This window comes from Alexandromys fortis, unplaced genomic scaffold (assembly GCF_014885135.2).
Source record: "Alexandromys fortis isolate MF-2015 unplaced genomic scaffold, M_Fortis_MF-2015_v1.1 scaffold_0, whole genome shotgun sequence".
Lineage (NCBI taxonomy): Eukaryota > Metazoa > Chordata > Mammalia > Rodentia > Cricetidae > Alexandromys > Alexandromys fortis.
The window spans coordinates 39,672,168-39,742,344 of NW_026067949.1; the positions used below are offsets into that span (position 1 = coordinate 39,672,168).

The 70,177-nt window shown below is 38.0% G+C and overlaps 3 protein-coding genes across 9 annotated transcripts in view; all 3 read right to left on the reverse strand.

Moving 5' to 3' along the window:
* LOC126506293 (UDP-glucuronosyltransferase 2B31-like) overlaps nucleotides 1–8,466 on the reverse strand; it is a 56,390-nt gene extending 47,924 nt beyond the window's left edge. For 2 of the 3 annotated variants that reach the window (XM_050149711.1, XM_050149712.1), the window contains exons 1-3: nucleotides 8,332–8,466; nucleotides 6,040–6,808; nucleotides 1,148–1,296 (exon numbers count right to left, since the gene is read on the reverse strand). In XM_050149711.1, the coding sequence (XP_050005668.1) occupies nucleotides 1,148–1,296; nucleotides 6,040–6,781 (891 nt within the window). In that variant the 5' untranslated portion in view covers nucleotides 6,782–6,808; nucleotides 8,332–8,466. The remainder of the gene's footprint in view (nucleotides 1–1,147; nucleotides 1,297–6,039; nucleotides 6,809–8,331) is intronic. The other variant, XM_050149715.1, reaches the window with a different exon arrangement.
* Nucleotides 8,467–10,594: 2,128 nt separating this feature from the next.
* On the reverse strand, nucleotides 10,595–45,384 carry LOC126506291 (UDP-glucuronosyltransferase 2B31-like). 5 transcript variants are annotated; one of them, XM_050149704.1, is made up of 9 exons: nucleotides 45,234–45,384; nucleotides 43,387–43,540; nucleotides 35,870–36,638; nucleotides 22,517–22,792; nucleotides 20,376–20,524; nucleotides 18,683–18,814; nucleotides 15,318–15,405; nucleotides 14,321–14,540; nucleotides 10,595–13,672 (listed from the first exon to the last, which is right to left on the reverse strand). In XM_050149704.1, exons 3-9 carry the CDS (start codon nucleotides 36,591–36,593, stop codon nucleotides 13,393–13,395), a joined length of 1,869 nt encoding a protein of 622 aa, XP_050005661.1. In that variant the 5' UTR covers nucleotides 36,594–36,638; nucleotides 43,387–43,540; nucleotides 45,234–45,384; the 3' UTR covers nucleotides 10,595–13,392. The 5 variants fall into 5 exon arrangements, with proteins under 5 accessions (XP_050005661.1, XP_050005662.1, XP_050005664.1 ...); XM_050149705.1 differs by lacking the exon at nucleotides 43,387–43,540 and having other exon boundaries at nucleotides 45,234–45,383; XM_050149707.1 differs by lacking the exon at nucleotides 22,517–22,792 and having other exon boundaries at nucleotides 45,234–45,376.
* Nucleotides 45,385–49,426: 4,042 nt separating this feature from the next.
* LOC126506292 (UDP-glucuronosyltransferase 2B1) lies at nucleotides 49,427–60,465 on the reverse strand. The gene is made up of 6 exons (XM_050149710.1): nucleotides 59,702–60,465; nucleotides 58,702–58,850; nucleotides 55,660–55,791; nucleotides 54,208–54,295; nucleotides 52,003–52,222; nucleotides 49,427–50,157 (listed from the first exon to the last, which is right to left on the reverse strand). The coding sequence occupies exons 1-6, from the start codon at nucleotides 60,450–60,452 to the stop codon at nucleotides 49,878–49,880; spliced, it is 1,620 nt and encodes a 539-aa protein (XP_050005667.1). The 5' UTR covers nucleotides 60,453–60,465; the 3' UTR covers nucleotides 49,427–49,877.
* Nucleotides 60,466–70,177: the final 9,712 nt, after the last annotated feature.

Genomic DNA, 70,177 nt, shown 5'->3' on the forward strand with positions numbered 1-70,177 from the left:
TTATTAAGGTCATACCATGTGTTTCTATACCCTAGGTTTTAATGCTTTAGTTATTGTTTTTATTTGCACACTCTATAATTTTTTTTATCAATAATTCTAGTGATATCTAGGTTGTTTATCCCTTTCTTAGTTACTGTTCTAATGTTGTGAGGATACACCATGATTAAAAAAACTTCAAAAAGAAAGCATTTAATTGGGAATTTGTTGAAAGTTTCAGATGGTTTTCTATGTGCATCATGGTGCGGAGCACCATGGCAGGCAGGCATGGCACTAGAACTGTAACTCTGAACTAAACCCGTAGTTATAAGAGGCAGACAGATAGAAAGAGGCCAAGCATAGTTTGTGCTTTTGAAGCCTCACAGCCTACATCCAGTGACACAATTCTCCAACTAAGACATACTTCCAAATCCTTCCTAAACAGTTCACCAATTGGGAACCAAACTTTCAAGTATATGAGCCTATGAAATCATTCTTATTCAAACCCCCTTGCATGCTTCCCTTCAGGAATAGTGCTGCCAAGAGCATCCTTGCATTACTATCTCATTGAAGTCCTTCGTTCAGTTCTTTTGCATACATTCTCAGGAGTAGAACTCATGGATCGCCAATCTATTGCTAATTTTGTTAAGACTGTCCATTATCTTTTTATTTGTGTTCTTTCTAATAGATGTCAGTTTCATTGGAAAGAAATATACTATGTGCTGTCAATTTATGTAACTGTGTCTGTTCCTGAAAACATATGTTTAGGTATGTATCTTCAGGGGTGTGTTGTCACTTGTGTGATTGGTCAAGAAAGTAAATAGAGCCATTGTCTTGTGAACATAGACTTTTCTTTGCTGACACTCCATGGATTTTCTCACAAATCACTTTCTAAACGAGTTGGTTTGTGGACCTTTCTCTATATTAGGCATTTGTTCATTCTTTTTACACTCAAATATAAGAAAATGTTTATGTAAAACAGAACCTTGCTGAATTAATTTAATCCAAATGATAGTCACACTCTTGTGATGGAATAGATACAGGCATTTCTACTGCCACTTACTTATCTAAATTCTTGTGACTCGCTGAGTTTGACGAACATTCTGATGGAATAAATGATAATCACCCTTGCTTAAAAAAAACTAAAACAAACAAATGGGACTATACTTACCTTTGGTAGAGGCTTGGCTGGTCTGCAGTGGAGTCCTCCAACAAAATCAATGTTTGGTAAGACAGGGTGAGGAAATTCCAAATCCCAGTTGGTTCGAATGAGCCATATATCTGCCTTCCCCATCATCTCAGCGAGTGTTGTGGGTTTTCCTGAAGAGGAATCAGGACAGCCAAGGGAGGACAGGTGAAAAAAATGCCAGGAGAAGATGAATATGCCAGGTAGTCCTCTGGAAATAATTTTGATAATGTAGCTGGGGTTGTTTAAAAGTGTATTGCTGGGCTAGAAAACATATAATTACATATATATCTATGCATCTATTTATATCTGTGTGTATAATGTTTGATACAAGTTTGTAATATGTTTCTCATACTTATGCTTAGATATATGTAAACTCAAATTTACTATGGAAGTGATGTGGGAGGAGATCCCACATCTGTAACACACTTTAGAAATTCATGATTACACCTAGATAAGCATTTTATATATAATAAATTCTGTCACCTGTGAATCCTGCTTGTCACACTCAGGGAAACACTGTTCCCTGCTCCTCCCCATCCTGTTTGTCCCGTTTAGCTTCCTGAACCTTGATGTGCGCTCCTCTAGGTGAACTGAGAATTTTGGGCTGTTTTGTTGTGTTTTGAGGTTTTCTGTGGAGCCCAGGGTGGCTCCTGTGTCACTATTTAGCCATAGTTGATCTTGAACTCCAAATGCTCTTCCTCCACAATGCAGCTGCTGGGATTACAGGTGTGAGCTGCCACACCCAGTGTAAAAATTCATGGGTTTCTGCTTATCACTTTATTTCAAGACAGAGTCTCACTGTTTTGTCCAAGATCATCTCAAAGGGAATTTTTAGTTACTCCCGTGTTCTTTGTCCTTATGCTGCTCTTGATTCATGATTGACTGTGTAATAATCAGTCATGTATAAGTTTGTTTGCAGATAATAAAGGTAATAAGTCCTAAAGCATGGAAAGATTGATATTTGGTCATTAGATATATTTTAAAACACTGTAATTCGTAATCATTGTTTCTATACTTCAGTGGTATACATTTTAAATACAATTTCAACCCTTCTAATAAAGAAATAAATGTGAATTCTCCTAATCTTAAATTCATATGTGTTCTGTGCTTAGTATATAGTCAATATATTCACAGCTGTGCAGAAAGTTAGCAGGTGAAATAAAAAAATATTTCAAATAATAAATGAGAAAACTAATGTACATAAAGGGAAAAGTTATCAAAGCTATGCATACCCCTAAGCTAGAAATACTTAGTAGTCTCTAGGTATATGTGAAAATCATGAGCACATGGAGTTTTTTAAAAAGCTACTGTTTTAGAGACTAGTGAAATGAATTAGGCGATAAAAGTGTTTACAATGAAAACTCAATGAATTGAGTTCAGTCTTCATGCATGTCTCAACACCTGAATTGATATTGACAATCCAAATAAAGTTGGAAATCTTATCAAATTTGAATCTGACAGAGAGAGAGAGAGAGAGAGAGAGAGAGAGAGAGAGAGAGAGAGCCCAAATTCCCCACCCACGAGACAAGTGTGCAATGCATACTCATGTTAATAATAGTAATAGTAGCAATGGAATGATGATCATGATGTCACCACACAAGACAACATATGGTCTTACAACATGAGTTATCATAAACACCTTCAGTAATGTAGCTGGATACAAGATTAACTTGAAAAAAATCAGTAGCCCTCCTTTACACAGCTGACAAATGGGCTAAGAAAGAAATCTGAGAAACATCACTTTTCACAATAGCCACAAATAATATAAAAGATCTTGGAATAACTCTAACCAAAACAAGTGGAAGACCTGTATGACAAGAACTTTAAATCTTTGAAGAAAGAAATTGAAGAAACAACAGAAAATGGAAATATCTCCCATGCTCTTGGGTAGGTAGAATTAACACTGTAAAAATGGCTATATTACCAAAAGCAATCTACAGATTCAATGCAATGCCCATCAAAATCCAAGCAAAATTCTTCACAGATCTTGAAAAATCAATGCTCAACTTCATATGGAAAAGCAAAAAACCCAGGATAGCCAAAACTATCCTGTACAATAAAGGAACTTCTGGAGGCATCACAATCCCTGACTTCAATCTCTACTGCAGAGGTAGAGTACTGAAAATAGCCTGGTATTGCTATAAAACAGACAGGAAGATCAATGGAACTGAATAGAAGACCCGGATACCAATCTACACACCTAGGAGCACCTGAATTTTGAGAAAGAAGCAAAAAATATAAAATGAAAAAAAAGAAAGATATTCAACAAATGGTGCTGGCATAGCTGGATATCAACATGCAGAAGAATGAAAATAGATCCATATCTATCCCCAAGCACAAAACTCAAGTCCAAATGGATCAAAGACCTCAACATAAAACCAACCACACTGAACTTCATAAAAGACAAAATGGGAAGCACACTTCAATGCTTTGGCATAGGAGACCACTGCCTAAATATAACCCCAACAGCACGGACACTGAGAGAAACAATTAATAAATGGACCCCCTGAAACTGAGAAGCTTCTGTAAAGCAAAGGACACAGTCAACAAAATAAAATGGCAGCCCACAGTATGGGAAAATATCTTCACCAACCCCATGTTGAACAGAGGGCTGATCTCCAAAGTATGCAAAGTACTCAAGAAATTGGTCACCAAAAGAACAAATAATCCAATAAAAATTGAGTTACAGAAACCAGACTCTCTGAACATGGCTGACAATCAGGGCTGAGGAGAAGCCAAGGACAAGGGCACTGCGTTTTGATCCTACTGCATGTACTGGCTTTGTGGGAGCCTATCCTGTTTGGATGCTCACCTTCCTAGACCTGGATGGTAGGGGTAGGACCTTGGACCTCCAACAGGGCAGGGAACCCTGACTGCTCTTCAGACAGGAGAGGGAGGCGGGGAGGAGGTGGAAATTTTTAATTAAAAAAAATGAAAAAAGAAAAAAATTTGAATGAGATAATAGATTAGTGTGAGCTTACTCACACTATTAATAATATTGAGAAATAAAGTGAATACTTGTGAGTTATTATTTATAGGCAATTTACATTGGTATAGATTTTTGATATTGATACAAACTTAAATTATATTGAATATGCTCCTATTTTTGTCCATAATATTTGTATACCTAGGCAGTTATTTTGTCATATTGTATGCATGCATGCTTCTACCTCTGCTTAAAATATTTTTGTATATTGATAAAATTGTAGGATATATTATAATATTGCAATGTACATTTTTACCTCTAATTAAGATACTTATATATTGTTTACATTTTGAGGTCATTGTGTTCACTTGTTGCATATTTGTTTATTGTATAATCTTTTAAAATATGAAGTCTTAGTTTTTAAGTTATATAGGTATTAAGAATTATACTCATCTATGTTTGTCATACTTATAGTTAGACTTATCAGGTTCTTTATATACCTAGAGATTGTATTTTGCATAGATAGGGAATCTTCAACAACTTCAAAGAGCTGTAGAATATGGTATTTAAATAACTCAAGGTTCTGTTGAAGTGAAACACAATTGCTTCTGGCAGCACCGATCTATTCCTGATAGAATGTTGAACACCAAAGATACTCCACTTGGAGCTTCTTTTCTTCTTTAGCAAAACTGGCCTTTGGGCAAAAAGCTCCCCATGCCTCAACCACTGACCAGGCATTTTAAAGAGACTAAATTTTAAAGTCTTTGAATTTGTAGAATTAAAAATTTCAAAATATTAAAAAAAATGGGATACAGACCTAAACAGAGAACTTTCAACAGATGAATCGAAAATGGCTGAAAGACAATTAATGAAATGCTCAACGTCCTTAGCCATCAGAAAAATGCAAATGAAACAATTATGAGATTCTATCTTAAACATATTAGAATAAAAAAGATTAGGAACACTGATGGCAACTTATGCTGGAGAGCATGTGGGGTAAAGGAAACACTCCTTCATTGCTGGCGGGAATGCAAAATGGTACAGCCTCTTATACATATCAGTATGACCATTTCTCAGAAAATTAGGAAACAACCTACCTCAAGACCCAGCAATACCACTTTCGGTATGTATCCAAATGATGCTCAATCATACCACAAAAATATGAGCTCAGCTATGTTCATAGCATTATTATTTGTCATAGCCAGAACCTGCAAATAACCTAAATACCCCTTGACCAACAAATTGATAAGGAAAGTGTGGTACATTTACACAATGGAGTAGTACACAGCAAAAAAAAAAATGACATCTTGAAATTAGGAGACAAGAGAATGAATCTAGAAAACATCATCTTGAGTAAGGTAAGAGATCCAGAAAGATAAATATGTACACACTCATAAGTGGCTTTTAGACATATAGCAAAAAATAAAAACAGCCTATAAATCACAATCCCAGAGAAACTAGACAACACAGAGGACTCTAAGAGAGACATACATGGATCTAATCTACATGGGAAGGAGAAGAAGACAAGATATTCTGAGTCAATTGGGAGCATGGGAATCATGGAAGAGAGTAGTAGGGGAGGTGAGCAGAGAAGAATACATAGATCAATTAAAAAAATAAGAAAAATAAGAGTAAAAAGAAGAAGAAAAAAAACACAAGTTAAAAAACTTGTCGATCTGTTACTTTTTAGAGAAATTCTCAAAGATTTGCTTTCTGTGTGTGTGCTTTTCTGAAGAGTCCCTTGCAAGTCATAGACAAGGCTCTGCAGTTGACATTGGGTCCTAAGGTTTTTTACAATGCTTTGATTTTGGCAGAAAATTTCATAGATTTTTCAACATTTTACTTAGGAAAGAGAAATATGTCTGTTGTCAATCCTGTTGCTTCAAGTTCCCCTTCAATGACACAGCAAATTTTGAATGCAACAATCCCAGTTGACCATGGCACTTACCCAAGACTTCACTGTAAAACTGATCCCACCTCTTCTCGTTAAAATTTTGGAACCAAAAGTCAAAAGCAAGCACATAGATCAGATTTTGTACCCTCTCGATGAATGTCATTCGATCACTCAATTCTGACATAGCAGCAGGCACATAGGAAGGAGGCAGTGGCAGTCCTCCACTGTACTTCTCAAGTGTGGAGCCAGGGAAGAATCGGAGACTGTACACCAGAGGTATCTTGAGAATCTCAGCCAGCAGTTCACCACAGGGCACGAAGGGATCTGCTACTATGACATCAAAGCTTGAATTTTGTAGTTTTGCCATGAGTTCCTTGTTAAAAGCTACATCTTTGCAGAGACTTTCAAAAAAATTTGAATCTTCCCAAACCACTTCTTGCAACAATACAAAGAATCCCCAAAATGATTGCTTTGGCAGCTCATAAACACTTTTCCTGATTGATTCCATGTAAAGTGCTGCCGCATCATCCAGGGAAGTGGATGAAGGGTATTTCTCAAATTCAATAGCAGATGTGTCTCCAACTTCATAAGAAAAGGAGGCTGAGGGTATCAGAACTGTCACTTCATGGCCCTTCTTCACAAGTTCATTTAGGATTGTCCTTAAGTTGAGCCAATGGCTAAATTCCATTGGCCACACCAGCACCTTCCCCGCACTCCCAGATCCAAAGAAGCCACTAAGCTGTAGCAGGAGCAGGGCTGCTGTCATTTTCACAGACATCTTGGTTAGGCTCAGCATTGCTCCTCAAATGATGATTGTATAGCTCTTATATATATAGAAAGAGTAATAATTAGTTAAAGTATTACTAGAGCTAATACACATGAGATAGTCACAGTCTCAAGATGACAAGGGCAAAGTCCAGGAGGCAGATGTGAAGATTTGACATGACTCCTGAATATCAGTGACCTTGAATGTATAATGTACTTGGAGAACAGAGGAAAGTAAGATCTCCCCTCTCCTCTTTCTCCCTCTAGTGTAGCATCCTCGATTAGAATTTGCAATAAAGCAATATTTGTTGAGTTATGTGTTTTAAATATCACAGGTCAGGGTGTCTCCATATGAATGTTGGCAACAGAAATCATTTATCACATTATTTATTGATTTTAAATAAATGGTTCAGTGGTCTACAGCATAACCTCAGAATATACATTATACAATATAATTATAAACACTGTATTTAAAATTGGAGATGATTTTATCCTACATAGAAATACTGTTCTTTAAGCTTTTCCATTGGTTCCAGCTCTGGCCAACCAGGAATCTGTTTTCTTGTAACTAGTCATGCTGGCAGGAATAAATATAATCTGAGACACTTCTGCTTCCCTCTGTGACTATCAGAATATGGAAAGAAAGAATGCCCAAATTAAAAATTTTTCTGGTGAGCTCTGTTGGGAGAAGAAATGTCTGATGTCTTGGGGGCACCCAGGAAGAATCTGTCTTCAAAAGCCATTTTCATGCTAGGTAAACTAAGGCTTTTGTGGAGCCTAAGAACTAAGGTAATATTGGGCAAGAGACCCCATAACAGCTGGACTTCTTTAGCTATGTTTATGTCTTGTCTGAATCTCAAAGATGGAGTTGGTTATGCTCCTATAGTGATCACAATGAATACATCTGCTTTTTCTAGATTTCACAATTAATTTGACTCCTTTGTTTGGCATATTTAAGTGTGTGTGTGTGTGTGTGTGTGTGTGTGTGTGTGTGTATGTGTAACTGCCTTGTTGAGACACAGACTGTGACCCCTTAATCATGTAATATCCTTGTTTCCTTATTCTGAGGTTTTCACATAGCTGATATAAAATTCCTGGTGCTTTGTTGGCTTTGATGCTTGTAAGGCTTTAAAGTGCTGTCGTGTTATAGGAGGTAGAGAAGGTTCTGTTATGTGATGTTAAATCTACTTTGTAACAGTAAATCCACACTTCCTCATTTCTAATTTGATAGATGTTAGCTTTATTCCCACTTTTGACTACTTATCAATACTGTTTACTAATATTCATGTCCCATCCTTTTTTTCCTCTTCTACATTTTGATCTGAACCCCTTTCTAAGTCCACGAATCTTTTACAGACATCACCACGAACATAACCCCTTGTTTGCAAGATATCATTAGAAAAAGATTGAGTGCCTCTCTGCTTAATCTCCAGGCGTGTGCTAAGCACAGCACAAACAAATCATGAACTCTGGTGAACTATGAGCTCTGCCTCAGAGATCAAAGGCAAGAGGACTTAGAGAGCTGGGAGAAGAATAGGGGAAATCGTTCATGCTCCTGTGCAGAACCGAGTTTATCCTGACCTGTTTTCTCTTGGAGCCCCGAAGTGGGCAAGATGACAGAGTTGCTCCTGAGTTGCCAGGGAAGAATGGGACACCCGATGGAACTCGTGGCCGGTCCTGGGGTGAGCATGAAGGTGGGTGCAGCAGGGAGCCGGGAGCTGGGCAGGTAGGAAGCTAGGGCGGAAACTTTTTGCAGGCCCTCGCGGGAGTTTAACAAGCTGGGGCGGGGACCTCAAAATGGGGATCCACCCTGCCTGCTGCTATGTTGCCATCCTGGTTGCCTATAAAGGGTTTGTGTGGTTTTGTTTTTACTTCTCTTTGATATGTAACTACTCGAGCCCAATGCTCAGGATCTTTTATTATTATTATTATTATTAATAATAATAATAATAATAATTAAAGATTTCTGTCCCCTCCCCGCCAACGCCTCCCATTTCCCTCCCCTCCCCCAATCAACTCTCCCTCTTGTCAGCCCGAAGAGCAGTCGGGGTTCCCTGCCCTGTGGGGAGTCCAAGGACCTCCCACTTCCTTCCAGGTCTAGTAAGGTGAACATCCAAATAGCCTAGGCTCCCACAAAGCCAATACGTGCAGTAGGATGAAAGCCCAGTGCCCAGTATAGTCATCCTCCTGAATATTAACCTTCATCAGGCGATGAAAGGAGACAGAGACGGAGACCCACATTGGAGCACCGGACTGAAACCCCAAGGACCAAATCAGGAGCAGGAGACAGAGCACGAGCAAGGAACTCAGGACCGCGAGGGGTGCACCCACACACTGAGACAATGGGGATGTTCTATCGGGAACTCACCAAGGCCAGCTGGTCTTGGTCTGAAAAAGCATGGGATAAAACCGGACTCGCTGAACATAGTGGACAACTAGGACTGCTGAGAAGTCAAGAACAATGCTCCGGATCTTTAAAGTCTGCGGAAGTGGCAGACTGTTTCCAAGGAGCTGCTTGAGTTGCTATTCACAACACAGTACAGCTGTCTCCTGATCTCTCCTTGCCTGTTATTATATCTTTCTTGATTATAATCAGGTAAGAAGGTGAAGCCCTATTGCGTTGTTTTTTGGGCTGAGTCTGAATGGCGTTACACATAATGATGCTGAACATATTTCATGGAAAATGTCTATTCAGATCCTTGGATCATCTCTCCATATTTTATATGGAGTCAGGTCATGTGTTTTAGCGTCCACCTTTCTTTACACAATGTTTAAATCTTTTTTCCCTTTGTTCTCTTTTTCCCTTCCTTCCTTCCTTCCTTCCTTCCTTCCTTCCTTCCTTCCTTCCTTTTTCTCTTCCCTTCCCTCCCCTCCTCCTCCTCCTTGTTCTCCTTCTTCTTTTTCTCCTCATCCTCATCCTCTTTCTTCTCCTCCTCCTCCTTCTTTTTCTTCTTCTTCCTCTTCTCCTCTTCTTTTTTTTTCTTTTGGTATATGACTTTTAAATGCATTCTCCAGGTTTGCAATTTTTTTTGGGTCAGGTTTGTGATTTGTCTTTTCAGTATATTATGATTTTTTTTGATGAGAGAAGTTTTTATTTTTATGATTCCAAGTAATGAAATTTACCCTTGCTGCTTCTGTATTTGTGGTCAAGAGAAAAACAAATTTCAAATTCAGTAACAAATATATTTTCACACATATTTATAATTCTTAGCTTTATTTCTTAAAGCACTTTAAATAATCATTTGTATATATTCATTTGTATATGATCATTTAAGAGGGAGAGGCCCCTGAATGTGGGTGACAGTTCTCTGGCTTGGGCAGTCTGTGTGCCCACTGCAATGGGACCAGAATTGATCCTTAGTGCATGAACTAGCTTTTTGGAGCCCATTTCCTATGGAGGGATACTTTGCTCAGTCCTGATGCAGGGGGAAGAGGCTTGGTCCTGCCTCAACTTGATAAGCAAGACATTGCTGACTCCCCATGGGAAGCCTTACCCTGTCTGAGGAGCAGATTGGGGGTTTGGTCAGGGGAAGGTATGGGAGGAGTGGGAATAGGGGAAGGGGGAATGGTGGTTGCTATGTAAGAAAACCTTTTAAAATAAAAATAAAAAATACCAAAAAAGAATTAGAGGTCCAGTTTTAATTTTTCATGCCAATAGTTTTCTAAAGAGCTTTGATAAGAAAAAAGAAAAAGTAAAACAAAGAAATATAAACAAATCCTGCAAGTTTGCCATGAATAGTTTTGTGATCCTTGTCAAATATCAATAAAATTGTATATTTTTATATGCTCTATTGTTGTGCCCAAGTTGAGACCCCCAGAGAGACACCATTGGAATTCAGTCAAGTCCAGAATGCAAAAGCAAGTTTTATTCAGCAGGCAAAATTCAAACCAGCAAGCTGGGAGCTCAAAGCCTCCACTCATGACACAGCGCAATGGGGAGAGCTCCCGCTTCTCATTTGGGGTTGACATATATAGGCAAAAAACACAAGCCAGGTTTCCTTAGGGTCAAGGTGGTTAGTTTTACTGAGTATAGGGTATAGACACCTTTGGTATACCTTCTACCTCCTTTTAGCAGCTACTTCTGCTACTGTGCATGGCCCCCGCCCTACTCCCAAGCAGTTATTTACTACTCTCCTCTAGACCACAAAGCTGGGTGTCAATAGGGGGCTAGCTGCTAGGGACAGTTGGTTTGCACTTTTGCAAAGGGTCCTGTTTCCAGCTAACTTTTGATGCTGCAAAGTTCTTGAACCCAGTGCCTTAACCAGATTCTGATGAGGCAAAGTTTCTTAAAAATTTCCATGTTACTTACACTATAACTTTAGCACTCACACACAAAATATAACAAAGCATAAAAGTAATAAATATAAACACCAAAATTAAGGACAATTTAATGCTAATAAATGATTTAATATGATTATGTGTGCATAAAAACTAGATATTACCTGTGTCAAAGAACATAATACATTGATACAATAGTTTTGTTTTTCATAAAAATAAAAAGCAAACCTAGATCAAGAAACAAATAGGAAATGCTTATTTCTCAACATTGTAACAAGAATAGGAATTCTAGACATAAATACATACATATATGTTCATATATGTTTATATGTTAAAACAAATTATCTATCTGTCTGTATATCTGTCTATCTATCTCTATCTATCTATCTATCTATCTATCTATCTATCTATCTATCTATCTATCTACCTACCTATCTATCTATCTATCTATCTATCTATCTATCTATCATCTATCTATTTTTGAGAGAGAGTTGCTCATGTAGCCTTGGCTGTCCTAGAACTCTCTCTCTGTAGACTAAGCTGGATTGGAAGTCAGAGATCCATCTGCCTTTGGCTCTGGAGTGCTGGGGTTAAAAGCATGCACCACCATGTTTTTTTTCTTTTTCTTTTTCTTTTTTTTTCATTTATATTTCTTACATGAAATAATTTTTTTCTTTTTGGGCTTTTGAGATGGTGTGTGTGTGTGTGTGTGTGTGTGTGTGTATGTGTGTGTATAGCCTTGGCTCTTATGGAATTCATTCTGTACTACTAGCTGGTCTTGAGCTCACAGAGATTGCCTTGTATCTGCCTCCAGAGTGCTGGGACTAAAGGGTTGTGCCACCAGTGTCTGACTACATAAAGTAATTAGAAAATAAAAATAAAAAGAAGTTTAGGTTACCCAGGCAAGAAGGCATACAACTTTAATCCCAGCATTCAAGCGGCAGATGCAAGAGGATCTCTATGAGTTCAAGGCTAACCTGGGCTACCTGGAGGATTTGAGAATGCCTGGAGCTGCATAATGAGAGTGTGTCTCAAGAATACAAATAATCATTCACAAGGAGAACAAATGGAAGAAAAGGATAAAAGAAAATAAAGAATAAAAATGATGAAGAAACGTAATTTTCTCATCAAACACTGGAGCTGAAGTATTGGCGCAGCAGTTAAGAGGGACGGTTGCTTTTTCAGAGGACTCAGTTAACCCAGTTAGATTCCCAGCTCCCACATGTCTCACAGACATCTGTAACACAGAATTAAATATGCCATCTTCTAGCTTTTTAATACACCAACCATGCATGTGGTACACTCTTATACATGCTGAGAAAACTCTCATACAGCATATGTCAACAAATAAGTTTTAAAAATAGGAATCTAAAATGGAATCCCAAGCAAGTAGGCTTGGAGAGATATTAGGATTCCATTATAAAGCAAATTCTATAAAATATATAAAATTTAAAACTACCGTATGGAAACTAATGGGGCAATATGTCTTTAAATTCTAGCTATGCAGAAACTTGAATTAAGAGATAACCAAGGCAGAAAGAGTGTTTAAAGTGAACCTTGGAATGACCACACCACCCTGAACTGGCTTGACCTTATCTAATGTGAACTTTGGTTTCAGATCAGGAGTATTGGCAGGAGCCAGAGTCTGCTTCTGTTGTCCTATAATTTTTTTCTTGTGAACATTCAGTGTTCTTTTAACCCTTGTAAGCAATGATTTCTTTTGGCCAGTGCTGCCTTTATAGCTCAGGCCTGTTGCTTGGAGATTTTGGCATAATCTGTTTGCAAATATATGGGGAACTTGCTTGGCCAGTTTCAGCTCTCTTCCTATTTCGTTGATTCCTAGCAACAGCTTGTTTGTATTGCTACTAAAATGTCGGAAGCTAATCATAGGAGCTTTTACATCATAAAGGAAATCTATGTCTTATTGTCAGTCCTAATTGGACTTACAGGGTTATTAAAAATAAAGAGGACATAATTGGAATTGGGACATATTAGAGGAGAACCAGTGGGAAGTAGGAATGTGATCATGAGAGATGAATTTAATATTTTACTGAATCAAGGTAAGAAATTATAAATTAATAAACAATACAAAATCTACCAAACAAACTGTGAGTTTGTGGGGGACATTTCAGATTTAAATTATAATTTGAGTTAGGTGTTGTTGAGACTTAAAAAACTGTGGTCTTGTCATCCATGTGCTCTATAAGTGAGAAAAAATGGAATTTTTGAAAGCTCAAGTCTACTTCAAGAGGCTGAAATAAGAGTGACAGTGTCCGGGTCAGTTGTGGCTAAGGGATATGATGGAAATCCTCCCCTGCTGTGATGCACTGGAGGAGGTCTATGTGTCAATCCTCCTCACTTCAGCTACTCCCTTTTCTTCTTCTTTCCAGATTTAGTAAATCTCTGGCAGCAAAAGAGGCAACACTTTGTGATGACGAACATCACAGTCAGCACACAGGCAAGCAGGAATCCAAGCACATCCAGAGAGTGGTACTGGTACCAGGTGAGGTCATGCGCTGCCACACGAAGGTGCTTGGCTCCCTTGTGGCGCATGACATACTCAATCCAGAAGACGGCTCTGTCCAGGGGCTTTACTGGCTGGTCGTGGTGGATTCTTGATAGCCGCATGGCATTCTCCTTATAGCTAAAGACATCGATATAAAAAACCGATTAGTTTACTTTCTTGAAGCCTATGAAAGTTTCAGGGAAAGCAACATGAGACTCAATAAACGCCATAGAGAAGCACTAGGTACAGTGTGGTTTTGACTGGGACATGTTTGAATGTTTGCCTGGAAGTTTCTATTTTCTGTGAAATTCTTTCCAAAACTAAAATAGGGAATCATTTTACTAAGGAAATCTTTCCAGCAGAGCAAATATTGACAAGCCTTTTCTACCACTGTAAGAGGGGTGGTTCATACAGTCTGATGATGATTATATTGATGCTCTTGACAAGAAATTGTATCAATATTCTTTGTAAGTTTAATAAAAATACTATTAGTGGTTAAAATGGCAACTGGTGAGAATGGAGTATACCTTGCACAAGATGACTTCAGGGCTGGGATGCAGGTCTTTGATAACTTGCTTATAAATTATTTCCATCATCAAATTTTTCTAAACTAACTTCACGTATAGTATGTCTATAGGGATAGTTTATAGTCTTGTTTTACAGTAAACCTCATTGGATAATGCTTGAATGATATTTCTATTGCTGTTGTTGTTTCAAACTTCTATTGTCCCATTGGATACAATTTATCTAAACTAGTACCAACTTAAACAAAATCACTGTACTCACGAAGGGTCGTTAATGACTGTCTTCACAGCATGGAGCAAATCTGTGCTGGACATTGTGAGAAAGTTCACTTGAACCCCTGCTCCTTTGGTCTTCATGTGAACAACATTATCAAATTGGTCTCCAAACAAAGGAATGCCCACCACAGGGATCCCATGGTAGATCGCCTCATAGATGCCATTGGTGCCACCATGAGTAATAAAAGCTCTGGTTTTAGGATGACCTAGCAAGGGGAGAAATTAAGGGGAAATATTAAATATAAGTCTGAGACAGAAAATGAAAGCCACAGGAAAAAGGCACAGAAAGGGCAAATATTCTCTAGACAACACCATCATACCCATGGAATGGAATTGAAGTCCTCTCATGTCTTATAGTATGGAGCATCACAAGTCCATGGATGATTATTGAAGGCCACATAGAGGTAGTGAGGTGTGGAAGTAGAATGATTTTTGCAGTGAACAGAAAGGGAGAACTCCTTTCAAGTGGAGTAAGCAGCAAGTGCAATCACAGGCAGTGGTTCAGGACAGAATGTTCTCCTAAAGGAACAGTGAAGCCACTGCTCATGATAGGTTCCTTCCATGTGGTAAGGGGCTTTGCTAATCCTCATGGGATGAGGCTTAGGACAAGCAATACTTCATCCAATATAGGACAGCCTCATAATGTGGACTTTTGGGGGAGCTAGTAAATTAAGGGTCAGTAATGAAAGAATACCATCTTCACTGGCATTTGAAATTGTGCTACCCTAGAGGAAAGGGCAGATGGAAAGGTTTAGAAATAGGAGGTGAACACACAAACATGAAGAAGTGATTTAAGTTTATCTGAATGAAAACTACAGAAGAGATAATAATGGATTCTCCTATCTTCACTGTTACTGGACATCATATTCACATAAGTTCTTTATTTTTCCAGGACTAGTTCACATTTGTCAAAAATACATTAGTGTTGACATCCCCTCTCCTGAGCAGCCATTCCTATGTCTCAGGCATCTCCTGATGCTTACCGAGAAGATCATTCTGGGGGATCCATTTGTACAGCCGAGTGTTGGAGCCCAAGGTGTCTGGCTTCTTGCCTTCAAATCGCCAAAGAACCTGTTAAGATGAAGCTAGCCTCTTATTACTTTGGTCAAATGTCAAGTTCCTCCTGCTAGATTTCTGGAGAGATTAAGAATCTATGCAGATAAACACCAGTCCCTAAGGGCCAGGCAGTGAAGATGGATGGTGGGAACCATGAAGAACTACTACAGCAAGGATGCAAGTTCTCTTTAATGTCCTTCATTTGGTCTCATGCTTATCCAAAATTCAGCATGGCACCTTAATATTTAATCAACAACAACTTAGGCAAATTTAGGTCCAGTATTGTGAATCAGAAAGAGTTAAGAAATGTGTGAATGTAATTCTAGTTCAACAATCTACCAAAGTTACTATTATATACCAGTTTGTTTCTCTAGTAATGTCAAGCAGGACTTACAGAATGTCTTTCAGAATACCCATGTTCATTTGCCAGCACCCAGATGGAAGCTTAGGGATGTCTCTCTGTAGCTCCAGTTCCAGAGGATCTGAAACCCTCTCACAAACACTCATGCAGGCCAAACACTAATGTGCACTAAAAAAATTGTATGCAAATGGATGGAACTAGAAATACTATCCCGAGTAAGGTAACCTATACCCAGAAAAAATGAACATGGTATATGCTTACTCATAAGTGGATGCTAGCTGTAAAGCAAAGGTTAACTAGGCTATAGTCCATGACCCTAGAGAAGCTATGTAACAAGGTGAACCCTAAGAAAAACATTTATATCGATCTACCTGGAAAAAAGAAATAGAGAAGGTAGCCTTTCTAAATTTGGAGAATTGGGGTTGCAGAAGAAGGGAGAGAAGAAAAGGAAGATGAAGGGAGAGTTGGAGGGGGGAGGAAAATTGAGGGAACAGAATAGTTGAGATGGAGGAAGGACAGAGATGAGACCAAGGAAAGAGATATTTTGATTGAGGGAGCCATTATGGAGCTAGCAAGAAACCTGGCACTATAGAAGTTCCCAGAAATCCACAAGGATGATCACAGCTAAGATCAGAAGCAATGGAGAAGAGGGTGCTCAAACTACCCATGCCCTGTAGTCGGACTGATGAATATCTTAAATGTCACCATTGATCCTTCATCCAGCAACTGATGGAAACAGAGGCAAAGACCCACAGTGGAGCACTGGTCTGAGCTCCCAATGTCCAGTTGAGTTGAAGAGAGGGAGGAATGAGAATATGAGCAAAGGGGTCAAGTCCATGAAGGGGACACACATAGAAACAGTTTACCTAGCTAATGGGAACTCACCAACTCTAGCCAAAACTAGACCCTCTGAATGTGGGTAATAGTTGCATGGCTGGGGAAGACTGAGGGGGTCACTGGCAGTAGACACCAGGATTTACCCCTACTGCTTGTAATTTCTTTTTGGGAACCCACTCTCTTTGGGTGGATATCTTGTTCAGCCTAGATATACGAGGCAGGGCTTTGAACCTTTACCAAAGCAATGCGCCTTACTGTTTTCGAGGAGTGGGTGGTGGGGTGGTGGGGAGAAAGTGGAAGAAATGGGAGTGGGAACTGGGACTGGTATGTAAAATAAAGAAGACAGTTTGTGTTCTTAAAAAATAATAATAAAGAATAAAAGAAAGAAAGAAGAAAAAAGAAAAAAAAGGAATGTATGATTGTCATTTCCAATTCAACAGTCTACCAATGGTACTAATATATACCTTAACTTTTTTCCAATATATATTTATAGCAGTTTTACATTCCAAATTCAATATAAATCTTTGTCAATGATATTTGTGTTAGTTCACTTTTAATCACTTTTATCATAGGTATATTTTAGAATAGGTCCTTATAGCATGACATTGATCTAAGCATGTGATCACTCTAGAGCAAGTCCCCAGCTACCCCCTATTTCAGCATTAAAAGTTTCAGTCCCCCAGGTGGAATTGGGGTTGGTAAATCCTATCCTACCTATTCTTTTGAATAGTAAGGAAAACATTACCACACATAAGCCCAGTTTAATTTGTATTTGGTTACATTTGGTTAAGATTACAAAGGAATATTTCACTACTATAAAAACCCCTTTAAAATTTATACTTCTTTTTCTAATTTGTTTTATTAGGGTGACTTATTTCAAGCAATAAGTTCTGATTATATTTTTCCCTCCCCAGCTCTTTGCCTTTCATCCATCACACCCTTTCTGTCTCTTTAGAAAAAAAATAAGCATTTAATAAAAATAAAATGAGATAAAAGATAAATAAACCAGATTAACACAAATGTCATTTTAAAAATATGGATTTTTTTTAAATTTATGTGTAAGCTAGTGTGTCTCTATGCATGAGTGTGTATATGTCATGGTTTAAAAAGGTATGGTCCCCATGGATTCATATGTTTCAATGTTTGGCCTATTGGGAGTAGCACTATTTGGAGGTGTGGTCTTGTTAGAGGAATCGTAGCCTTGTTGGAGGAATTGTGTCACTGTGGAGGAAGGCTTAGTGTACTCATATGTTCAACCTTTACCCAAAGTGTCCCACAGTCTCCTTCTGCTCCCTGTGGATAAAAATGTAGAAATCTGCTTCTTTTTCAGCACCATGTCTTCCTGCATGCCCCTAGCCATGAGGATAATGAACTAAACCTCTGAAATGGCAAGGAAGCCCCAACTAAATATTTGAAATTTTATATTATATATAACTATAAGTATTGCTGTGGTCATGGTGTCTCCTCATAGCAATAAAAGCCCTACGAAAGTGTGTATGTACATATGCATGGAAATATGTGTGGCTGTCATGACAGGCTGTATAAGGGCATTGAATCTCAAGGAGATACAGTTATAGGCAGTTGGGGGCTGATAAATATGGCATCTCAAAATAAGTTCATGTCCTCTGGGAGAGCAATGCTTGTTCTTCAAGGATGAGGCACTTCTCCAGTCCTACAACTGCAAATTTTGAGTGCTTCCTTGTTGTTACAGGGCCAGTGCACTTACTGGTTATAATTTAAATGTTGTATAGTTATACTTTAGTGTATGCATACTCTTCATATATCCTCCAGGAAAATAAAGGAAGTAACAAGCCACAGTTTTGTGCATATAATACCTTCCAACCATCAAGTTTGCCAACATTTGTTTAGTGTTTTTCTTTTTAAGCACAATGTTAATAACAAGGTTATTATTCAAAACCACCAACCAATATTTGGCATTCCCCCCCCCCCCCTGTATTTTTGTGTCACAAGTGACCTCAGGGATGAGCTAGAGCTATCGTGACAGCTTCAATTTCACACGAGGTTTCTGCAGTCAACACTTGAACAGGCTGTGACCATCTCAGTGAGGATGCCACATGAGGCACTGTTTCTTACCTTCTGTGGAATCTGGGCAAGGCCTGCTGCAATCATATTGGCTCTTTCTTCTGTTAGGGTACCCACCATGGACCCCAGAGAAAACACTACCACACCATGTTCTCTGGAAGACTGGACAAAGTCTTCTATTTCCTGTTGATGAAATATCAGCCCATCACAAACAGCAGCAACACTAAACAACCTGCATAAAAACTGACACCAACATGCACAGGAAGAAACTGAGCAGCATTAGAAATGATCACAGTGGTGGGTGTTTCAGAACTATTCACATCTACACATAAGATTTACAGTTTTAGTTAAGTGTAAGGTTACAGCTCTTTGTGTTATATATACTGACATTCACACAAACAGCTCTGAAACATTTTCATATTGAAAAGCAAGATTTGTTAATATTAACTTCAAAATTCTCTTTCTCCCCACCTAGTCCCTTAGTCACCAAACATCTGCTTTTTTTTCTATTATTTTATTAGTCAAGGGAGTTTGCATAAAGTTTTCTTATTTTATTTATGTCTTGTTCATTGGCTAGTTTACTTAGTATACTGTCATTAAGGTCATACCATGTTTCCTATACCCTAAGATTTTACATTTTAGTGATTCTTTTTCCTGTTTATAAAATTCAACTAGCATATGATTTTGATCAATAATTCTGGTCATATCTAGGTTACTTTCCCCTTTCTTAGTTACTGTTCTAAAGTTATGAGGATTAAGCCAGTTTCTAAAAGAAAACATTTAATTGGGGACTTGCTTAAAGTTACAGATGGTTAGTTTATGAGCATCACGGTGGGGAGCACCATGGCAGGCAGGCAGAGCACTGGAATTGTAACCCAGAACTAATCTTGAAGCGTAAATAACTGACAGATAGAAAGAGCCATGCATGTTTTAGGTCTTTGAAATCTCAAAGTCTACCTCCAGTGACACAATTCTTCAACTAAGTCACACCTCCTAATCCTTCCTAAACAGTTCACCCATTGGGAACCAAACATTCAAGTATATGACCCTATTGCATCATTCTTATTCAAGCCACCATGCACCCTTCCCTTCAGGAATAGTACCGCTATGGTCATCCTCGCATTATGATCTTGTGAAGGTTTTTCATTCAGTTCTTTTATATACATTCTCAGGAGCAGAATTCATGGACCACATATCTATTTCTAATTTGGTTCAGACTGTCCACTCTCTTTTCATTTGTGTTCTTTCTAACAGATGTTAATTTCACTGGAAAGAAATTTACTATGTGCTGTCAATTTATGTTACTGTGTCTGTTACTGCAAATATATGTGTATGTATGTTTTTGTTGGAGTTTGCTTTCACTTTTGTGAATGATCAAGAAATTAAATAAAGCCATTGTGACTTGTGAACATGAGTTTTTCTTTGTTCATACTCCATCTATTTTGTCTCAAATCACTTTGTATAGGACTTGTCTTTTGGAACTCTCTCTGCACTTAATATTTGTGTGTTTTCTACAGTCAAATATATGAAAAGGTTTTATGAAGCAAAATCCTGCTAAATTAATTTAATCCTAATGGTAGTCACACTCTTGTGATGGAACAGATAAAGGCGCTTCTACTGGCAGCTTTCTTTATCTAAATTGCCATGACTCTCTGAGTTGATAGACATTCTGAAGAAATAAAATATATTCACTCTTTCTGAAAACTCAAAGACAACAGCAGCAAACAAATGGGACAATGTTTACCTTTGGCAGAGGCTTGGCAGGTTTGCAGTGGAGTCCTCCAACATAATCAAAGTTTGGTAAGACAGGGTGGGGAAATTCCAAATCCCAATAGGTTCGAATGAGCCATATATCTGCCTTCCCCATCATCTCAGAGAGTGTTGTAGGTCTTCCTGTAAAGGAATCAGAAGAGTCAAGGTAGGACAGGTAACAAAATTGTCAGGTGAAAATGATTATGCCAGGTAGTCTTCAGGAAGTGATAGAACCGGGACCCAGTTTGTCTGTGATCCACAGTGCTAGCACAATCCATGAGCACCCCAGCTCTGAGCCCAGAGCCAGCAAAAGAAGCACACCCTGGATTTGAAACCTGAGTCAGCAAAAGAAACAAGCACTTTATCCATGAACCCAGAACTGGAGAAAAACACCTCAGGTCTGAAATCAGAACCCAAGGAACACATTTTGCCCCTAGAATCAGAACCTCTTAAAAAAAAATCTTACCCTGGCCCTAAAATTGGAACCTAAAAACAAAAAAGGATCAGAGAAAGAAACAAAGTTTGACCCTGAAATCAGAACCATCTCTGCCCTGTCATAAAAATCAACCAATTGCCGAGCAGGAAAAAAAAAAAAAAACAATTAATCTGTGAAAAGGGAAGTAGTAATCTTCAGTCTAGAGGCATGACTTTACCAGGCCTTAGTTTGGAAGGGGCAGCCAATCACAAACCTGTAGACTTGAAATTCCCCAAGCTTTCCTCTTTATAAAAATCCCCTCCCCACCTGCTCTGCTCTTTTTGCTACTGTTGCTGCTGTCATTGCTGCTGCCACCACACCAGATAGACTTTGGGACCCAAGTTAACTCACAATAAAGACTCTTTGCTTTTGCACAAGATTTGGTGTCATGGTGGTATTTCAGAGTTTCAGACTTTGGGCATAATAGAGCACTTTGATAATGTAGCCAGAGTTGTTTATAAGTGTGATTGAGATAGAAGACATATTTGACTATCTAGCCATCATCTATCTATCTATCTATCTATCTATCTATCTATCTATCTATCTATCTATCTATCTTCTATCTATCTGAGTGTATGTTTGACATAAGTCTGTAATATCATTCTCATACTTATATATATATATGTATACACATACACACACATATAGTCAGGCACTGTGCAAATGATATGGGAGAAGATTCCACATCTGTAACACACCTTGGAAATTCATGATTACCAAATATCTAGATCTGCCATTTAAATATAACCAATTCCATTACCTATAAGTCTTGTTTGTCATACCCAGGGAAACACTTTTGCCTGCCACTGTCCATCTAGTTTGTCCTGCCTGAACCTTGATGTGCATTTCTTTGTATGAACTGAGAATTTTGTGCTGTTTTGTTGTGTTTTGAGGTTTTCTGATGGAGCCCCCGGTGGTTACTATGTAACTATGTCGTTGACCTTGATACTTCTTCAGCACTTCATTTTGAGAAAGGGTCTCATTGTATAGCCCAAGTTAACTTCAAAGAGATTTTTTTGATTATACCTGAGTTCCTTGTCCTCATGCTGTTCTTGATTCATGATTGATTATATAATAATCATGAATGTTATGGAGACCCCAACATGTGAGCCTACTTCTACCTTGTCTTATGGTCAGTGAGTTTTGAGGTGTCTCACAATTGTTTACAACAATCAAAAAATAAAGGTAGAAGTAAAAATTAATCGTTTACATCTGACATCCTTACATGTGACACAAAGCATAAGCTCCCCACCTATGACACAAGTATACATGTGCAGACTTATGTTATTAAGAGTAATGGCAGCAATGTAATGTAATGATAATGATGATGATGATGCTACCACACAGGTCAAACTACTGTTTTAAAACATGAAATAAAATGACTTGTTGATCTGTTATTTCTTAGAGAATTTCTTGGAGATTTGTTTTGTGTGTGTGCCTTTCTGAAGAGTCCCATGCAAGTGATAAAAAAGACTTTGCGGTTGACATTGGGACATAAGCTTTTCTATAATCCTTTGAATTTGGCAGATAATTTCACAGCCCCACCATTTTACTTAGGAGAGATACATCCTCCTGCTGCCTATCCTGTTGTTTCAAGTTCCCCTTGAATGACACAGCACATTTTGAATGCGACAATCCCAGTTGACCATGGCACTTACCCAAGACTTCACTGTAAAGCTGATTCCAATTCTTCTCATTAAATATTTGGAACCAAAAGTCAAAAGCAAGCACATAGATCAGATTTTGTACCCTCTCGATGAATGTCATTCGATCACTCAATTCTGACATAGCAACAGGCACATAGGAAGGAGGCAGTGGCAGTCCTCCACTGTACTTCTCATATGTGGAGCCAGGAAAGAATCGGAGACTGTACACCAGAGGTATCTTGAGAATCTCAGCCAGTAGGTCACCACAGGGCACGAAGGGATCTGCTACTATGACATCAAAGCTTGAATTTTGTAGTTTTGTCATGAGTTCCTTGTTAAAAGCTACATCTTTGCAAAGACTTTCAAAATATTTTGAATCTTCCCAAGCCAGTTCCTGATATAATAAAAAGTATCCCCAAAATGATTGCTTTGGCAGCTCATAAATGTATTTATTGAGTGAGTCCTTGTAAATTTCCTCCAATTCAGCCATGGATAGAGATGCAGGATATTTCTCAAACTCAATAGCAGATGTGTCGCCAACCTCATAAGAAAGGGAGACTGAGGGTATCAGAACTGTCACTTCATGACCCTTCTTCACAAGTTCATCTAGGATTATCCTTAAATTGAGCCAATGGCTAAATTCCATTGGCCACACCAGCACCTTACCAGCACTTCCAAATCTAAAGAAGCCACTCAGCTGTAGGAGGAATAATGCTGCCTTCATTTTTCCAGACATCTTGTTCAAATTTAGAGCTGTCTCTCAAATGGTGATCATTCAGCTCTTGCAGATACAGAAAGAGTAATAATTAGTTAAAGTATAACTTGTACACACCAAAGCAAACGCACCTGGGGCAATCAAAGCTCTGAATGTAAAGGGCAAAAACCAAGAGGCAGATATGTACATGTGAAATGACTCCTGATTCTCAGTGACTTGAATGTATAATGTACTTGGATAACTGTGAAAAGTAAGATCTCCATTCCTCTCTCTCTCCCCTTGATAAAGAACTTGCAGTAAAAACGTAAGTGTTGAGTCACATTTTTTAAATATCACAGTTCAGTGTGTCTTCGTACAAATGTTGGCAACAGCAATCATTTACCATACTATGATTATTAATTTTAAATAAATGGTTCAGAGGCACATAGTATAACTTCAAAATTATTAACATTGTAATTAAATTTAGAGCTGATTTTATTTTAGGGAGAAGTCCTTTTCTTTTTGTCTTTCCATTGGTTCCAGCTCTGCCCAACCAGGAATCTGCTTTCTTGTAGCTAGTCAGCATGCATGCATGAATATATTCTAATGAGACACTTCTTCTGCCCTCCTTGACTACCAGAGTATGGAAAGCATGAATGCCAAAAATTAGAATTTTCCTGGGGACCTTCTGCTGGGAGAAAAAAATGTCTAACATCTTGGGAGGCCCCAGGAGGAATCTGACATAGAAGGTCACTTCCAGGTGTTGGCATACAAAAGAGTTTCACATTAGCCTGGAATAAAGTATAATAAAGGTTTATTTATTTGGGGATAAACTCTGAGAAAGGGTAGCTATCCATAATCCTCTGTGTACACTGGGAACTAGACCAAATCCAGTAGCCAAGAGGGCAACGCAAGCTTTTCATCTGCATTTATAGTGCATGAGACCACACCCAAAGTGAGCTAGTATAGTACACTTCTAAATTTAATACAAAACTATGTACAATAAGAACAAGTACCAAGACCTCAATATAAATCTGACCACAGTCAACCTGATCGAAGAGGAAGTGGGAAGTAGCCTTCAATGTGTGGGCACAGGAGACTGCTTCCTAAATTTAACACCAGTAGCACAGATACTGAGGGCAACAATAAATCAATATGACCTCTTGAAACTGAGAAGCTTCTGTAAATCAAAGGACACTGTCAATAAGAGAAAAAGGCAGCCTACTGAATGAGAAAAGATCTTCATCAACTCCACATTAGAGGACTGATTTTTAATGTTTATAAAGAACTAAAAAAATTAGACATCAAAATTCCAAATGATCCAATTAAATAATTGGGTATAGCACTATAAAAGAGAATTCTCAACAGAAGAATCTCAAATGGTCAAAAGACACTTAAGGAAAAGGAGACCATCTTTAGCCATCAAGGAAGTACAAATTAAAATGACTCTGAGACACCATTTTACACCAGTCAGAATGGTTAAGATAAAAAACACCAATGATAGCTTAAGCTGGAGATTAAGGGGAACACTCCTCTACTGCTGGTGGGAATGCAAACTTGTACAACCACTCTGGAAATCTGTATGGTAGTTTCTCAGAAAACTGGGAAACAATCTATTTCAGGTATCTAGCAATACCACTCTTGGGCATATACCTAAAGGATGCTCAATCATAGTAAAAGGATATTTGTTCAACTGTTCATAGTAGCATTATTTGTAATAGCCAGAACCTGGAAACAACCTAGATGCCCCTCAACCAAACAATGGAGATAAGAAAGTGATACATTTACACAAAAGAGTACTACACAGTGGTAAAAAACAATGACATCTTAAAATTTGCATGCAAATGGATGAAACTAGAAAAAAAAAACCTCCTGAGGGAGGAAACTCATATCCAGAACGATGAGCATGGTATATGTTCATTCGTAAGTGGATGCCAGTTGTATAAGAAAGGTTGACCAGCTTATAATTCTTGACCCTAGAGAAGCTAAGCAACAAGGTTAAGCCTAAGAAAAACATATACAGATCCTCCTGGAAAAAACATATAAAGATACACCTGACAAAATTGGAAGCATAGGTGTGTATGTGTGTGTGAGTGTGAGAGAGAGAGAGAGAGAGAGAGAGAGAGAGAGAGAGAGAGAGAAAGAGAGAGAGAGAGAGAGAGAGAGAGAGAGAGAAAGAGAGAGAGAGAGAGAACATAAGGGAAGAGGAGGGGAGAAGGGGGAAGGAGAACTTGAGGAAATGGGATGGTCAAGATGGAGAAGGGACAAAGATGAGAGCAAGGAAAGAGATATTTTGATTGAGGGAGCCATTATGGGGCTAGCAAGAAACCTGGCACTATAGAAATTCCCAGGAATGCACACGGATTATCCCATCTAAGACCATAAGCAATAAAGAAGAGGTTGCTCAAACTGGCCTTGCCCTGTAGTCAGACTGATGAATATTTTAAACATCACCATAGAACTGATGTGTGATTCTTCTCTGTATGCTGTGGCTCCAGGATTTTTCCTACTGCTTGTACTGACTTTTTGAGAACTCATCTCTTTGGATGGCTACCTTGCTCAGCCTAGATATAATAGGGAGGGCCTTGGACTTTGCCCAAAGCAATGTGCCTTACCCTCTCTGAGGAGAATGTAGGAGGTGTGGTGGGGCAAAGTTTGACCAAATGGTAGGAGGGGAGGGAGTGGAAACTGGGATTGATATGTAAAATGAAAAAAGATAATGCAATCAGTCAACTTCCATAAGTTGCAAGAAAAGATAGAGGCAACCACCTACTTGGCATTCACCCAAAGTCTCACTTGCAATGTTGGCATAAGCAACTTTGGCTAAGGTCTAGAGTCTCTGACAGATGATTTTCAGAGGCAGGAAAATTATTTATTTATTTATTTATTTATTTATTTATTTATTTAAGATTTCTGTCTCTTCCCCCCAGCCGCCTCCCCTTTCCCTCCCCCTCCCCCAATCAAGTTCCCCTCCCTTGTCAGTCCAAAGAGCAATCAGGGTTCCCGAGGCAGGAAAATTTTAAAACTGTTTTGATGGAGGAAATGATGATCTATCTATGTGTTACTCTCACTGGTTAATAAAGAAACTGCCTTGGCTTTTTGATAGGGCAGGATTTAGATAGATGGAGTAGACATAACAGAATGCTGGGAAGAAGGGAAGTGAGGTCAGATCACCATGGAGCTAGCTGCCAGGTCAGACATGCTGAATCTTTCCTGGTAAGCAATCACCTCATGGTGCTACACAGATTATTAGAAATGGGTTAATCAAGATGTGAGAATTAGCCAATAAGAGGCTAGAACTAACGGGCCAGGCAGTGTTTAAAAGAATACAATTTGTGTGTTGTTATTTCGGGGCATAAGCTAGCCAGGCAGCCAGGAACCAGGCGGCAGGAACACAGCCCGCTACTCCCACTACATGAGATGGTCTTTTAGGGTTCCTGACTCATGAAAGAGTCTGTGAGACATTCTGCAGGACACAGAAAAAGGTGACTGAACTGCCTTTGAAATTTCCTGCTTCATGGAAAAGTCTGCAGGATATGGGCCTGAAGGCTGAAGATGGATGCCCCAACAGTACAGAGGAACTTTGGGTGATTGTCTAGGCCTTGAGATGTCTCTGTCATTTATAGCATTTGGAAGTTGCTTATTTCTTGTTTACTTAAGTAGTATTATATCCTTCTGGAGTCTTTGATGGAGTTGAAGAATATATAGATAGTTGTAGTTTTCCTTTTTTATGATAAAAGATAAAATAGATCTAAATATTGTAACTGTAATTCTTGCATTATAACTGTTTTGCTATATGTAATTTTACTATGTTAAAGTGTGAAAGCCTTTCTTTTTTGTTTAAACAGAAAAAGGGGAAATGATGTAGGTGGATCTTCTATCTATCTGTTTTTTCATTGGTTAATTAATAAAGAGACTGCTTTGCCTGATTGGTCAGAACATAGCTGGGTGGAGTAGACAGAATGGAATGCTGGGAAGAAGGGAAGTGAGGCAGACGCTATAGCTCTCCTCTCCAAGATGGACTCAGGTCAAGATCCTTCCTGGTAAGCCACTACCTTGTGGTACTACACATATTAATAGAAATGGGTTAATCAAGATATGAGAGTTAGCCAGTAAGAGGCTGAAGCTAATGGGCCAAGCAGTGTTTAAAAGAATACGGTTTCCGTGTAATTATTTCAGGTAAGCTAGCCGTGAGCCGGGTGGGAATGCAGCCCACCACTCCACACTACATTCTATCACCACTGAGACTAATTGAAGCCAATCATGTGGAGTAGCTCTAGTGCTTGAAACCCAGTTCTTTACCTATTCACTAATGAATGGTGAATGCATGCCACAAGATATTGTTGCTTGCTTAATATCTTTTAGATCTTTCATACCTAAACATTTCCATTTACATTCTGTATATCCATTGGCTACTAAGTATTTGCTGGCTTTTCAGAGGTGATAACAGCATAAGTTGCTAAAACTCTTGGTAAGTCATCTCTGACTCTGAGAGGTACTGGCCAAAATAACTCCTTTGCCTGTACCTTCCTTCCTTGCTTTCAGTTCTTACAAGTTTCTCAATTGAGTCAAATATTTTTATCACTATTTATAAAGCCTAGATATCTTGACGTGTAAATATTTCTAATGATTTCATTAAATCAATTAATTTATGGTTCTTATTCTGCACACGTGATTCCAAGGTTTAATTTTTTTCATTAATGATATCTTATTCTCCTTGGATATTATTTAGATGGTGTGTAGATTGTGTTCCTGGAGAGACGTTCTATCTGCCAGCTTATCATAATTTTTTAACAGATTTTGATTATCAATTTCAATAGCATGATTCCTCTTGGATAATCTCTCAGTGCCATTTTATAACATTTCATAACTAATTCACATGGGTTGAGTTTTGCCTGTCGAATTACACTTATCATTTTCAATAGTATGAATACTTTCAGCTAAAGACTGTATCATTCCTAAATTTTTCTTATTCTTAATTCTCTTGTCAAACCATTTTTTAAGGATATAATATGAAGAGCAAAAGTAATATCTGCCAACACCACAAAAATATGTGTCCCAGGTAGGTATGTATCTATTACAGAATTTCATTCATAGTAGAAACCAAAAGATTGTTAAATTCCTAGATAGTGATATTGTCTGCAATTATCTTGGGGTTGCTTTACAATTTTCAAATTTATTTGTTTATTTATTAATCAAATTAACTTACCTCCAATATATTTTTTAGAAAATTGTTGTATGTATAATAATCTTGATTGGCCAGCAGGTTTTGCAGTTGTAGCAGTAAGACAGGTCCCAGATCAGTACCTTAATTACCTGAGATTTAGAATAACTATCAAATTTAATTATTTAAGAGCAGCATACCCACAAATGGAGAAGGTTTGAGTTGGACAGAATATCAAGGAACACAGAGCTTGAAGGCAGTTGTGAACTGATTTTGGGCTTGGTCTCATGTACTGTAAATGCAGATGAAAAACATGTGTGACCCTCTTAATTGTTGGATTTGATTTCAGTTTCTAGGGCATGCAGAGGACTGTGGATCACTATCTTTTCTGTGAGTTTATCCTGAAGTAAATGAATCATTGTTATACTCTATTCCAGGCTATTGTGGAACTCTTTTGTATGCCAAAAATTGGTGCCCAATGTGGGGCCAGTATCTTAAAGGTTATTGGCTGAAGGAGTTCTCAGAGCATACAAGCCAACATTTTAAAACAGCACAGCTTTTTTCCTGCTATCGCTGAAAACCAAAAAGCATGCAGTCAGCTTTTATCAATACCACTTAAGTGTTTCATGGCAGGACCTCTTAAAGAGCTGCAAGGTTTTGAAGCTAAAGCTGAGTCAGGAACCCTCTCTTAAATGAGACTGCTTGCCTCTAGCAAGCAAAGAAGATCCGAAAAATTGCTGCTACCAAAAAGCTATGCTCTACTCTATTCTGTCTAGAATTACTTCCCAAGCTCTCAGGTTTTATGTGGATTCAGTTGTCCATAGAGTGCTAGGATTAAAGTCATATGCACTGTGCCTGGCTACAGTTTTACTTTCTCATTTATAAATAATTAAAATATATTTATTTATTTTAAATACCAATCACAATTTCCTCTCTGTCCTCTTCTTGCATTCTTACCTCCCACCTCCCTTCTACCCCATAATCCACTACTCTCCCGTCTCCATTCAGAAGCGGTAAGACCATGGGAGCCAACAAAGTATAACATATCAAGTTGAGGCAGGAGTAAGCTTATCCCTCTTGCATCAAGACCAAGCAAGGCATCCCACCATAGAAAGAGGTTCCAAAGAGATAGCTCCTGCATCAGGGACAGGTCCTGGTTCCACTGTCAGGTGCTTCATAAAAGGCCAAGCTATAAAACTGTGTCCACATGCAGAGGGCCTAGATCAGTCCATGCCAGCTTCCTACCTGTCGGTCCAGAATTTGTGAGCTCTAACAAGTTCAGGTTCGTTGTGTCTGTAGGTTTCCCTGTCATGATCTTGACCCTCCTTGGTCATATAATTCCTTCTCCCTCTCTTCAACTGAACTCTCAGAGCCCAGCCCAGTGCTTGGCTGTGGATCTGTGCATATGCTTCCTCCCATAAGTCACTGGATGAAGTCTCTATGATGACAATTAGGGTAGTTGCCCATTTGATTTCAGGAGAAGGCCAGTTCATTCACCCTCTCTACCTTTTACAGGAATCTTAGTTGAGGTCATCCTTGTGGGTTCTTTGGAGTTTCCCTGGCATCAGATTTCTCCTTAACCCCACAATGGCCCCCTCTGACAACATACCTTTTTCATTACTCTCCACCTCCATCCCACCACCAATTCAACCATCGGACCCCTCATGTTTCCATCTCCCTATTCCCTCCTCCCCTACCATGCTCCCAATTTACCCAGGACTTCTCATCTATTTCCTCTTCCCAGGTAGATCCATGTGTCCCTCTGAGTGTCCATCTTGTTACCTAACTTCTCTGGGGCTGTGAATTATCCTGATTATCCTTTGCATTGTATCTAATATTCACATAAGAGTGAGTACATACTGTATTTGTTTTTCTGGGTCTGGGTTACCTCACTCAAGAGTGGCAATGCTAGTTCTTGAGGTAAATTGATTCCCAGTTTTCTGAGAAACCCCTATACTAAATCAGTACAAAGTGGTTGTACAAGCTTGAACTCCCACCAGTAGTGAAAGAGTGTTCCTTACTCTACATCCTCACCAACATAGATTGTCATTAGCATTCTTGATTTTAGCTATTCTGACAGGAATAAGATGGTATCTCAGAGTCATCTTGATTTGCTTTCCCCTGATAGCTAAGGATATTGAACAATTTTTTAATTTTATCTCAGCCATTCAAGATTCTTCTGTTTAGAATTCTCTTTAAATTTGCATCACATTTAAAAATGGAATTACTTGTTATTTTGATGTGTAGTTTCTTGAGTTCTTTATATATTTTGGAGGTCAGACCTCTGTCAGATGTGGGGTTGGTGAGAATCTTTTCCCATTCTGTAGGCTGCTGTTTTGTCTTGTTGACAGTATCCTTTGCCTTACAGAAGCTTTTCTGATATAGGAAGTCCTTCTGCCCCCACCTCTGGTGAAACTCCACTGCTCTGGTGCAGTATCCACCAACCTGCAAGTAGCTAAGAGACATTGCTCCAGGCTGCGCCCCTTTCCCTACCTCCCCCTGGACTCTGTCTCTCCAAGAGCCACTCTATCACCTAATCCCATGCAGTTGAACAGCCTCCCCTTGGCCAGCCCTCCTCTGCAACCCTAGAAGACAATTAGGCACAGGCACAAACCACATCAATTAAAAAAAAAAAACAGCAGACTGCATAGGCACAGGTGTAAATCACAACGGTTGGAAGAACAAGCGCAGAAACAGGCCATACCAGTTGGAAGTGATGATGAGTATATGCTGGTGTAAGAATACCCTCAACAACTAAAACAGCCTTATGGTAACACCAGAACAGCAAGACCTGAACATTCCAAAGCAGCCCAAACAAAGGAAAATGAACTTAAAAATCACTTTATGAAGATGACAGAGGCACTTAAAGAGGAAATAAAAAAACATCCCTTAAAGGATCTGGGGAAGAGACACATAAAAATTGGAAGAAAATTTCTTAAAGAAAATCAAAAAGGTCCTTATTTTTTTGCATAAAATATTTTTCTTTTTGGTTTTTGGGGACAGGGTTTCTCTGTGTAACATAGGCCGGCTTGTCATGTAACTCACTCTATAGATCAAGCTTGTCTAGCTCACAGAGATCCACCTGTATGTGCCTCCATAGTGCTGGGATAAAGGAGTGTGCCACTGCTGTTTGGCTACATAAAATAACTAAAAAAAAGTTAAATTTTTGGGGCAATATGACACACACCTTTAATCCAGGCACTCAGGAGGCAGATACAGGAGGATCTCTGTAAGTTCAAGGCTGGCATGGCCTACATAGAAGATTTGAGGACAACCAGAACTACAGAGTGAGAGTCTGTCTCAAGAACACAAGTAAACAGAGACTGAAATTACATACTAATCAAGGCAGAAAGAGGGTGTTTAAAGTGAACATTGGAATGAGCACACTACCCTTGATCTCATCCAAAGTGAACTTTGGTTTCTGCTCAAGATTATTTTGAATCCAAGTGTTGGCAGGAGCCAGAGTCTGCTTCTGTTGTCCTATAATTTTCTCCCTGTGAACAACCAGTGTTCTTTTAATCCTTGTAAGCAAAGATATATTTTTTTTGTCCATGCTGCCTTTATAGTTTGGGCCTGTAGCTTTTGGGGACTTTGGAATAATGTTTGCAAATCTATGGGGAACTCGCTTGGGCAGCTTCAGCTCTCTTCCTTTTTCATTTATTCCTAGCATCAGCTTGGTTGTATTGCCCTGGGATTAAGACACAGGGGATCACAGTCTGCCCTGGGTGTGGAAGGAGCAATGGCTCTTGATTGATCAGCTTTCTCATCTCTCTTTTGTAGGACACTCTGTATTAGCTGCAGTTACTCTTCTTTTCTGTCCTTGTCTACTACTGATGCTCCCTGGGCAACCTGATCATAATTAACTTCCCACCCTTTTGCGGATCAGTATACTCTACAGATGTGACAGGAATATTGTCACAGGGTTCACCTCATTCTCACTAAATATGGTTTCTGCTGCTTCTGAAATCTGATGCTGTGAACAGTTTATGAGTGAAGGGCTCAGCTCTGCATTGGTAGTAAGATTGTTCCTAGTTTCAGTGCATGTGCTTCTCATAAAAGATTTCCTTCTTGTTGTTGATAAAATCTAATTAATTTCACCCAGTGCTCCAGTGAGGTTCAGCTTACATTGGGACTGAAGTCCTCTTGTCTGTTTTGAAATCCAATGATCACCACTGCAGGAGTCCATTTCAGAAAGTGTGAATATTTTATTGCAGGAATTAGGGTGGCAGTAGGTTAGTTCTTTTCATGATTCTGCACTACACAAAGCATTTTTATCTATAATATATGGAACCTCATTATGGGCTAGATATAGTTTTTCTCTTGTCTTGCTCTTATCTGGAGACTTGGCTTCTTGTAATTTACTCAGCTGTCTTCTTTATATAGTGCAAACTATTGCTTTTCCTCTTTCTATTAAAACTTCAGGAACCAATTATAGGAGCTCTTTTACATCATAAAGGTAATCTATGTCTTATTATCAGGGTCATGATATAGAAAACCCTGATATTTCTTAATAAATGCATGTCATCTTCACATAGAAATCCACTACACCTTGAAGCATTCATCCCATTTCTAGAATAGCACTATCAAGTTGTATCTGACTCAGCTATGATATCACATTAGGATAGAGTTGTTTTTAAATTTAGAATTTGATCCTACCCATGAGAACCTTATGGTATATACCTGGATTATAGAACTAGCCATTAAAGAACCAGCCATTGAGTATCACATTGTTTTATGAAGTAAGAATATATGAAGAAGAAGACATGGTCTCTGTCCAGGATGAACTTAATATAGGGTGGGTGTCAGCTGTCACTGAAAGTGCAAATGACTTTGCTGGAATAGTCTAGGCTCCTCCATCAGCAATTTCATTTATCCCCTCAAAATTTGCTCAAGTTCTACTTGGTTTACTATTTCCCAGCTGTAAACATTTAATCAGAACCTATGCAACTTAATTAACATGAGCTGAGACATTGGATTTGTCTACCACATTCTTTGACCAATAGTGGGATCACAAAAAATCCATGCTAGACCCCTCTAAACTTGTTGCATGGTGCCTTATGGGAGGGATGGTAGTGGCTCTAATGTTTCTGCTTAAGTATCTTCTACAGCTAAGATCCTGATAACAGTAAGTGAACAAGTCAAACCTCCAGGTGTTAATGGCTATAGAGCATGCTGGAACAAAACCTCCAAGGGAGGTGGTCCATGGTTGGCTAACACAAATACAGGAGGCTATTTAAAGCCCTAGTACTCTGAAAAGTCTCCCTTGCTTCTGACTTCTTGGGACCTTCTGGGGATCCAACCCTTTGAGGACCTGTAGTCAAAGTCAGGTAAGAGCCTATCCAGCAGGCCAGCATAGGCACATCCCAAAATGCTGGGGGAGTCACTGAGGTGGGGTTATAAAATTCCTTAACTCCCACTAGATTGCCTAATAAGAATAAAATAAAAAGAGTGAGATGAGGCAAGGCAATAGCACAAGCACAGGCAAGCACATGCAAACTCACAATGAATAAGCAAAAATGGCCAAAACAACCAGTTAGCAGACCAACAGGATAGTAACTAAACACACACACACACACACACACACACACACACACACACACACACACACACCTAGTCAATCACAACATCCAGCAGCGACTGCCAGTTTCAAAAGGACCAACCAAAAACGTTCCTGTTCTACCTTAATTTCCCTAAATCTCCAAAACCTCTGACATTTTTTTTTCAATAAAAAGCTTCTGTATTGGAATATCCCAGAGTCTGTGTTTTTGCCTCCATGTCTTCTTCCCCCTTTTCCCCCGGGGAGACAGGGATCATACAAAAGGCAGCAGCAACATGCCCACAACAACTACAGTTGTCTATGAATCCTGTTTGCCATACTCAGGGAAACACTTTTCTTGAACGTCTCCATCTAGTTTTCCCTGGTAGGTGCTGGAACCCTGATGAGTGATCCTCTCAGGGAACTGACGATTTTATGTTGTTTTGCTTTGTTTTGAGATATTCTGATAGAGCTCAGGGTGGTCTCTATGCCACTAGATAGCCAAAGTTGACCTTGAATTCCAGATCCTCTTTCTCCAAGTCCGAACTGCTGAGGTTATGGGTGTGAACTGGCACTCACCCAGTGTAAACTTTTTGTGGGGATTTAGTTTCAAGATTTCATTTTGAGACACAGTCTCACTGTATCACCCTGGCTGACCTCCGAGAAAATTTTCTATTATGCCTGAGTTCCTTGTCCTCATATTGTGCTTGATTCATGATTGACTGTGTAATAATTAGGTGTATGTAAGTTTGTTTGCAGATAATAAGGGTAAACAAGTCACAAAACATGGAAAGAGAGCTGTTTGTTCATTAGCTATACTTTAAAACACTGAAACTAGTAATCATTATATCTGCACTTCAATGTCATACATTTTAAATACAATTTCAATCATCCTAATAAATAAACATAGATTCTCCAAAATCCTGAATTCACATGCTTTATGTGCTTGGTACATAGACAGTGTATTCACAGCTGTGCAGGAATTTAGTAGGTGAAATGAGAAAGTGTTTCAAAGTATAAATGAGAAAACTAATTTATGTAATTAAAAATTCCTCAATGCTATGTAGATATCTATCTAGAAATATGTATTAGTCTTAAGCATAAATATATAAATCATGAAGACATTGAGTTTGTTTAAAGCTACTGTTTGGGGGGCTAGTGAGATGGATTAGAAGTAAAAGAATTTACCATGCAAGAGTAATGACTTGAGTTCACTCCCCATACAAGTTGGAACACCTGAATTCATCCTGAGAATCTACATGAAGGTAGGGATAAAAACTCTTCAAAGTTTAATCTGATCTCTTCATATGCCACACAGAACATAAGTTCCAACCCATAACCCAAGTATGCATGTTCTCATGATAATTATAGTAATGGCAGCAATATATTTCTTTTTTTAATTATTCATTTATTTATTTATTTATTAAAGATTTCTGTCTCTTCCCCGCCACCGCCTCCCATTTCCCTCCCCCTTCCCCAATCATGTCCCCCTCCCTCGTCAGCCCAAAGAGCAATCAGGGTTCCCTGCCCTGTGGGAGTCCAAGGACCACCCACCTCCATCTAGGTCTAGTAAAGTGAGCATCCAAACTGTCTAGGCTCCCACAAAGCCAGTAAATGCAGTAGGATCAAAATAATGATATTGATGATGCCACAAGCGAGGTAAAGCTACTTTTTAAAAGCATGAACTGAAATGGCTTGCACATATGTTAATTAGAGAAATTCTTAAAGTTTAGTTTTGTGGGTCTATGCCTTTCTGAAGTGTCCTTTTCATGTCACAGACAAGGTTTTTTAGTTGACATTGGGACATAAGCTTTTCTAAAACGCTTTGAATTTGGCAGGCAATTTCACAGACTTTTCACCATTTTACTTAGGAGAGATAAATCTTCCTGCTGCCAATCCTGTTGATTAAGATTCATCTTCAATGACACAGCAAATTGAGAATGCAACAATCCCAATTAAATAGGTACTTACCCAACACTTCACTGTAAAACTGATTCCACTTCTTCTCGTTAAATGTTTGGAACCAAAAGTCAAAATAAAACACATAGATCAGATTTTGCACCCTCTCCGTGAATGTCAATCGATCACTCAATTGTGACATAGCAGGAGGCACATAGGAAGGAGGTAGTGGCAGTCTTCCACTGTACTTCTCATGTGTGGAGCCAGGAAAGAATCGGAGACTGTACACCAGAGGTACCTTGAGAATCTCAGCCAGCAGGTCACCACAGGGTATGAAGGGATCTGCTACTATGACATCAAAGCTTGAATTTTGTAGTTTTGTCATGAGATCCTTGTTAAAAACTACATCTTTGCAGAGACTTTCAAAATAGTCTGAATATAACCAAACCACGTCTTGCAACATTAAAAAGTATATCCAAAATGACTTCTTTGACATCTCATAAATTTGTTTCCTAATTGACTCCATGAAAAGTTCCTTTACATCAGCCGTGGAATATGATGAAGGATATGTTTCAAATTCAATAGCAGATGTGTTATCAACCTCATAAGAAAGGGAAGATGAGGGTCTCAGAACAGTCACTTCATGACCCTTCTTCACAAGCTCATCTAGGATTATCCTTAAATTGAGCCAATGGCTGTATTCCATTGGCCACACCAGCACCTTCCCAGCATTCCCAGATCCAAAGAAGCCACTCAGCTGTAGCAGGAGCAGGGCTGCTGTCATTTTCACAGACATCTTGGTTAAATTCAGAGTTTCGTTTCAAATGGTGGTGGCTCAGCTCTTGGAGTGAAAGAAAGGGTAATGGTCAGTTAGTTAAAGTATAACTTGTACCTACTAAGGCAAATACACATAGGATCGTCACAACCCCAGAAAGTCAAGTGCAAAAACCAGGAGGCAGATGTGCACATCTGAAATGACTCCTAGTTCTCAATGACCTTGAATATATAATGTACTTAGAGAACAGTGGAAAGCAAGATCTCTCTGTGCTTCTAATGTAGCTTCCTTAATCACAACTTGAAGTAAAGACTAACTGTTGATTCACATTTTTAAAATATCACAGTTCAGTGTGTCTTTATAAGAAGTTAGCAGCATGGATCATTTATCACACTATTTAATGATTTTATATTTCTGAATCAGTGGTTCATAGTATAATTTTACAATTATAAATACTGAAATTATTTTTATCTTAGATAAAATATCCCTGTTCTTTTTGCCTTTCCATTGGTTTCAGCTCTGCCCAACCAGGAATCTGTTTTCTTGTAACTAGTCATGCTGGCAGGAGTGAATATAATCTAATGAGACAATTCTCCTTCCCTCCTTGGTATCAGACTATTAAAAGAATGGGCGCTAAGAAATTAGAATTTTCCTGGAGACCTTCTGCTGGGAGAAGAAATGTCTGGTGCCTTGGGGACACAGGAGGAATCTGTCCTCAAAAACCCTTTGCAAGCTAGGGGCAAAATACATCTGAAGAGATTATGTGCTAAAATAATGTTGGGCAAGAGACCAAAGCATGTCTGAACTGGCTAGCTATGCATATATCTTGTCAGAATCGCAAAGGTGAAGTTGGGTAAGGGTGACTGGCTCTCTGTCTCTCTTTCTAAAGTGATCACAATAAAAAAAAATCTGTTTTTCTGCATTCTACAATTGTTTGGGTTTGGCTACTTTGATTGGCTTATATATGTGTGTATGTGTGTGTGTGTATGTAACAAGTTTGTTGGGGGCACATGTTATAGGAGACAGAAAAGTTTCTTTTATGTAATCTTAAATCTGTTTTGTAACAGAAAGTTCACACTTACTCCTTTCTAATTTGATTGACAAGAGTTTTGTTCCCAAATTTTGACTATCATGTTTTCTTAATATTCATGAGCCATATTTTTGTCATGTTCTATATTTTGATTTCAACCCTTTTCTGAATCCATGTATCTTTTGCAGACATCACCATGAACATAATTCCTTATTTTTATTATTTCCTCATTGAGGCAAAATATTATTAGTAAAAGATACTGGGGGAAGGAATGTGTGGAAGCACCATCAAGTTCTTGGGCCAAACTGAATTTATCCTGATCTGTCCTTTCTGGGAGCCACAAATTAGGTTGCTCCTGAGTGGGCAGATTAGGTAGAGAGAGACACAAGGTAGAACTTGTGGCCAGTCCTGAGGTGGGTATGATAGTTGGATGCAGCAGGGAGCTAGGCTGGTAGGAAGTTTGGACAACAATATCTTGCAGGACCTTGCTTGAGTTTAACAGGCTCGGGGCGGGGACCCCGGAAATGGAGATCTACCCTGTCTGTTGCTATGCCCCCATCCAAGTTCCCGGTATGAGGTTTGTGTGGATCTGTTCTTACTTTTCTTTGATATGTAACTACATAATGGAAATGCTCAGGATCTTTAAAGTCTGTGGAAGTGGCAGACTGTTTCATCTATAAAATATAAAATGTTTAATATTTTAAGAAATATGGAAAACACATTGCTTTTAGCCTGTATTAATTGTAATCATTCACCTAAAAATAGAATGTAACCACTTCATAATTTTTATATTGCTTGAAAGATTCTGCTGTGGTATATAAGCTCTAAGGGAAAAATAAAAAAGACAGAAGGAAAATACCAAGAAAGATGCACATAGAAGTCAAGTTGTAGAAGGAAGACATCAGAAAGTAGAGAAGGTAGTTATCAGGAAAGGGAAAGAAAGAAAACAGAGTAGATAAACAGAATGAAAAAAGAATAGAGTTGAACAAGCAACAGAAATAATAAAAAAAGTAAAAAAGTAGCTTTTATCCCTCTGAAAAGAAGTCTGTCTGGTTTTTCTTTCTTTTTTCTTTTTTCTTTTTTGTTTGTTTGTATGTTTGTTTGTTTTCCCGAATCCGCATTTCATTTCTAGTCTTTCTGACCTGCAGAATCTGGTCTGATAACTCTCTGAATGTTATCAGATATGTCTCTCCCTGTGAACAATCAGTGTTCTTTTAACCCTTGTGAGCAAAGATTTCTTTTGGCCAGTGCTGCCTTTATAGCTGGGGCCTGTAGCTTTTGGGGACTTTGGCATAATCTGTTTGCAAATCTATGGGGAACTCGCTTGGGCAGCTTCAGCTCTCTTCCTTTTTCATTTATTCCTAGCATCAGCTTGGTTGTATTGCCCTGGGGTTAAGACACAGGGGATAACAGTCTGCCCTGGGTGTGGAAGGAGCAATGGCTCTTGATTGATCAGCTTTCTCATCTCTCTTTTGTAGGATACTCTGTAGTAGCCACAGTTACTCTTCTTTTCTGTCCTTGTCCACTATTGATGCTTCCTGGGCAACTAGATCATAATAATGTCCCCACCTTTGTGGGGTCAGTATACTCTACAGGCATGACACCAAGATTGTCACAGGGTTTACCTCACTCTTACTAACTAACTAGAGTTTCTGCTGCTTCTGACTCTGATGTTGTGAACAGTTTATGGGTGAAGGGCTCAGCTCTGCATTGGTAGTAAGACTTTCTAGTTTCAGTGCATGTGCTTCTCATATAGGATTTTCTTCTTGTCGTTGATAAAATCCAGTTAATTCCACCTCAACTTACATTGGAGCAGAAGTCCTCTTGTCTGTTTTGAAATCCAGTGCTCACCAATACAGAATGTGTGAATTTTGGAATTAGCGTGGCAGTTGGTTAGTTATTTTTTTTTTTTTGTGATTCTGGACTGCACAAAGCATTTTTTTCTGTAATATGTGGAGTCACATCACATGCTCGATACAGATTTTCTTTGTCTTGCTCTTATCTGGAGACTTGACTTCTTGTAGTTTATTCTGGTAGTTTACTCTGCTGTCTTCTTCACAAGGATTGCTATTATTTTCACTCTTTGCTGTTAAAACTTCAAATATTAATTATAGGAACTCTTTTATATCATAAAGGTAATCTTTGTCATGTGATCGGGGCCATGAGATAGACTACCCTGGTTTTTCTCATAAATTCATGTCATCTGTGTACAGAAATCACACCGTGCCTTGACTCTTTCTTCCCATTTGTAGAATAGCACTATCTAGCTATGTCTGAATCAGCTATGATATCAAATTAAGATAGCATTGTTTTTACATTTAGAATTTTATTCTACTCATGAGAAACTTATCAAATATACCCAGATTATAGAAAAGATTCTTAAATTCATTATAAAACTATTTCCTGAGTATCACATTGTTCTGTGAAGTAGGGATATCTAGAGAAGACATGATCTCTGTCCAGGATGAGCCTAATATAGGGTGGGTATGAGCTGTCACTGAAAATGCAAATGAGTGATATAGGCTTTCACAATGGTATGAACTGAGTATCATTTGCTGTTTTATTCCTGTTGCTTATGATTTCTGGATTTTTTTATCTAACTGGAATAGAAATGAAATCTGATGGTGGTATGATGATACATGACTATATCCGAGCAGTAGCTGATAAGACCTCCAGATAAAGTTGGAGTTGTGTGAGTCCCAGACTCATCCTTACTTTGCTTCCTTATTCACTGTAGGACCATCATGATTTAGGAGAGGTCAACCTGCTGTGGACAGGACCACAGGGATGTTCTCTTCTGTAACAGATCAGCTCAATCTGCTATGGACTGGGCCATCCTTCATCAGTCAATAATCAATATTCATTCCCAAAGGCTTGCCAAGAGACCATACTCTCCTCATTGATGACTCTAGGCTTTGTCAAGTTAACAGCTGAAGGTAACTAGATGGATAACTGTTTCCTAATTGGATTTTAGCCCCATTCTACTGGGAAGAACCTGACACTTGACCTGATTAAAGGTCAAGAAAATTTTAGCTTGGAACCTACTACTGATGTTTTGTTAAATGATCATCTTGGCATATTATTTTATAAAGGGTTATGTTAATAGCCATAGTTCTGGGTTGATCTCAGCCTTTGTCAGAGAAACTTTTGTTGTAGCAGGCACCAATCAGTTCAGAGACTTACAGCTCCCCCAATGGCTGAGAATAACCAGGCCCATGCTAAAGTTCAGGGAATACTGCAGAATGGGGAAATGATGTAAGAACCCGATGTTGAAGAGAAGTGTTCAGGGAACATTTTTTTTTCTGGACATGCCATGGCCATTGCACTCAGAAACTCAAAGAATCTTCCAGCTACACAGGACTTATATAAGTTCAGGAGACCCAAAGACCAAAAGGCAGAATTTTATGCATTTATAATGGTACTAAGGGATTTTAAAGAACCTTTCAATATAGTTACTGATTCACAATATGCAGAAAGAGTTGTCTTGCATATTGAAACTGCTGAATTTATACCAGATAATACAGAATTGACTTTGTTATTCATTCAGGCTCAAGATATAATTAGGAATAGGCTTTGTACCATATACATAACACAATATGATCCTATAACAATCTGACAGATCCTTTAGCACAAGGAAATGCAGAAATTGTCCAATTATTGATTAGAAGTATTCTAAAGGCCTCAAAATTTCATAAAACATCATGTCAATAGCAAAGGTTTAAAGGAAGAGTTTTCTATTACATGGTAACACGCTAAGGAGTTTATAAAGAGATGTCCTACTTGCTCTTTCTATAACCAAGCACCACTACCTGCAGGAGTAACCCAACGGGTACTCAAAGAATGAAATCTGGCAGATGAGTGTGTTCCACTTTGCAGAATTTGGAAAATTAAAATATGTACACCACACTATTGACCTTTATTCAGGTTTTCAATGGACAACTGCTTTCAGCCCAGAAAAGGCTGATTCAGTAATCCCACATTTATTAGACGTCATAGCCATCAAGGATAGATCTGTACAAATAAAAACAGACAATGGTCCAGCATACAGCTATCCAAAAATGAAACAGTTTTTCCTTATTATAATATAAAGTATATTACAGTAAATTACAGTGTTCTACAGGTCAGAAAGTTACAGAAAGATAAAATCAAAATATATATAAAGGATATATTAAACAAACAGAAAGGGATGGAAAATAACCACAAAATAGATTACATAATACTTTATTAACCTTGAATTTTCTTAATGCTAATGAGAAAGGAATAACAGCAGAAGAGAGACATTGAATAACAGTAAAAACATCTGAAGTAAATCAGCCAGTGTATTTCAATTGACTTCACAATGGAAACCAGATGTGCTATGTTAGAAAAGGAGTTTCATTCTTGTTTTCACAGGAGAAGAAAAACTATGGATACCACCAAAATTAATAAAGATTCAGTTTGAAAAAGAGAAATGACAGTTCATCCACAGAAGTGACAATTATATAGGTGGTAAGGAAACCTCAAGGGTTGGGGCAGGGTTTTGTTCTTGTCTTTGCAGGAAAATACTCATCTTCAAAAAGTCAAGAGACCCTGGACATTTGTATGCCTAAAGAGGAAAAAAAATATCCAGAAAGGATTATCAAGCAAAAAGGAATATAACTTATGAGGACAGGTCATCTGAGGGGTAAAATCTCTGAGCATATATATTTTTCTCTACTACCCAGTAGAATAATAGGCTCACTTAAAAATGAAAGCTGGTTTAGGAATTGGACAATGGCTATCACTCTNTATATATCTGAATTTAGAGATAAAGGTGGCTTTGAAGCTATCCTTCTCTAAATCCAAGCATGTTGTTAAAAAACCATTCCAAGTTTCTGTCTCATGTCAGGAGCCATCTGGTATGGGACAGAAAGAAGAAATAATTTAGGAAAAAATTTGCTTTTCTCTATACCTATTTTTGTCTCTATGGTACCTATTTGTAGAATATGTCTATATAAATAATGTTTAAGTTTTCCACAATGAACAATGAATTTTTCTGCAGTAATCTTTGAAGTTTCCGGGATGAAGATGGTGCTCCACAACAACACTACCTGGTTAATATAGCATCGTGGTGCTGATAGTGCTACGATAAGACTGGTTTTGGATAACAGCTTCTCAAGATGGTTCCAACTTGGTTAGCTTAAATGGTGAACCATTTTACAATTTTCTGGTTAGAACTCTAATAGCAACCTCAGAAAACCCCTACCAAATACCTACCCGACACAGTTCACACAGTCATAACGGAAAGGCATCTCAGGCTTTTCTCCATCCTGAAAAACTACCAGTGTTTATTATACAAAACATCTTTTATCCCCACAGGTAAACCAAGGTGGATCCTCATTAATATTCTCTTTCTGGGGGACACGGGGCCAGAGAAACATCTGCAACTTAGTCACCAGCTTTGGCAAACACCTCTCCCCACGCAATCTACATTTTTAACAAAGGAGAAATGAACAATACATCCTGGCCTTTGTTAGGCGGCTGTCTTACTTGTTTGGCAGGGTTGCATCTACCTAGTGGCCTGCCTGTAAATTATTTTATATAAAATAGTACCACAGGGAACTAAAATGCAATTCCAAATAAGTAGACTTGGAGAGGGATTATGATCCCATTATGAAACAACTTCTATAAAATAAAAACTGCAGTATGAAAATTAATGGGCCAATATGCCTTTAAATTCTAGATGTGCAAAGACTGGAATTATGTGCTAACCAAGGCAGAAAGAGGGTGTTTAAAGTGAACTTTGGAATGGGCACCTGAACCTACCTTGATCTCATCAAATATAACCTTTGGTTTCTGCTCAGGATTGCTTTGAATGTAAATATTGGCAGAAAGGAACCAGAGTCTGCTTTTGCTATCAGAGGCCCATGGCCATATCAGAGGATCAGCAGGTGGCACTTGAATTCTGGAGTTCAGCACACTAGAAAAGAAGCCACTGATGGGTGAATTTCAGATAAACAAAACCTCAAGGGCTTTGACTTCAAAATATCTCTCTTTACCCTCTGTGCCTTTGCATGGCTGTCATTTTTCTCTGGTATTGGCATGTCATGAGTGTGTGTGTTTGATCACCATGGATGGTCTTTAGTGTAGTGTGTGATTATCTCATAGAAATATCCCATTCTATGTGGCATTCTCAACTGTGAATTATTATGAAGATGATTTCCTCTTAAGTTGTACTGTTTATCTGAAGTAATGATTACATACAATAATAGTGTTAATTAATAGAATTTTGATGATTAAAAGTTTCTAACAAATATAATAAGGAATTATGATAGAGGTTAGTTTAGTGGAAAAATTAACATAGGAAAAGGTAGGATATAGTATTGCTCCAGCACTTTATCAAATAGTATTGATAAAGCTGCAGAAGATAGAAAATAAGAATAAAGAAGTATCACACAGCTAAAACTTATGAGTATCCGATGTGGAACTTCATAAATGACTGTTTAGTTTAATGATTAAGAAAAACAACCAAGTCCCAGGGAATGGTTTACATTCTTTTTGATACTAGAAAATGTGTTCACATGTTTTGGTGTACCTCATAGCTAAACAAAGCTTTAAATAATGACACTAGAAAACAAAGAAGGGGATAGTTAGTTAATTGACCTGAATGCTGAAATATGAAAAGTGAAACTGTGAACCTGTTTTTCTGGCATTTATAAGTATTACTGTGTATATAAACAGTTATGGCTGAAAAGCTCCTGATCTATGAGAGGTCTAAAAGGTAAATATTTCACTGTATGTAGGTTCTTGAGGATAATTTGTTTTTTACCTGTAATACATAAAATGTTTAATACTTTAAGGGACATTTAAAACAGGGTGTCTTTTCTTTTATTAATCACAATCATTCATTTATAAAATAAAATATAACCAGCTTAACTGAGCTAATGGAAGCCCACCAACTCCAGAATGAGAGCTAGGGAACTAGCATAGGACCAAACTAGGCCCTCTGAATGTGGGTGATAGTTGTATGGCTGAGACAAATGGTAGGGCCACTGGCAGTGAGATTAGGATTTATCCCTACTGCTTGTTCCGGCTTTTTGTAGCCCATTCTCTTTGGAGGGTGACCTTGCTTAGTCCAGATATAGTAGGCAGGGCCTTGGTCCTGCCTCAAAACAATGTGTTAGACTTTGTTGAGTCCCCGTGGGAAGCCTTACTCTCTCTGAGAAGTGGATGGTAGGTGGAATGGGGAAAAGGTGGAGGGAAAGAGAGGAGGGGAGGGAGTGGGAACTGGGATTTGTATGTAAAATGAAAAAAGATAGTTTTTTTTTAAATAATTAAAAATAAATAAATAGAATGTAACCACACCATAACTTTTATATTGCTTGAAAGATTCTGCTGCAGCATAAAAGCTGTAAAGGAAAAAGTAAAGAAGACATAGGAAAATACCAGGAAAGATGCAGATAGAAATCAAGATGTGTTGAAATAAGGAGCGGAGGGGCTGCGTCCCCAGCACCCCGGCCGCCTGGCTAGCTTATGCCCGAAATAACAACACACAAACTGTATTCTTTTAAGAACTGCTTGGCTCATTTCTGTCTAGCCTCTTCTAGGCTAATTCTCGCACCTGGACTAACCCATTTCTAATAATGTGTGTAAGCACCCCAAGGTGCGCTTACCGGGAAGATTCTAGCCTACATCCATCCTGGGTCAGAGTTGCCTGGGAGAGCAGAGCCTGGCGTCTCTGCTTCAGAGAGCAGAGCTGTCGAGTCTCTCCAGGAGCAGAGCAGAGTCTGACCTCACTTCCTCTTCCTCCCAGAATTCTATTCTGTTTACTCCTCCCACCTATGCTTTAACCTATCAGGGCCAGCCAAGCAGTTTCTTTATTGCTCAATGACCTTCCTCCATCAAAGATGTAGAAGGAAAACATCAGAAAAAGAAAAGAAAATCATCAGGAAAGAGAAAGAAGAGAAACATCAGGGTAGAAGAACAAAATGAAAAAAGAATAGAGTAGAACAAGCAACAAAAAGAATTTAAAAAGTGGCTTTTATCCCTCTGTAAAGAAGTCTGCGTGTTTTTCTTGCTGACTCTGCTTCCCAGTACTAGTATCTCCGTATGGATTCTCTGTATGTTATCAGACGTGTTTCTGCCTGTGAACCATCAGTGTCCTTTTAACCCTTGTAAGCAAAGATTTCTTTTGGCCTTTGCTGTTTTTATAGCTCTGTCCTGTAACTTGGGGACTCTGGCATAATCTGTTTGCAAATCTATGGGGAACTCACTTGGGCAGCTTCAGCTCTCTTCCTTATTTCATTCATTTCTAGCATCAGCTTGGTTGTATTGCCCTGGGATTTAGACACAGGGGATCACAGTCTGCCCTGGGTGTGGAAGGAGCAAGGGCTCTTGATTGATCAGCTTTCTCATCTCTCTTTTGTAGGATACTCTGTAGCAGCTGCAGATGTTCTTTTCCATCCTTGTCCACTACTGATGCTTCCTGGTCAACCTGATCATAATTAACTTTCCATTCTTTTGAGGATCAGTACACTCTACAGGTGTGACAGGAATATTGTCACAGGGTTCACCTCATTCTCACTAAATAGGGTTTCTGCTTCTTCTGAACTCTGATGCTGTGAACAGTTTATGGGTGAAGGGCTCAGCTCTATATTGGCAGTAAGACTGTTTCTAGTTTCAGTGCATGTGCTTTTCATACAGGATTTCCTTCTTGTTGTTGATAAAATCTAATTAATTTCACCTCAGCTTATATTGGAGCAGAAGTCCTCTTGACTGTTTTGAAATCCAGTGCTCACCACTGAATTCACCAATCAGAATGTGTGAATATTTTGGGGATTAGGATGGCAGTAGGTTCATCCTTTTTTTTTTTTTGGTGCTGCACTGCACAAACTATTATTTTTCTGCATCATGTGGGATCACATCATGTGCTAGATACAGATTTTCTTTGTCTTGCTCTTATCTGGAGACTTGGCTTCTTGTAGTTTATTCTGGTAGTTTACTCTGCTGTCTTCTTTACATAGTGATAACTATTGTTTCCACTCTTTTGTATTAAGACTTTAAAAGCTAATCATAATGATGTGGGATTCTCCTCTATGTGCTGTGATTACCATTAATGAATAAAGAAACTGCTTTGGCCTGTTGATAGGGCAGAACTTAGGTAGGCGGGGAGGAATGGACTGAATGCTGGGAGAAAGAAGAGTGGAGTCAGAGATGCCATGGGTCCGCTGCCAGAGTAAGACATGCTTAAACACTGATGGTGAGCCACTGCCACATGATGATACACAGATTAATGGAGATGGATTAAATTACAATGTAAGAGTTAGCCAATAAGATAATTAGCCAAGCAGTGATTTAATGAATATAGTTTCTGTGTATTTCTTTCAGGGCTAAGCTAGCTGGGCACGTGGGAGCCAACAAGCACCTTTCCTCCAACAAATTGATTCAAACACAGTCAGCTAAATCCACTTAAAACCTGAGAGAGTTTGAAAAGGAAATCTAGACACAAAAATATAGAGTGTAAGACAGCTTCTTGCTGTTTTTCTGTCAGTGTGCAGCTGGTCCTTTAAGAAAAGTTTTCCTGATTCAGCTGTAGCAGAAAAAAAAACCCACACAGTTTTAAAACACGGCTTTCTGGGCCATACTGCCAGCATGAACTTTTTTTTTATATTTAATTATTTATTAAGCATACAATGTACTGCTGGCATGGAAGGCACCAGGTCTCATTACAGATGGTTGTGAGCAACCATGTGGTTGCTGGGAATTGAACTCAGGACCTCTGGAAGAGCAGCCAGTGCTCTTACCCTCTGAGCCACCTCTCCAGCCCAGCATGAACTTTTTCTCTGGAGGTTCAGCTATGGAGCATTTGACTGGGGTTTGACATCATAGAAACTCTTTTTATATCATAAAGGTAATCGTTATCTATGATCAGGGTCATAAACCTGGTGTTTCTTAATAAATTCATGTTATCTGCATACAGAAATCATACTACATCTTGATTCATTCTTTCCATTTCTAGAATAGCACTATCAAGTTATATCTAAATGATCTTAGATTAGCATAGTATTGTTTTTACATTTAGAATTTTATTCTACTCATGAGAAACTTATCAAATATACCCAGATTATAGAAAAGATTCTTAAATTCATTATAAAACTATTTCCTGAGTATCACATTGTTCTGTGAAGTAGGGATATCTAGAGAAGACATGATCTCTGTCCAGGATGAGCCTAATATAGGGTGGGTATGAGCTGTCACTGAAAATGCAAATGAGTGATATAGGCTTTCACAATGGTATGAACTGAGTATCATTTGCTGTTTTATTCCTGTTGCTTATGATTTCTGGATTTTTTTATCTAACTGGAATAGAAATGAAATCTGATGGTGGTATGATGATACATGACTATATCCGAGCAGTAGCTGATAAGACCTCCAGATAAAGTTGGAGTTGTGTGAGTCCCAGACTCATCCTTACTTCGCTTCCTTATTCAATGCAGGACCATCATGATGTAGGAGGGCTCAACGTGCTGTGGACAGGACCACAGGGATGGTCCCTCCTTTATCAGGTCAGCTCTGTGAACTGGACCATCCTCCATCAATCAATATCTATTCCTACAGACTTGCCAATAGAGCAGACATTTCGCTTCAATGATTCTAGGCTTTGTCAAGTTAACAACTGAAGCTAACTAGATGGATAACTCTCTACTTTCTAATTGGATTTTAGCCCCACTCCACTGGAATGTACCTGACACCATAAACCTGATTAAAAAGTCAAGACAATTCTAGCTTGGAATCTACTATTGCTGTTTTGCTAAAGATCATGTTAACAAATTACCTTCTAAAGGCTTATGTTAATAGCCATTGATTTGGGTTGTTCTCAGCCTTTGTTTGAGAGGTTTTTGTTTTAGTGGGAACCAATTAATGGACACTTACAACTTACAACTCAAATGATTGAGAATGATCAGGCCCATGCTAAGGCTCAAGGAATACTGTGGAAATACGGGGAAATAACATAAGAACCCGATGTTGAAGAGAAGTGCTGTGGAATACTTCCTTTTTGACATGTCATAAACCAAAAGAATCTGTCAGCTTTACAGGACTGACATAAAATCAGGAGACCAAAATTCCATAATAAATGGGGAGGAGCTCTTAATACTCCACCTGTAAATAAAGAGCTATTGGCAATCAGATTCTAGGACATGATACGTCATTATTATGGGGGTTGGGCAGACACTGACTCATTGGCCATGATTCAGCAATGTCCCCTCCCATGAATGCATGCATGCATCTATAGACAATACTAATTGGATTTGCTGGGTTATCAAAAATAAAATAATTGGACAGAATTTTGGAACTGGGACCTATTTGCTGACACCCGGTGGGAGGTAGGAATATGGTCATGAAGGATGAATTTAATGTTTCACTGAGTCTAGATAAGAAATTCTGAATGAATAAATTAAACAAAATCAACAGAAGAAATTGTGAATCTGTGTGGTAATTTTAAATTTGGAATATAATATTTGGTAAGTGATGATGCAACTTAAATCATTGTGGTCTTGTCTTCCATGTGTTCTCCATATGGAAGAGGAAATGGAACTTTTGACAGCTCAAATCTACTTAAAAAACTGAAACTAGAGCGATAGTGTTGAGGTCAGTTGTGACCAAGGGATACGATGGAAAGTGAATGAATAATCCTGTCAAGTTCAGAACCTCCCAAGTAGTAGAATTTAGCAGAAGCAGGTAGGAATGCTTGTTTGAATGCCACGGAGAAATACCTCTGCTTGGAGGAGGGTGACCTTCATCACAGGTCTTTTAGGAAATAAAGGATGTGAGGTCTGTGTACCGAAAAATAACCAGAAGCAATGGCTTCCCTTTTGCAAAGACAAGTTAGTCTATTTCAAAAGTCTGTAATCTGAACACTATTATTTATGCATAGTAAAAACAAGAAAGGAAATTGTTCAGCAAACAAAGGCAGAGAAGGCTTGGCATTTGTGAACATAACTGGTATTTAGATACATTTTCTGCCCATGTGAATTTTGCAAACCACAGGTAAGCTCAATGAGGGTTGTTGAGGATAGCTCCTCAGTTACATCAAATCACTCTAAACTGAACATGTGGTTTTGTTTATATAATCCCTGAGTGTATATTTGACATGAAATCTTTCACTGTCTTAAACATATGAAATACATGAAAGCAATCTTTAGTGACGCCATGAAACTGTCTTGTTTTAGAGGGAAGTGATTTGCTATCACAGCCTCTTCTTGCTGGAAGCAGCTGCGAGAGGCCCATCTCTCAAGATTCTCCTGGCTTCAATGCAGCTATTCTTTTTTCTTCTTTTTACCCATGTTGTCAGTCTTATGGCAACAAAAGAGGCAACATTTTGTGATGATGAATACCACAGCTGCCACACAGGCCAACAGGAATCCAATCACATCCAGAGAATGGTACTGGAACCAGGTGAGGTCATGGAGAGCTGGGCGAAGGTGCTTGGCTCCTCTGTTGCGCATGACATACTCAATCCAGAAGACGGCTTTATCCAGAGGCTTCATCGGTTGATCGTGTTGGATTCTTGACAGTCTCATGGCATTCTCTTTGTACCTGAAGGGACAATGTATACAACTAAATCAAAATGAAACTAATTTGCAGAGCTCACTAACATTTGCTGATTTGCAAAATACATCCCCAGAGTGACTTAAAATTAAGCACAGATTTTTCTGCTTTATGAGGTGGCATGGAGGACTATTGAGATAGTCTCATGTAGTACTGGTTTGCTCTGAACTTGGTGTGTAGATTACACTGACCTTGGACCACCTAATGAACTTCTCTATCCACCTTCCAACTGATGGGATTGCCTGCATACACCAGCACACCAGTTACAAATGCTGGCTCTGATTTTGCTTTATTCCCCATAAAATGTTTATTTTTAATCGGTGTTTTTGCAGTTCAGCAATATTTTCCAAACTGGCAAGAGAAAATTAGCAATGAGATGCAAATCTTTTTTATGTGAGGAACATGTAGCATTTGCTATTAGGTCGTTAAGTGAAGTATACATAGAATTGTCTTACAACTGTCTTACAATTGTGTTACAGAGACAATGTGTCCTGTTGTTTATCTTCTCTCCTGCTTCAGCTTCTCCTCTCCTATCTCTGTTTCCTAATTTCAATCTGCATGTAGATTCATATTTTGAAAACATTAGAAATATGATTCTTCTTTGCATAGAACTTGCACCAGAATTCTCAACAAAATAAAAAAATAAATCTAATGCTGTTCCTGGACTTGGAGACTGTGTATGTAAGAACCAGCAGCATTTTCTCTTATTGTTTGACCTCTTTACTTTCTGATTAGGTACATCTATCTTCTGGTAAGCCTTGAACCTTCCAGTGGTGTTCCCTGGGTATGTTATAAATTTATTATTGACTGTCATTCTAGATGCTTTTATCTCATTGTCCAGGGCTTAACATAACTTTCAATTAACATAGGTTCCTTTGTTGACACCACTGGCTTAGAAGCCTTAGATGTTGGCTATGTGTTCAGTGAGACTCATATTTATTTTAGAGTGATAAAATGACCTAAACTAGTCTAAGGGTTTTTGAGATGTCATATAAATGAATTTAGAACACATTTTGTCACAATTAGTCACCACAGCTTCTATTGCAGGGTTGCTAGAACATGTCTTTTGTTTGACACTTGGGTGGCAGAGGCAGGAGGATCTCTCTGAATGTGAGGCCAGCTTAGTACTACAAAATGAGATCCTATTAAAAAATAATGAAATGAAATAAAATTTCACCAAAAGTTTTTTTTAAACATTTTTTAAAATTTTTATTTATTATGTATACAGCGTTCTGTCTGCACACCAGAAGAGGGCACCAGATCTCATTACAGATGGTTATGAGCCACCATGTGGTTGCTGGGAATTGAACTCAGGACCTCAGGAAGAGCAGTCAGTGCTCTTAACCTCTGAGCCATTTCTCCAGCCCCTCACCGAAAGTTTTATAGCTTCAGAAAATATGGGTAAATATTTAAACGTTCTTTCATTAATTTTAAAGTTCATAATTACTTTATTATGTATATTCTGTCATGTTTATAGTGTCCTTGCAACCAATAGATGTATATTTGAAACATTATTTATATATACAGAAGATTTCAGACTAATCATTGTTGAAAATAATCATATATTTCAGATATGCAAAATAATTGATTGGAAGGTTTTCACAGTTATTGTCTTTTAACTGGGCTTAAAATCAATATGATTATGATAAGAATATTTCCAAATATTTTAATGGAAGTAGTTATATATACCAAGCATAATGACACATGTTTTAAATGCCAGAACTCAGTAGGATAAAGCAGGAAGATCTCTATGAGTTCAAGGCCAGTCTTGATGTTATACAGTGAGACCCTGACTCAAAAAAGAAAACTCAAACCAAAAGTAGCTATACTCACGAAGGGTCATTAATGACAGTCCTCAAGGCAGTAAGAAGCTTTGTAGTTGACAATGTGCTGAAGTCCACTCTAATCGCTGCTCCCTTGGCTACCATGTGGTTAATATTATCAGGTTGATCCGCAAACAATGGAATACCGACAATAGGAATGCCATGATAGATTGCTTCATAGATGCCGTTAGTTCCACCATGAGCTATAAAAGCTTTAGTTTTTGGATGACCTACAATTAGAATTATTTTTGCATAATTATTTATTAAAACGTGAAAGGGAAATGAATGATAAGGGTTCAGAGGGGGCTGTTCTCACAGAAAACATATTATTATAGCCACAGATTTACAGTGAAACTGCTGTGGGCTTTTATAGTAAGAAGCTCTTCAGTGAGCTGGAGAGGTAAGAGAAGATTATTTGGAAGAAGTACTATGTGTCTTAAGATGTGCAAAAATGAAAACAAGATTGTCATATAAGAAAACGAAAGGAAGATTGTAGGTAAAAAATCCAGTGGGAAAAAGTTCATGCGGTTAGTTTTATACTACCAGGTATGAGTTTCCCCTGAGGTTCTGACCCTATGGTCAAGTGTAATTTCTAATTGCATTTGAAATCCTTATCCTTATACCCACATTTAAGTGTAGTTCTCAGCTCCAATCAAAGAATCTTATTTTTGCAGCAGACAAAGACCATTATAGAAAGCCAAATTTGTCAAAATGAAAAGAACAACTGACCTTGAGGCATAAATCTCCAAATAATGCGTCTATAATACAACCCTCCTATATGTACAGTTCAGAGAACATTTCAGAAGAGGGGGTGGAAATAGTGTAAGAATCATAGGACAAGAATGTCTACTCTGAGATTGAGTCTTCATATAGTACAGGGAGACTGCAACCATTGAATCTCAACTTTATAATGGCAGAAAGAAGATCAGTACATTGAATACAACAGTTGACTTGCCTTGTTTCACAGTGCCTTGTTCCCAGATAAAAGAGGCACAGACCCTTAATAACTGCTGAGACTCATTTTTCCCCAGGTATGACCCCAAATTTGTTATCCAAAACCAAATGGCGAGTCTAAAAAATATAATATAACAGGAATACTGAATGTACTCAGCATTTTGTATTTGTATATTTATTTGTATGTACAGATGCAATAATAACAACCAAGAAGAAAGAAAAAATGTGTTTGAGTGGGAGAAAGAGGATAGATCTGAGATGAATTAAGGTAAATGGAGTTGATGGTTTAATTTGACTAAAATATATTGTGCAAAATTTTTATTAAAATTTTACACTAAAAATCAAAAATCAATTAGACTATGTATATAGAAATAGTTGTGACAGTGGGTCTGGTGTGTGTAGTGTATAGTCACTAGGATGGTGAATAGTGTAATCTAAGGCTGATCAATCTATAGTTTTTATGAAATACATTAGCCCTTTTGTCATGATATTTTGTTTGTAATCTAACAAATAAAGCATGGCTGAAGATCAGAGTGTGGAGCTAAGTCACTAGTTAGCCAGAGTGGCCAGACAGTGGTGGCACACACCTTTAATCCCAGCACTCGGGAGTCACATGCCTCTAAACTCAACACTAGGGAGGGTAGACAGGAAGGGTTATGGCTGGGTGGAGGGAGGAATAAAAGGTGGGAGGAGAAAGGATCTGAGAGGCAGTCTGAGGGTTCAGTCTGAGTCTGAGCATGCAGTCTGAGGATGCATAGAGACAAGATCGTCCCTTCAGTCTGAGAATTCGTAGAAGTAAAACCTTTAGTGGCTGGATGCTCTGGTTCTCTGATCCTTCTGATAGATGACTCTAAATTTTTATTAATAAGACCAATTAAAATTCCCACTACACACTTTGTGGTATAGATAGTAAGTACATTTGTTTGCACAGAAAATGCAAAGTCAGTGTTGAAACAGGAAGGGCTTATATTCTCAGTGGCATTTGAAATATTTCTGTAGCAGAATAAAAGATAATGAAATATGAAGAAACAGAAGACAAAGAGGAAGTTCATACAGACTCTGGATGATTCTAAGGGTAGTTATTATAGCTGAAGTTAAGATACTCAGATTCTAGACATAGAGAGGATGATTTTGAATAGCAAAATGGTAACATTTATAGGCAGTTCTTTTTCATTTTATATTTATGGAAATGAATATAAATGTTTGCTTTTTACTATCTTCAATATCTGTTGTTCTCTTTCTTTATTGACCTTTGCCTTACCAAGAAGATCATTCTGGGGGATCCACTTGTACAACCGAGTATTGGATGCTAAAGTGTCTGGTTTCTTACCATCGAATCTCCACAGAACCTGTTACACATAGAAAATACCTTATTGAATTATAGAAATTCTAACTCCTTGGTATATTTTGATTCTGGAGAAGTAAGGAGATTATTCAGTTGAATATTATTCAGATGACTGCTGATGAAATTAAGAGGGGATTTTAAAATAGTATGAGATGTTAAAAGACTGAAATAAATAATACATTTTCTGTACACAGCTTTATAATAACTTGAGCATCATATTTAATCATATTAATTTATACAGGTTTGATGATTAATGACAAATTTAAGCTTACATAAATTTTTTAGTAAATTAATATAATCCTGATTGGGAAAACTATATACAATTAGTAATAATTTATATTTCTGTATATAGTATGTACAATCCTACATCTTATTTCACAAATTCAATATTAATTTATATCCTTTTGAGTCATGAACACATAATTTTACCAATATTCCCATCTTCCTTATACTATTCATTATAATAGGTTTAGTTTGATGCGTAAGATATCATATTGACATAATTTACTATTATGATGAATAATTTCTTTCTTACTAGGAAGTGTATTTACTTAGTTTCAGATGAATCTTTAAGGACTACCCAAGGAAAAATATTAATAGGAAAAATTTAAGCATGGTTTCTATTGCTCTAAATACATTTCATGTCCAGTACCTAACTGAGTACTGAAATACAAGTTATCCCCACAAGCTGGAATATAAATTGTCTGTCTTCACCTAATATATGCTCTGTGTTTGATAAAAGAAAAGAAATTATGTCTACATAAAAATATCTTGATGAACAGGAAAAATCGTTATCCAATAATAAGGTAAATATTGCTCACAAACAGCCAAAGATGGATGCTTTCAGAAAGTGAGCCAGGAGCTGCTAGATTCTTCCTGTGCCAATACTGACTTATTCCTGAATTCACCGTGAATTCCTTTCTCTTTCCCCAATGAGAATGTTCACCTGATGTGCTAGAAGCAGAGTTCCTGTAGATACATTTATAATTTTATAATCCTGGACTTGTTTCAGGGCAGGAACTATTTTCATCCCTTTAAAAAAATGTTTCCTACATCAGCCATTGGGAAGATCTTTTTCCCTCCTCTTTCATTACAAACATTTTTGTATCATCTTATGTATTTGGGTGTTTTGCCTGCATGTAATTCTGTGCATTATAAAGCATGCCTTCTGGAGATCTGAAGAGCATTTAGATCCCCTGGAACTTGAGTGGGGGACAGTTGTGTGCTACTATATAAGTGCTAGAAATCAAACTCAGGCTCTCTCTCGAAGAGCCAGTGTTCTTAGCCCCTAAGTCATTTCCTCTTTTTACTTTTCACACAGAAATTTTCCCTTCTAAATCCTTTCAGCATTCAGTAGACTTATCTCACCTTTTGTGGAATCTGGGCAAGAGCAGATGCAACTATATTGGCCTTTTCAGATGATATGTTTTTAACCATTGAACCCAGAGAAAACACCACAATACCGTGTTCTCCAGAACTCTGAACGAAGTCTTCCATTTCCTACAAAGAAAGATGTGACACCACAAATGAATGATAGCATAGGAAGCATTGTCTAAAGGACTGAGACAGACTTTATGAGAGGAAATAATGTAATAACTAGAGTTACTTTAAGATTTCCTTTGCTTTGATACTCAATATTTGTCGAGAGCACATTTGGACTATAGTGCAAATGACCAAAATAAGTAAATTAGAGATAAAAAGTAATGTTGCTGGAGATGTCACTGAAATTTAGATGATCATTAGGAAAGATCACACAAAGAGGAGGCAGAAATATTGTAAAAGCCGGAAGGGATGGATGATTTCCCAGTGTCTTCCAGGCACAGTAAGAGTGATGAACATATAAACTCCAGAGATTACGGCAACACGCATAAGACCTGCACAGGTTCCAGCACTGATAGATGAAAATGGACATGGACTTCCATTTCTAACTAAGAAGTTATTTGTAATTGACACCTGACAGCAAATGGGGAGAAGACAGCTCTCTCCAATGGAGTATCACTGAGTAAATCATCCATATCCCAGAGCAGAAACCATTCCCAAAAGTATTTGGTCAACAAAAAATAAACCACATGAGTTTTTTCTTTTGTTGGCTTTTTCTTTCAATTTGTTTTTCTTGGGCATTTTTGGTCTTACTGATTTTTAGTTTACTGCTTTTATTTTTATTTTTGTGATCTCTCTCTCTCTCTCTCTCTCTCTCTCTCTCTCTCTCTCTCTCTCTCTCTCTCTCTTTCCCTCTCTCCCTTTCTCTCTCAGCATACGTAAGTCCTGTGCAAGCTCATGCAATACAAGATCATAGCATGGAAAGGAGAGGTAGACATGAATTTCTACTTTTAGTTAAGGAATCACTAGCAATTGATGGCTGCTGGGTCATTTTTTTAAAAATAATATTGCCCCTGGTATGCTGATGACCTCCAAGTAGAAGGTCATACCTGCAAGAGTACATAAGAAGTACAAATTTGACTAGAAGGGTGTAAAAAAGGAAAAAAAAACATACAATCAGATTGGGTAAGGATGAGAGGTGGATTTGGGAGAAGTTGGGAGAACTGAATATGATCCAAAAAAACCTGTATAAAATTCTTTAAATAGCTAGTAAAAAAACAAACAAACAAACATAAACTGAGTAAGAGAAATAAGCTTACAACTCTTCTATAATTCTGACAAATGGGTTCAAATTGTACACGCAACTTGGAGACAGCCCTTTTAAAGAATGTTACAGAAAATTGCATTTACCTGCACAAACGAGTTGAAAATAGAATTCTCTCTTACTCTGAGAATTTTACTCAAATTGGATGAAAATTAGAACTAAAAGTTCAAATCCCTTTAAGAAAACTCCAGGACATTGAAAAAGACAGTAATTTATTAATTAGAACCCCATCAGCCCAGGAAATAAATTAAGAATTAACAAATGGGACTACTTTATAGGAAAAGCTTCTCAACAACACAGAAAATTACCATCAAAATGAAGAGACTCTTTAAAAACTGGGAGAAAAATCTAAAACATGTCCAGAGTGTAGATGAATTTAAAAACTCTAAACATCAAAAGAAAAAGAATTCATTCAAGATACACAAATGATCCAAACGAGATATTTCTCAGTAGAGAAATAATTACATTTTTACAAGTAGCCTATAATTACATGAAAATTTTTTTTAATAGTTTTAGCTATTAGGAAAATGAAACTCAAAATATGTTGATAGTCCATCATAATCCAGTTAGCATGAAAGTTACAAAAATTAAACCAATAGCAAATACTCCCACAGACATTATGGAAATCAAGAATTCATATATTTATTGCAGATAGGATTGTGAAATGATATCAATATGAAAGACATAGGATTATTCATACAAATAACATTTGATCTAAACAGATGGTTAAGTTATGCCATTCTTGGATGATAGATCTGAGAGAAATAGTCATAAGGGCAAAAAGTCCACATAACGATGTTTATTATACCACTATTCACAATGCTCAAATATAGAACTAGCTTAAACAGTCTTCAACTGACAAATGTGTGAAAGAATGTTAGTATATATACATAATTGTGTTTTACCCAGATAGTAAAAATATTAGGACTGTATAACTTTCAGGAAAATAGCTATTAATTAGAGGACACCATGTTAATGAATAAGCCAGACTCAGAAAGAGAAGCCTTGTTTCCCTTTATAAGTGGAAACTACAAAGACAAAAACAAAACAAAACAAAACACTAGCAAAATGTCAATGTAGAAGGACTATAACAAAGTAGAAGCAGACAAGAGGGCATGTGGAATACTCCTAGATGGAGCTCTCCAACACTGTCTGCCTCACCACCTTCCTGCTTAGCTGAGTGTGGAGTTTTTGACAACAGTTCTTGCAATTGTCTGCAGGCTTTTATCCTTCTCTCTTTCATTCTTTCATCTAACCCTATGCACCGGCCGGGTCCCTGTAGCTATGCAAGGATTTTAGGACAGTTCTTGTGATCTCTGTTGAATATTTCTTCAACATATCTGTCCCTCTCTGATAACACAATACACAACATTTATTATACTGTATATATTTCTTCATGCTTATAATCTGTTCAGGTAGAATATAAATTCTCTCTGTTAGAGAAATTTATTATTGTTTTTTAGGTTTTCAACATATGTCTTTGGCATTTATACTGTGTTCTTGAATAGAGTACAAATTCCTTTTTATGAGTTACATAAATGTCCTTAAGTCACTGACCACATTCTACAAGGATTTGACATTTTTCTTAACAGTAGTGAGACAGAGACATGTGTTAAAGTATCAAAATGATGTATATGTCAATTGGCAGAGAGTTAAAAAAATAATCCACTTTTTATATCTCTCATGAAACATCTTGAAAAAGTGGTGTAGAATTGTTTCTGTGAAAAAGACAAAGCAATTTATCAAAGGAAACAACATAGGGTTACCTTAGGCAATGGTTTGGCTGGTTTGCAGTGGAGTCCTCCAACAAAGTCAAAGTTAGGTAGAAATGGGTGGGGAAATTGCAAATCCCAAAAGGTTCGAATGAGCCATATATCTGCTTTTCCGATCATCTCAGATAATGTTGTGGGTCTCCCTACATCACAAAGACAGGTAAAAATATACAACGATAAAAGGATTTTGTCTGGTATATAGCATGTGATTTCTGGAGATAAGTTGAAATAAAGTTGACAACAATTTAAAATACTTCACTAGTCCTTTACAGATTTTTGAAGCTAGTTTCTTGATCTTTGTTTCTTCAAATGCCCTGTGATAATCTGTAATGTGTGACTAAATTCCTTTTAACTCCTGCTATACTGGGTTCATCATAAGGCACTAGCAATACTAACAGTTGTATGTGTGAAAGTCATATCTTGATATTTTCCATTAAAATTTAACATTTAAGTTATTTTTGGTCTTAATTTGGATGCTATTTCTATTTCATGTATAGGTTTTAAAACAATAAAAATATCCGCATTTTTGTAGCAGAATTTTAAGCTTTAATTCATAAGTTTTATGCATCTAAAAAGTCTTAAACTCTACCTTTCATGATATTCTAGATAAATGTTTTAACTTGTAAGTGAAGTAACTTTTATAAGGGAACATATTTTCTTCAGTGCTACATAGATATTCATAGAAGTGAATTATTTATCCTTAGTGTATATATTTACAGTCACTAAAGCATTCAATGAAACCTAGACTTTCTTATACTAAGACAAACATAGAATAAAATGATACCAAGAGAAATCTTTGTTTCAGTTTGCAAAGTTAGTAATTTCTGGAGTGTCCTGAACAACTCTACAGCTGGCCTGCCTTGTTTGGAGGCTATTTTACTTTATCAACTTACAGTTAGCAACTGCATTCTACGAGTTTATATCCCCCCCAACACACTCATATTCAAAGATGTAACAAGCCAGGATTTCAGTATAGCAGTGAAAGACAGTTTACCTAGGGCTTCACTGTAAAACTGACTCCAGGACTTTTCATTAAATGTTTGAAACCAAAAGTCAAAGTAGAGCACTTGCAACATATTCTTCACCCTTTCCACAAATGTCATGTGGTCACTAAATTCCGAGAGAACCACAGGCACATAGGAAGGAGGGAGTGTAAGACCCCCGCTGTACTTTTCAATTTTGTATCCAGGACAGAAGCGGAGACTGTACACTAGAGGTGTCTTAAGCAGTTCGGCCAGCAGCTCACCACAGGGACCAATAGCATCAGCAAGAATGACATCAAACTTAGATTCTTGGAGTTTTTTCATAAGACTCTTGTTCCAAACTAAAGCTTTGCAAAAGCTTTTAATAACATCAGAATAGTTATTAAAGAGTTCTTCCATCTTTGAGTAATATGTCCAAAAGGAGTATTTTTGAAAGTCATATGTCCACTCAGCTATCCATGATTGAAACATATATTGAAGCTCCTCTTTACTCACAGGTACAGGGTAAATCTCAAAATTAATAGAAGAGTCACTGTTAGGATCAATAAGGATGGAAGCTGAAGATGTCAAAACAGTCACTTCATGACCTCTCTGCACAAGTTCATCCACAATTATTTTTATATTTATCCAATGGCTGTATTCTGTGGGCCACACCAGCACTTTCCCACAAGTTCCAAGTCTAAAGTAGCATATCAGCTGAATCAACAGAAAAACTGAAATCTGTTTCACAGACATTTCGCTAAGATAGAAGACTTTTGACATCTATCATTCTTCACAAATTTTCATGCTTTTATGCAAAGCTGAATCAATCAAGAAGTTAACATGTAACTGCAAAACACATCAATGAATTGATAAGCCTGGTTGTGTAATGTCATGTGTAAATACAAACATGAAACATGAAGTCAAGGTTAACAAAGTTTGTTTGTCCCCTTTTCTTTGGGTGCCTGATACTATTCAGCTAAGATCAGATGATTTCCATGTGCAAGTATCTTGTATTAAATATAATATTAGAGCCATAGGAGGAGTCACAACTGAGAACCTCCTACTTATTTCTTAACAGTAAAGATAAAATCAGGGTATGGGTAGATCAGCACTTCTTAGACAATGGTGCTTTTTTAAATTCTTGATTATATATAATACATTATGTTATAATCAAATTGCTGCATTTCCTTCTGGAAGGAGGAAGTCCTATAATACTCAGGAGAGGAGTGCAGATGGAAGTTTCTGTCCCAACTGATCCCACAGCCATTCAGTCCCAAAGAAACACAAAGAGACTTATATTAATTATATACTGTTCTATTAGTTCAGGTTTATTATTAGCTAGCTCTTACAACTTAAATCAAACCATAATCCTTATCTATGTGTAGTCACATGGTTTGGTACCATTTCTCAGTGTAGAATTTTCATCTTGCTTCCTCTGGGTCTGGTTGGTGACTTTAGACTGAGTCTTTCTTCTTCCCAGAGTTGTTCTTGTCAGGTCACCCCATCTATACTTCTCTGGCTCCTGGCCAATCAGGGCCTTAATAAACCAATATGAATGACAAAAATCTTTACAAGGTACAAGAGCATTAGCCCACAGTACTTCCCTTTGTTTTCTTTTCAAAACAAGAGCTCTGAATCTCCTTTGTTTAGGTTTTTCCCTGATCATCATCCAAAACAACTTGTAACCAACAAACAAACATCCATAATCCATTTTGGGGGAATATAGGCATTTTTTCTAGGCTACTTCCTACTGATTGGGACACCAATAATTTTACAGGGACCTTAAGAACAATTAGGATTATGGTCAAGTACTGACTGGATTCTGTGAGCCTGGATCATCTCAGCCAGCAGTCTTGAGGATGTTCTGGATGTAGAACTCACAGGAAACTGCAACGGAGGTGCTCTGAAACATTGGATCATCTGGGCCATCTGTTTCCATTGAAGATTTTTCAGGGGATCCTTCTTGATGAAACTATCTCCCCCCCAGAATGAATCCACAGCTTCTCATTTTCTGTGGAAACAAAAGCAAAACCTCTTCTCCAAAGTAACTTATCTTTTGACTTAAATTTTAAAGTCAAAGCATTTTCAATAGATATATGTTGGATTAATCTAGCAGCATTTATAATCAAATGTCTTTTAGCAACTGTTGCTCTTTCAATTCAAAGACAACATAATAATATACAGTATTCATACTCCTGTGTATTTTTCATCTTTACATGTCTTTTTTATTCTATTTCTTTTATTTTTAATTTTCCTTTTTTTGAGACAAAAGGAAAATTACTTTTGTATCTGTGTATCTTTGGCTGTCCTGGAACTCACTCTGTAGACCAGGCTGCCCTTGACTCACAGAGATCTGCTTGCCTCTGCCTTCCCAAGTGCTGGGATTAAAGGCATATGCCACTATACCCAACTACTCTCATTTTTTCTTTTGTAATTGATTTTTATTGAGTTATACATTTTTATTTTCTCCCTCCCTTCCTCTCCCCTTCCCTTCAACCCTCTCCCATGGTCCCCATGGTCCCAATTTACTCAGGAGATCTTGACTTTGTCTACTTCCCATATAGATTAGATCCATGTATGTCTTAGATCCATGAATGTCTTTCTTCGGGTCAAACTTTCTCTATCTTTTTTCCTTTCTTTCTCAATCCTATATATATATTTAAACACACTGTAAACCATATAGAGTTTTTTCCAAATCTGTCTTTATTGTATATCTCTTTTTTTCTCACTACACAAGTTTTTAATTTGCTAAGTGATATGGCTAGGATTAAAGCTGCATCTTTGGTGGCTGGATCAGCTTACTCCTTGACTTCCTGAGAGTCTATCTTCATGGCAGAGGTACTGGTGGGAGTCACGGTTCTTTTTCCCACAATTCTGTGGAGTTTTTAGGTACATGCCACCACCAAGAAGCATGCCAGTTGTCCTGTTAAAAGAGCTGCAAGGTTTTTGCTGCTAACACTAAGTCAGGAAGCCTCTCTTAGAAGAGCCACTCTTCTGCTTGCCTCTAGCAAACAGAGCCACCTGAGACAATGCTGCTACCAAGAAATCATGCTTTAGACTTTTTTGACCATGGCAAATAATAATTTGTAACCACTCCTCCTAAGCAATGATAAACATTTATAATCCATTGAATAACCAACCCCTCATACCTCAACTTTTGGGAGTTTGGGAGTAGTTTTCTAGATGACTTCATGCTAGTTGGGGTCCTGGTAATATCTGGGGAATCTTGAGAAAACTGGGATAATGATAAAGTCCCAGTTGTAGTAGTCCATGTGGTTGGACCATCTTTACCAGGTGCCTTGAAGATGTTTTGGCTGTAGAGCTCAGAGGAAACTGAAACAGTGGGGTTCTGAGATGGTGGGTCATCCGGGCTATCAGCTCACATGAGAGATTTTCCAGGGGGGTCTTACTTGATCAATCCTAATTTTTCTTAAACTGGAATGAATTCACACACAATCTTTTATTTCCTATGGAAATAAAAACATAACCTCTTCCCCAAATGAAACATATCTTTTGACTTAAATTTTGAAGTCAAAATATTGTTAAAATATATAGGTTGACTTAATCCAGCTGTTTCCATAATCCAATGTCTCTTAGTAGCCAAAAAATTTAAAGACAACACAATAACATATAGAATCCAGACTCTGTGTATTATCCATCATTTTGTGACTTATTGTGTTTTTATGGCTCTATTTTTAGAAGGCCTTTACTGTTTTACTGTTAAATTATTTTTTATATACTCTTTTTCTTGTCTCTTCCAATGTTATTTTTGAATACACTGTAACCTGTTTAGAGTTTTTTTTTTCCTATTTTAGTGTGTCCTTACTGTGTATCTGTAACGTTTTTTGTCTGCATGAGAAAAACCTCAAATCTGTTGTGCAGCAAGCTGATGCTTTCAGCTCAAGTATAAGGCAATGACCAAGAAACACCTCTCTGTACTGTGGCCCATGTGAGACATTGCAGAAATCTGCCATGCTACTTAGCTTATGGTGGTTGGTGTCTGATTCCATCTCATGGGCAATTGTTTAGCAATGTGTCTATGTACCATATGGCTATCATGAGAGCCTAGAAAACTCACTGCAGCTTCGTTTCTGTGTATTTAGAATCTTTCTAAAGCCTTTTCGGGTCTTATGTGGATCCACACCAGATGGTGGGTGCCTTATGTAGGCGGTTCTTTTGTCCCACAGCCTCTTTCAAATAATTACTCAGAGGCTTATATTAATTACAAAGGTCAGCCAATATCTCAGGCTTATTATTCACTAGTCTTTAAATTTAAATTAACCTATATTCTTAATCTATGCATTGCCACATGACTTGTGACTTGTTCCTTCATCTTATGTACATCTGGCTCATTTGGTCACTTTTGTCTCCCTTGACATTCCTGACTCTACCCTTCCTCCTTCCATCATTCTCTGTGTGGCAGGCTGTCTCACCCAATCTCTTTTTGTCTTGCTATCTGCCCATTAGTTTTTTTTATTAACAATAAGCATAAGTCACAGCAATAATCCAATAAATTCTTTGACTCACCTTGCCACACTTGAGTGAAATTACTAATTTGGTTTTTCATCAATGCCTTTTCTGATCTTAATAGACATTTGTTTTCATGTCTCTAGGGAAAAAAAGTCATCTATGTAAATGTGGTCCAAAAAGGGACAAATACAGATAAAATCAAATATTATTTTAGTAGAGTGGTTTGTGTGACTGTTGCTGTAGGTGATGTAAATGCTACTTAGATTCAGCTGCTGGCCTATAAAGAACTTTATAATATAAGGAGGGTATCACGACAGTTAAAGGGGAGAGAGGTGTCACCAGACTCAGATATGACAGGGAAAGTAGAAAAGAGGGAGAGCGAGGCAGAAATATTAGCTTGTGCTTTCTTAGAGTCAGTAGAAAACAAAGAAAATTTCCTCCCTTCTACATTAATAGGTCATTGATATTCCCATGGTTTCATGTTTGCATATGCAGGCAATTCTAGGAGAGCCTGCTTCACCATAGACTTTACTTCCTGGTATTCTGATTCTTATAATCATGGTGTTTACTCTTTCATCATATTCCTTGAACTGTATTTACAGGAACTGTGATGTAAACATATCTATTGGCACAAGAATTTCTGAACTTTTGATATTTGTTTTTTTTTTAAATTTTTATTTATTTATTAAAAATTTCTGACTCTTCCCCGCCACTGCCTCCCATTTCCCTCCAACTCCCCCAAACAAGTCCCCCTCCCTCGTCAGCCCAAAGAGCAATCAGGGTTCCCTGCCCTGTGGGAAGTCCAAGGACCACCCACCTCCATCCAGGTCTAGTAAGGTGAGCATCCAAACTGCCTAGGCTCCCACAAAGCCAGTACGTGCAGTAGGATCAAAAACCCATTGCCATTGTTCTTGAGATCTCAGTAATCCTCATTGTCCACTATATTCAGCGAGACCAGTTTTATCCCAGGCTTTTTCAGAACCAGGCCAGCTGGCCTTGGTGAGTTCCCGATAGAACATCCCCATTGTCTCAGTGTGTGGGTGCACCCCTCGCGGTCCTGAGTTCCTTGCTCGTGCTCTCTCTCCTGCTCCTGATTTGGACCTGCGATTTCTGTCGGTGCTCCAATGTGGGTCTCTGTCTCTGTCTCCTTTCATCGCCTGATGAAGGTTAATATTCAGGAGGATGCCTATATGTTTTTCTTAGGGTTTTCCTTATTTAGCTTCTCTAGGATCACTAATTATAGGCTCAATGTCATTTGTTTATGGCTAGAAACCAAATATGAGTGAGTACATCCCATGTTCCTCTTTTTGGGTCTGGCTTACCTCACTCAGTATAGTGTTTTCTATTTCCATCCATTTGTATGCAAAATTCAAGAAGAACAAGGACTTCTTGAATTTCGCATACAAATGGATGGAAATAGAAAATTTTTGATATTTGTGTTATGCAAAATTGCGCTTTTCTGCGGTGGCTCTCTATTGTAAAGTGTGGCAGTCATATTGTGGTGGTTTGAATATGAATGACCCTCATAGGGTCATATACTTGAATACTTGGTTCCCAAGAACTTGGCACTATTAGGGGTGTGAGTGTTTGAAGTAGCTGTGGCCTTTTTGGAGGAAGTGTGTCCCTGGGAGTGGGTTTTGGGATTTCAAATGCTAAAACCAGGTCCAGTGTCTCTTTTTCTCTTCCTGCTTCATGCAGATCTGAATGTAGAACTTTCAGCTACCTCTCTAGAACCATGTCTGCCTGCATGCCACCATGCTTTCTGCCATAATGACAACGATCTAATTGTAAGCTAACCCAAATAAATCCTTTATAAGAGTTGCTTCTTCACAGCAACATTGACTAAAACACAAACATACCTATGGATATAAGGATAAGATTTAGAATGTATTACGGAATTGTGTTTGCTCAGCAAAGAGGAAATAGTAGATTTTTTTTTCCCCTAAGGTCAATAATGTCACTAGCCCCAGGAAGCTGGCTGGGTTTACAGTACCAGTCATAATTTTTTTCCAGCACACTATTCCTTTGTTCTGGCTAATCTTATGTGAACCTGATACACAAAGTAGAGTTATTTGAAAGGAGGGAAACTCAACTGAGAAAATGTTTTTATAAGATCCAGGTGTAAGGCATTTTCTTAATTAATGATTGATGGGGGAGAGCCTAGCATACTGTGGATCATGCCATTCTTGGGCTGGTGGTCCTGGGTTCTATAAGAAAGCAGACTGGAAGCATGAGCAACAAGCCAGTAGGCAGCACTTCTCCATAGCCTCTGCATCAATTTGTGTCTCCAGGTTCTTGCCATATTTGAGTTCTAGTTCTGACTTCCTTCAATGATGAACAGTGGTATGAAGAGGTAAGCTGAATAAATCCTTTCCTCCCCAACTTGATTTTGGTCATTCATCCAGCAATAGAAATGGTCATTCATCCCAGCAATAGAAATGGTCATTCATCCCAGCAATAGAAATGGTCATTCATCCCAGCAATAGAAAACCCGATGAAGACATCCTTATTTCTAATGGTTGGTCAAGGTAGTCCAAGTGACTCTCCCCAAACATAGGCTACTGATGCAGCCCTTGATTGCCTCTTAAGGGTGTAGGGTGGGACCCCATTTCTGAAGACATTGCACACTAAGGACACAGAACTCAGGGGATTCTACCTGGATTTGACCGGTAAGTCTCTCCCTGCAGTCTGACTTCAACGGTTCCAGAAAATACTATGAGATCTGCCAAGAGAGGAAATACTTAAGCAGTCTTCCCTAGCTGAATGTGTCTGTGTCCTGTGGGTAATCTAAGAAGCATTCATTTCCTAAATTCTCTAAGAGAGCATTTCCATAGGACTATTGTGTTAAGGGGATGGAATACTGTTTTGATCTTTCATATTTGAGTTTTTGCATTGTGATGTGGACATATGGTCTTTTCTCATCTGTTTTCTATATGATGAAATATTATAGCCTACTTCATTCAGTGTGGGCTCTTCTAAGAATTGCACTTCTGGAATTAGGCCTTGGAGTTTGGTATGGCATTGCAGTTTAAGATTCTGTTGAGGTTTCCAGACAAAGCCTGCACTGCTTGTCAGGAGCTATGTCTAGAAGCGTGGAGATGGTTTGGGTGGGATTCTGGTGGCACTCTCTACGGAAAGCCAGTGGAGAAGCTACATGGCTGGAATTAGGGGTGAGAATTTGCTAATGGCACAGAAAAGCTTGCTTTTGGTGACACGAACCTGGGGAAAGTCTGTATGAGAGCTGTGTGGTCATTGCTAGGTCTCAAAATACAGAAATGACGCTGGTGAGCGTGTGCAATTCAACCAATAGCTAGTGTAGAAGCTTGCAACCAGTTCATATATTCTTTTAAATTTTAACTTATTTTTATATGTGTGGGTATTTGGCCTGCATGTATGACTGTGTACCACTTGTGTGCCTGCTGTGTGGGGAGGCCAGAAGAGGGCATTGGAGCCTCTGGGACTAGGGTTAAAGAAGAAAGTGAAGCTCCATAAAGAAAATATAGGTCCTGGAAGCAAGTCAGTGCTTTTGTCTGCCAAGCTATCTTTCTATCTCCTTACTTTACATTTTATTTAATGAAAAGATACAATTTAAAGAATTGACTCAGATCAGAAATTTTGCTCCGCTGGTGAAGGCACTTGCCACCAAAATCCCAGTGGCCTGAATTCAATTTTATTTAAACACATGGTGAAAAGAGAGAACCAGTTCTCTCAAGTTGTCCTGTGACCTCTGTAGATACACCCTGGTATGTATCAGTCGAACTGAAACCCACTGCTTAGGAATATTGCTGCAATGTGAGTGCTTCTGGCAATTTTTTTTTCTTCTCTGGTTCACATTAAGGACAAAGCAATCAAGAAGTTAAAGTCTAACCTCTATGTTTTCTTGTAAATCAATACTTTTAGTTTTTGATCATGTGGACACTTGGGTACCATAGAACTCAGATGACTTGAAGGTTATAAAAGTTTATTTGTGATCTTCTTTTTCTTTTTTTATCCACAACCACCTTGTTTACACTCTCCTTTACTTAGAAATATAAAGACGATGCAATGCAGTTGTGTCAAAATTATCCGTCCATTTAAATTGTACTTAAAATTTTCATACCAACATAGCATACAATTTAGAAATTCAAAAGTTAAAGTTCAATGTTGTACAGTATATTTATTTATAGAATTATTAAATTGTTACATTTCATTTGTTAAAGTTTTATCATTAAAAAATCTTTTAAAAATGTTTCTGTAACAAAATACTTGCAGCATACTGTAACACATGGAAAAATGCTATAGTTTGATTCTGGTAGCTGGAAAGCTCAGACAGCCTGGGGTTAATCCCTAGTGACAGCGATTTGTCTATATATTAAAATGACAGAGAAATAAGACATAAAATGTGTATGTGCAAAAGAGGCCAAGTATGTGCACTACTTCATAACAATTTATTATTATAGGAATGACTCTAATCCTAACTGATGTAGATACTCCCAGGAGAAATTTATAATCATCTGTCAAAAATCTCTACTGCTTCTCAACCTTTTTACAATGACCAAAGTTTATCATGTGGATAGGTCATATTCAAATTGCAGCACTCCATACTGAAAATATGGTTTGGGTGATAGAGACACTAATTGTCATGATCTTAAATAAAGTTGCCTGAAGTTCATATTGTAGGGTTGACCCCTTTTGGTTTTTCTCCACCTTGACATGTCTCTTGTTGTTGTCCTTGCTCATCTCCTGTTTAGGTGGTCATGTTGGTGAGACTTTAGGGATATAGCTTCTGATGTTGCCAGATACAATCTCACAACAGATTCCAGGACTGATTTACAAAAGTCCAGTCTTCTGATAAAAAAACAATATACAGGTTCACCGTCAAAGGAACGGAAACACTAAGATTATATAACACCTATTTTAAAACATTTCTAGAACTTTACTCTAAAATTATTTCTAGTAGATGATTAGAACGAAAAGCCAGAGACAAACCATGCAAATTCTATTTCTTTAATCTTCTCTCTGAATGTCATTTTCTCACTTAGTTCTGAGAGAACAATGTCACACAGGAGGAAGAAATCTTCAGCTCTACTTGTCCACTGTATAGCCAGGCCAGAAGTGCAGAGGGTAATTTTTTAAAAAGTATTTTAAGAATCTCAGCCACTAACTGGGCCATGGTGGAACATTCCTTTAATCCCAGAAGAGGCAGGCACTTCTCTGTGAGTTTAAGGCCAGCCTGGCCTACAAGAGCTAGTTCCAGGATAGGCTCCAAAGCAAACCCTGTCTCCACCCCCCCCCCCAAAAACAACAACAACAACAACAAAAAAAAAAAACAACAAAAACAAAAAAGAATCTCAGCCACCACCTGACAAGTGGCATCTTCAACTATAACATCAAAGTTTAAGTCTTGCAGCTTTGTCAAGAGTCTCTGCAGCACTGTCCAGAATATTCAAATATTCTCCAAAGTCTCTTGACTATTGTGACTATTGTGACTAACAGTTCCCAAATTAACACTTTTATTACTCGTGTAATCACTAATTGACTCATTTTGTCTTCTTCAAACTCCCTTTTCATCAAATATATAGAGAAAGTCTCAAATATTAAGGAATTCAGTTAGCTGGGGTCAGTATGAACTGAATGGCCCCCAGGATCTCTGTAAACGTTCATTCAGGATGTGTCAATAGCGATCCGGTGGCTGTATTCCAAGGTCACATCGGCACACTTACACAATTTCCTGAGTAAGATGTCCTGGCATCAGCAGAGGAACCAAGGTAAGTAAGCTTTGTAGGTACTTGGTGCAATGTAAGAGCTTCTTTTACATTTGCTATTCCTATGAACTCATGCTTTCATGCAACAACGAATCAATCAAGAAGTTAATGTATAACTCCTACACTTCAAAGTCCACTGTTAACGAGCACCACCATCTGATAATGTGGAATGAAGTTGGTCAAACAGAACTTTGGTGACCTCAAGGCTCTAAAACAATTTCGTATCTTTTTAAGATATGCAAGACTATCTTCCAATCAAGAGGGAATGACTTTGCATTTATAGGTGTTATA

Bases quoted from the DNA above. Each gene is read 5' to 3' on its own strand.
- LOC126506292 (XM_050149710.1), bottom strand. From the start codon at position 60,452: ATGTCAAAAGTCTTCTATCTTAGCGAAATGTCTGTGAAACAGATTTCA. The intron at 55,792-58,701 runs GTAACCCTATGT...CTTTCTTTGTAG, and splicing joins CAGCCAAACCATTGCCTAAG to GAAATGGAAGACTTCGTTCA. The intron at 52,223-54,207 runs GTAAGGCAAAGG...TTCTAATTGTAG, and splicing joins CCCCCAGAATGATCTTCTTG to GTCATCCAAAAACTAAAGCT.
- LOC126506291 (XM_050149704.1), bottom strand. From the start codon at position 36,593: ATGTCTGTGAAAATGACAGCAGCCCTGCTCCTGCTACAGCTGAGTGGC. The intron at 18,815-20,375 runs GTAAACATTGTC...TTTCATCAACAG, and splicing joins CTGCCAAGCCTCTGCCAAAG to GAAATAGAAGACTTTGTCCA. The intron at 14,541-15,317 runs GTAAGCATCAGG...TCCCCTTGCTAG, and splicing joins CCCCCAGAATGATCTTCTCG to GTCATCCTAAAACCAGAGCT.